Genomic DNA, 72,089 nt, shown 5'->3' on the forward strand with positions numbered 1-72,089 from the left:
TTTTATAACAGATTGAAGGACCTTGGGATACTCCAATGAGTCACATAAATTATTCTCCTGTGACAATCTTCATGACATAAAAAGACTGATATGCCTATTAATGTTATAGCCATGTGTCCCGGATTCAGCAAGTAAGCTTCATCTAATTACCTGTAGAGAATTAAATCGTACAGAGTAGAAAGTTAGAGCTATAAAGGGCCCTAAAGTTCAATTCATAAACCCTTTCTTTGGTTCTGCTCTACTGTTCCAAGCATATTGTGAATCCTAAGGGAATGTTAATGGACAACACTCAATTCTATACTGGATTCAACAAGTCAGTGATACTTTTCTGTTAATAAAATCTTCAAACAAGTATAAAAAACTACCAATTCACTAGTAGCTTTTGTCTCTCTGTAGAAATACATCTATAAAATATACAAGCTCAGTATTTTCTGTATCGCCTAGAAAAAAAAGTATTAATCTTGAGTGAGTGAGGGCTGATGGCACGGCCACATTAACTACTCCCGGGTATGAGTTATTATTCAAAACTGTTGATCAGGAAGTTAATCATGAAACAGAAACTACTGACAGGTCACAGGGAAAGGTATTCTGTCACTTGTATGCACATAAAATCACTATGTGGGTAAATTCTCTACCCTAAACACTAATGGTTTGATGTGGCAACTGCTGTAAAGAAATAGTTTCTTTACAAAAGCCTTTCAGGACATTCCTATCTTTCTATCTCCTGTCTTGCCCTTTCTCACCTCTCTAATCAGAACCCAGAAAATCCTAATCCTAAGGTATTTTGTTTTACTACCAACAGGATTCCTAGATAAGAAGTCATATCTTATGCTATAGCTGACATCAGAGTTAAGTGTGTGTGTGTGTATACATATGAATAGCCGTATACATATATATGTGTGTGTAATTGTAAACCTTCCAAAATATAATTGATTAAATGTCATTCTTGTAAGGAATTAAATCTTAATATATTCTGACATATAAGAACTATTAGAAGAGAAAAATTAATAAATTTTATTAAAAACTCTCTCCTTTTTAGCAAGTATGAAAGGCAAGAGTGTAAATCTATATGTGAAGTTAACTTCATGTGTCAACTTGACCGGACCATGAGGTGACCAGACGTTTGGTCAAACATTATTCTGGGTGTGTTTGTGAGGCTGTTTCTGGATGAGATTAACAACTGAATTGGTAGACTGAGTAAAGCAGACTGCTCTCCCTAATGGGGGTGGGCCCATCCAATTAGTTGAAGGTCTGAATAGACCCAAAAGACTGACCCTCACACAAGTAAGAGGGAATTCTTCCTGCCTGACTGCCTTCAAGCTTGGACATCAGATTTTTTCTGCCTTTGGACCTGAACTGAAACATTGGCTTTTCCTGCATCTCAGGTCTACAAATCTTGGGACGGGAACTACACTATTGGCTCTCCAGGGTCTTCAGCTTGCCATCTGCAGATCTTGGGACCTGTCAGCCTCCCTGACTGCATGAGCCAATTCCTCATAATAAATAAGTAAACAAACAAACAAACAAACATATCCTATTGGATCTATTTCTTTTGAGAACCCTGACTAATACACTATGTTAGGTAAAGAACTCATAGATAACAAGAGGTAATGAAGTAAATGATACAGCAATTATTTCATGTAACTGGAAATACAATTAATGAGCAAAATTTTGGAGTAGTGATCTTCTTAGCCAACAAAGAAATGTCACTTTACACTTATTAAGATAGTTAAAAAATTTGACATTTATACCCAAGCCTAGAAAGGTTTTGTTGAAACTGCTGAAACAATCCATTACTGGAAGTAATAATTTGTCATAACTCTTTATGACAGCAATGTAGAAAAATATATAAAAGCTGGAAAACTGCTCATATCCCTTGACTCCAGTCATGAAACATATAGGAACTCTTCTTAGAAAAATAATGCTAAAGAGGAAAAAAAAAGCTACCTGCATAAGGAAGATTGAAGTTTTATATATAACAGTGAAACAGTGAAAAACAGCCTAAGAAATAAATAATATAGAAATGGTTTAGGAACCTAGTCAAATGAATATTATGCATCCACTAAAATCATCATAATCATGTTAATTTAAAGAATATTCCTTATAATCAAGCTTTTCAGCAAAGAATTTTTGATACACACACAAATATACATACACTACTGTAAGAACAAAATGCGTTAAAAATATATATGAGTATCAGGTGAAGTAGAAATTAAGGTAGAAAAATTAAATCCTGGGCTACAGTTAGTACCCAACCTACCTACCCATTGTCCTATTTGATTTATTAGAAGTGGGCCACAGATTTGGCTCTGCAGTTCTGGCAGCTAATTTGAAAAAAAAAATCTAAATTGTCTAAAAAAGCCATAAGAACATACTAGCTATTAAATAGCTATTTTCACTATGAAATCTGAGAGGTATTTTTGCTATCGAATCTCTGCAAAGAAGACATTGTGTGAACTTAGTGAACAAGATCCTACATTTTAGTGGGAGGGGCCCCTCCCTCCCTTCCTCCATGTTCCATGGGAGAAAGGAATGTCCACTCCCCTCTCCAGGAGGGGAAGTAGGAGACCTACACTAGAAGCTTCTCTTTCACCCCCTCTCTACATAGGGAGGAATGATTCAGGTGACTGAGGAGTTTGAGAGAAAGAGTATGTATAGCTCAGCCCTTTCCTCATTTATAATTCTTGGAACCAACCTGTCTTCTGGGAGTCTGAATTCTCTGCAACTCCACGGCAAATTTTAGGGTGCAGCTCAGTCTCAGAGAGATGGGGGTAGATTGCTACTGTCTACCTTTGCCTGTGACTCAGCTAGTAAATCTCTCTCAATCATGGGTAAAGCCTCAGGGAGTCCATTTTGCCACAGAGACAGACTCTTCCTTCTTCCATTAGCCCTCTCAACAAGAAGCTGAAATGACTCTCTTGCAATTGGTCAGGTGTCGGATTTGAAGAAGAATGTTATTTGTTGGCCCCTAAAGTCCTAACACTTAACAACATCCTTGTTGTAGATACATTACTGAGACTTTCAGGGATATTTCTTATAATGTGCCCCAAAGAAGACATGATGCTGTGTGAGAAATAGTACAGAAACCAATGTGGCTAGAGAGTAATGACTGATGAGGAAAGTGACAACATGAGAAGAGGCAGAAAGGTAGGTTACGGACAGATCATAAGTACGATGTAAGGGCATGGGAAGACTTTTAAATAAGAGACTGAAATAATCAGATTTTTGTTTCGAAATGAGCTCTCTGGTGTCTGAGTGTAGCATGAATCAGAACTGATGACTTTAAGTCCCACAGACTAGGATTTAACAAGCAGCTATTGGGAGAGGATTCTGGGAAGCATTGATAGGGAAGGGGAGGGGGTGATGTGAGACAGAGAAAGAAAAGAAGCCAATAAAGGATACCCAGGGGGCAGGTTGCCCCTGTGGGAAACTGGGGATCAATCTTGATGGGGAACTCTGGAATCCTATAGAAGGTAACTCAAAGTTGTCCCTCTTGAGCTGTAAGGAAGCTGGAAAGTTACTACCAACTTCTGTCTCTTATTGGTTGAGGGCTATGCCTGGGGGTGTTAACACCCCAGCACTTCAGAGCATGCTTCTGCAGCCAGAGAACGTTCTCAAGGAAAGAGGGTCCCAGGTGCTTACAGGAGGAAGCTTTGGTGGAAGGGAAAGAGTGGGCAGAGAATTGGGAAAATGCTCTCCATTTGGGTCACATTTTTCATTGCTTATCAAAGTAGAACAGCTTGCCCCCCAGCCCCCTTCAGCTTCCACAATCCTCAGGAAAATCTTTTGTCAACATCTATTCTTACTTCTCTTTCCAGAAAAATCCCCTTTGTCAATTTCCTTTGGAAACTCTTCCCTCCCCTTTTAGCCCTTTTTGACTGATACAAATTAACTCACACCAGCTCCATCTAGGCTCCCTCACCAGTTCAACTGATAATACACAGATAAATATGTTTCCACCAGAGCAGAGGCTTAAATTATGAAACATTCTTACTGACATAATGCTTGAAGCCAAATGCATATTTATGTTAAAAACAAAATTATTGACCATTTATGAGTAATAAAATCATTCAAAAAGACAGTAATTAAAGTTTCCAATACATTACTGGATTATGATATTGTTCTTGTATACAGAAACAATGTAAAAAAGAATTTCTACTGTTTTTGAAAAAAGTTTGAAATTAACTTCTACTGTTTTTAATAAACAACTCACTTTCTCCCCATAACTGAAAAATGAGATATGTCCATAAGCAGAGTAAATTTTGCAAGACAGCTACTATCAGTGCATGTACCAGGACAAAACACTAATCAAGGAAATCTACAACACAGCCAAATATCCTGTTCTGTGTTTCAAAACTCTAAGGTTCTCTTCCTGGTTTGCAGAGGGTTACCTTCTTGCTGTGACCTCACGTGGCAGAAAGAGAGGGGCTGGGAGGGTAAGGAGAAGGAGAGGGAGAGGGAGAAGGAGAGAAAGATAGAGAGAGGAGAAAGCTAGCTCTCTAATGTCTCTTCTTATAAGGGCATGCATTAATCCTATTATGAGGGCCCCACCGTCATGACCTTAGGTAAACTTAATTATCTCCTCAAAGCCCTATATTCAATACCATCACATGAGGAGTTAGGGCTTCAACAAAGAATTCAGGGATTCAATCCATGGCAATGAATCTGAGGTAGCAACTGTAATCTGAGGTAAAATCCATCAAGAAGTTAAAGAATTTGGATAGAAAGACTTATGCAAGAAGTAAAAGACTTGTTTTCTAATCCCAGTCTTGAAAAATACCACTTCTCTGCTTGGAGCCTTAGTTCCCTCAAAGGCAAATCCTCAGCTGTCACACACTGATTAAATCTAGCTTTGGAATTAGCTGATACATTTTCATAGTCTATGATTTCTTCACTTTGACACCTATTTGGCATTCTGCTATGGAGTGAACTGCATGTAATCAGGCTGTGGGTGTGAACCTGTTCTAGATTTGGTATTAAGATTCCTTAGTGCAGTGGTTGGAGACAAGATGGCAGAGTAGAAGGACTTGGGTTCACCTCGTCTCATGAAAACACCAAAATCTGACAAGCAAAAGCTAAGAGAATTCAGCACCACCAAACCAGATTTACAACTAATGTTAAAGGAACTTTTCTAGCGGAAAAGAAAAGGCCACAACTAGAAACAAGAAAATTATGAATGGGAAAGCTCTCAGGTGAAGGCAAACATACAGAAAAGGCAGGAAATCATCCACACAAAAATATGATGTCAAAACCAGCAATCGTGAGAAGAGGAGAGTACAATAAAAAGGAACAAAGTATTGACTACACGAATGAATCTCAAAATAATTAATACTGTGTGAAAGAGTTCAGATTCTTTTTTAAAAAGAGGAAGTAAAAATGCAGGATACTGTTGTTCTTGTTTTTCAAAATTATAAATATATGAATTATGTTGCTAGATTATATTCACATGTCAAGACTTTCATGAACTATCATTATAAACCAAAGGTGATGTGCAAAGCAGGATACTGGAAATGCATTTGAAACTAAGAGACCAGCAACTTAAAACAATCTTGTATATATATAGACTGCTATATCAAAACCTCATGGTAACTGCAAACCAAAAATCTAAACTAGATGTACACACAAAAAAGAAAAAGGAATCCAAACACAACGCTAAAGTTAGTTGTCACATTACAAGAGAAGAGAAAAAAAGAGGAAGGGAAGAAAAAAGACCTATAAAAACAAATCCAAAACAGTTAACAAAATCACAATACCTTAAATTACCTTAAATTTAAATGGATTATGCTCCAACCAGAAGACACAGGCTGGCTGAGTGGATACAAAAATGAGACCCATATATGCGCTGTCTAAAAGGGACCCACTTCAGATCCAGGGACACATACAGACTGAAAGTGATGGAAAAAGATATTCCATGCAAATGGAAATCAAAAGAAAGCGGGAGTCACAATACTCCTATCAGACAAAATAGACTTTAAAATAAAGACTGTAAGGAACAAAAAAAGGACACTACATAATAAGCAATCAATCCAAGAAGAAGTAGTAACAACTGTACATATATATGCATCCAACATAGGAGCATCTCCATATACAAGGCAAATGCTAACAGACATAAAAGGAGAAGTTGACAGTAACACAATAATAGGGGGGGACTTTAACACCCCACTTACATCAACAGACAGATCACCCAGACAGAAAATCATAAGGAAACACGCCTTAAATGACACATTAGACCAGATGGTCTTAATTGATATTTATAGAGCATTCCATTCAAAAGGGGCAGAATATACATTCTTTTCAGGTGCACATGGAACATTCTCTAGGATAGATCACATGCTGGGCCACAAAGTGAGTGTCAGTAAATTTAAGAAAATTGAAATCATATCAAGATCTTTTCTGACTACAATGCTGTGAGATTAGAAATCAACTACAAGAAAAAAAACTGCAAAAAACACAAAAATGTGGAGGCTAAACAATATGCTAATAAACAACCAATGGATCGCTGAAGAAATCAAAGAGGAAATCAAAAAATACCTAGAGACAAATGAAAACACAATGATCCAAAACCTACGCGACACAGCAAAAGTAGTTCTAAGAGGGAAGTTTATAGCAATACAATCTTACTTTAGCAAACAAGAAAAATCTCAAACAACCTGACATTACATCTAAAGCAACTAGAGAAAGAAGAACAAACAAAACCCAAAGTTAACATAAGGAAAGAAAAAATAAAGGTCAGAGCAGAAGTAAATGAAATAGAAACAAAGAAAACAATAGAAAGACCAATGAAACTAAAAGCTGGTTCTTTGAAAGATAAACAAAATTGATAAACCCTTAGCCAGACTCATCAAGAAAAAAAGGAAGGAGGACCTTCAAGATGGCGGAGGAGTAAGACGTGCAGATCACCTTCCTCCCCCCAAATACATCAAGAATACATCTACACGTGGAACAACTCCTACAGAACACCTACTGAACACTGACAGAAGACCTCAGACTTCCCAAAAGGCAAGAAACTCCCCATGTACCTGGGTAGGGCAAAAGAAAAAAGGAAAAACAGAGACAAAAGAATAGGAACAGAACCTGCACCTCTGGGAGGGAGATGTAAAGGAGGAAAACTTTCCACACACTAGGAAGCCCCTTCACTGGTGGACACGGTGGTTGGTGGGGGGAAAGCTTTGGAGCCACGGAGGGAGCTCAGCAACAGGGGTGCAGAGGCAAAGCGGAGAGATTCCCACACAGAGGATTGGTGCCGACCAGCACTCACCAGCCTGAGAGGTTTGTCTGCTCACCCGCCGGGGTGGGCGGGGCTGGGAGCTGAGGCTCAGGCTTTGGAGGTCAGATCCCAGGGACAGGACTGGGGTTGGCGGCGTGAACACAGCCTGAAGGGGGCTAGTGCGCCACAGCTAGCCGGGAGGGAGTCTGGGAAAAAGTCTGGACCTGCCTAAGAGTCAAGAGAACACTGTTTTGGCGTGTGTGAGGAGAGGGGATTCCTTCCCCATCTGCCCACAGAAGGCAGAGCACCGCCTAAATGAGCTCCAGAGACGGACGTGAGCCATGGCTATAAGCTCAGAACCCAGAGACAGGCGTGAAACGCTAATGCTGCTGCTGCAGCCACCAAGAAATCTGTGTGCAAGCACAGGTCACTATCCATACCTCCCCTCACAGGAGCCTGTGCAGCCTGCCACAGCCAGGATCCCATGATCCAGGGACAACTTCCCCAGGAGAACACACGGCACGCATCAGGCTGTTGTAACATCATGCCGGCCTCTGCCGCCATAGGCTCACCCCACATTCCAATTACAACTATAACTACCATAACCCAACCTCCCCCCAGCATGAGTGAGCCAGAGCCCCCTAATCAACCGCTCCTTTAACCCCGTCCTGTCTGGGCAGGAACAGATGCCTAAGGGCAACCTACATGCAGAGGTGGGGCCAAAACCAAAGCTGAACCCCAGGAGCTGTGTAAACTAAGAGAAAGGGAAATTTCTCCGTGCAGCCTCAGGAGCAGTGGATTAAATCCCCACCATCAACTTGAGGTACCCTGCATCTGTGGAATACCTGAATAGACAACAAATCATTCCAAATTTGAGGTGATGGAATTCGGGAGCAACTGCAGACTTGGGTTTGCTGTATGCGACTGATTACTTTCTGATTTATATGTTGATCTTAATTTAGTTTTTAGCGCTTGATATCGTTGGTGGATTTGTTTATTGGTTTGGTTGCTCTCTCTCTTTTTTTTAATTGTTCTAATTTTTTATTTTAATAATATTTTTTAAATTTTTATTTTAATAACATTTTTATTTCATTCCATTTCTTTTATTTTTCTCCCTTTTCTTCTGAGCTGTGTGGCTGACAGGGTCTTGGTGCTCTGGCCAGGTGTCAGGCCTGAGCCTCAGAGGTGGGAGAGCCGAGTTCAGGACACTGGACCACCAGACACCTCCTGGCCCCATGTAACATCAGTCTGCAAGAGCTCTCCCAGACATCTCCATCTCAACACTAAGACCCAGCGCCACTCAACAACCAGCAAGCTTCAGTGCTGGTCACCACATGCGAAACAACTAGCAAGACAGGAACACAACCCCACCCCTTAGCAGAGAGGCTACCTAAAATCATAAAAAGTTCACAGACACCCCAAAACACACCACTTGACGTGGTCCTGCCCACCAGAAAGACAAAATCCAGCCTCATGCACCAGAACACAGGCATCAGTCCCCTGCACCAGGAAGCCTACACAATCCACTGAACCAACCTTACCCACATGGGGCAGACACCAAAAACAATGGGAACTACAAACCTGCAGCCTGCACAAAGGAGACCCCAAACATACTACGATAAGCAAAATGAGAAGACAGAGAAATAAGCAGCAGATGAAGAGGCAAGGTAAAATCCCACCAGACCAAACAAATGTAGAGGATATAGGCAGTCTACCTGAAAAAAAATTCGGAATAATGATAGTAAAGATGATCCAAAATCTTGGAAATAGAATGGAGAAAATACAAGAAACGTTTAACAAGGACCTAGAAGAACTAAAGAGCAAACAAACAATGATGAACAACACAATAGATGAAATTTAAAATTCTCTAGAAAGCATCAATAGCAGAATAACTGAGGCAGAAGAACGGATAAGTGATCTGCAAGATAAAACAGTGGAAATAACTACCGCAGAGCAGAATAAAGAAAAAAGAATAAAAAGACTTGAGGACAGTCTCAGAGACCAGTGGGACAACATTAAACACACCAACATTCGAATTATAGGGGCCCCAGAAGAAGAAGAGAAAAAGAAAGGGACTGAGAAGATATTTGAAGAGATAATAATTGAAAAATTCCCTAATATGGGAAAGGAAATAGTCAATCAACTCCAGGAAGTGCAGAGAGTCTCATATAGGATAAATCCAAGGAGCAACATGCCAAGACACATATTAATCAAACTATCAAAAATTAAATACAAAGAAAAAATATTAAAAGCAGCAAGGGAAAAGCAACAAACAAGGGGACCCCCTATAAGGTTAACAGCTGATCTTTCAGCAGACGCTCTGCAAGCCAGAAGGGACTGGCAGGACATATTTAAAGTGATGAAAGGGGAAAACCTACAACCAAGATGACTCTACCCAGCAAGGATCTCGTTCAGATATGATGGAGAAATTAAAACCTTTACAGACAAGCAAAAGCTAGGAGAATTCAGCATCACCAAACCAGCTTTACAACAAGTGCTAAAGGAACTTCACTAGGCAGGAAACACAAGAGAAGGAAAAGACCTATAATAACAAACCCAAAACAATTAAGAAAATGGTAATAGGAACATACATATCGATAATTACCTTAAATGTAAATGGATTAAATGCTCCAACCAAAACAGATAGACTGGTGGAATGGATACAAAAACAAGACCCATACATATGCTGTCTACAAGAGACCCACTTCAGACCTAGGGACACATACAGAATGATAGTGAGTGGATGGAAAAAGATATTCCAGGTAAATGGAAATCACAAGAAACCTGGAGTAGCAATTCTCATGTCAGACAAATAGACTTTAAAATAAAGATTATTACAAGAGACAAAGAAGGACACTACATAATGATCAAGGGATCAATCCAAGAAGAAGATATAACAGTTGTAAATATTTATGCACCCAACATAGGAGCACCTCAATACATAAGGCCAATGCTAACATCCATAAAGGGGAAATCGACAGTAACACAATCACAGTAGGGGACTTAAACACCCCACTTTCACCAATGGACAGATCATCCAAAATGAAAATAAATAAGGAAACACAAGCTTTAAATGACACATTAAACAAGATGGACTTAAGATATTTATAGGGCATTCCATCCTAAAGCAGCAGAATACACTTTGTTCTCAAGTGTTCGTGGAACATTTTCCAGGATACATCATATCTTGGGTCACAAATCAAGCCTTGGTAAATTGAAGAAAATTGAAATCATATCAAGTATCTTTTCTGACCACAACGCCATGAGACTAGATATTAATTACAGAAAAAAAAAACCTGTAAAAAATACAAACACATGGAGGCTAAACAATACACTACTAAATAATCAAGAGATCACTAAAGAAATCAAAGAGGAACTCAAAAAATACCTAGAACAAATGACAATGAAAACACGATGGCCCAAAACCTATGGGAAGCAGCAAAAGTGATTCTAAGAGGAAAGTTTATAGCAATACAATCCTACCTTAAGAAACAGGAAACATCTCGAATATACAACCTAACCTTATACCTAAAGCAATTAGAGAAAGAACAAAAAACCCCCAAAGTTAGCAGAAGGAAAGAAATCATAAAGATCAGATCAGAAATAAATGAAAAAGAAATGAAGGAAACAATAGCAAAGATCAATAAAACTAAAAGCTGGTTCTTTGATATGATAAGCAAAATTGATAAACCATTAGCCAGACTCATCAAAAAAAAAAAAAGGGAGAGGGCTCAAATCAATACAAATGTAAAAGTAACAACTGACACTGCAGAAATACAAAGGATCATGAGAGATTACTACAAGCAACTCTATGCCAATAAAATGGACAACCTGGAAGTAATGGACAAATTCTTAGAAAACCACAACCTTCTGAGACTGAACCAGGAAGAAATAGAAAATATGAACAGACCAATCACAAGCACTGAAATTGAAAGTGATTTAAAAAATCTTCCAACAAACAAAAGCCCAGGACCATATGGCCTCACAGGCAAATTCTATCAAACATTTAGAGAAGAGTTAACACCTATCCTTCTCAAACTATTCCAAAAAACTGAAGAGGAAGGAACACTCCCAAACTCACTCTCACCATCATACTGATACCAAAATCAGACAAAGATACCACAAAAAATAAAATTACAGTCCATTATCACTGATGAACATGGATGTAAATATCCTCAACAAAATACTAGCAAACCAAATCCAACATTACATTAAAAGGATCATACAAACCATGATCGAATAGGATTTATCCTAGGGATGCAAGGATTTTTCAATATCTGCAAATCAATCCGTGTGATATGCCATACTAACAAACTGCAGTATAACAACCATATAATCAACTCAATAGATGCAGAAAAAGCTTATGACAAAATTCAACATCCATTTATGATAAAAACTGCAGAAAGCTGGCATAGAAGGGACATACCTCAACATAACAAAGGCTATATATGACAAACCCACAACATCATCCTCAACAGTGAAAAACTGAAAGCATTTCCTCTAAGATCAGGAACAAGACAAGGATGTCCACTCTTGCCACTTTTATACAACATAGTTTTCGAGGTCCTAGCCATAGCAATAGCAGAGAAGAAAAAGAAATAAAAGGATTCCAAATAGGAAAAGAAGAAGTAAAACTGTCACTGTTTGCAGATGACATGATACTATACATTGAAAATCCTAAAGATGCTACCAGAAAACTAGTAGAGCTAATCAATGGACTCAGTAAAGTCACAGGATACAAAATTAATACACAGAAATCAGTTGCATTTCTATACACTAACAACAAAAGATCAGAAAGACAAATTAAGGAAACACTCCCATTTACCATCCCATCAAAAAGAATAAAATGCCTAGGAAATAAACCCTCCTAAGGAGGCCAAAGACCTGTACTCTGAAAACTGTAAGATGATGATGAAAGAAACTGGAGATGACACAAACAGATGGAAAGATATACCATGGTCTTGGATTAGAAGAATCAATATTTTCAAACTGACTATACTCTCCAAGGCAATCCACAGATTCAGTGCAATCCCTATCAAATTACCAACAGCACTTTTTTACAGATCTAGAACAAAAAAAATCTTAAAATCTGTATGGAAACACAAAAGACTCTGAATAGCGAGGGCAATCTTGAGAAAGAAAAACAGAGCTAGAGGAATCTGGCTCCCTGACTTTAGACTATATTATAAAGCTACAGTAATCAAGACAGTATGGTTCTGGCAAAAAGAAAGACTTACAGATCAATGGAACAGGATAGAAAGCCCAGGAATAAACCCATGCACCTATGGTCAACTACCTATGACAAAGGAGGCAAGAAAATACAATGGAGAAAAGACAGTCTCTTCAACAAGTGGTGCTGGCAAAACTGGACAGCTACATGTAAAAGAATGAAATTAGAACATTCCCTAACACCATACACAAAAATAAACTCAAAATGGATTATAGACCTAAATGTAAGACTTAGACACTGTAAAACCCTTACAGGAAAACCTAGGCAGAACACTCTTTGACATAAATCGCAGCAATATCTTTTTGGATCCACCTCCTTGACTAATGAAAATAGAAACATAAATAAACAAATGGGACCTAATGAAACTTAAAAGCTTTTGCACAGCAAAGGAAACCATAAACAAAATGAAAAGAAATCCACAGAATGGGAAAAAATATTTGCAAACAAAGCACCTGACAAGGGACTAATCTCCAAAATACAGAAACAGCTCACTCAGCTCAATATCAAAAAAACAAAAAAACCCAATCAAAGAATGGGAAGAAGATCTAAATAGACATTTCTCCAAAGAAGACATACAGATGGCGAAAAGGCACATGAAAAGTTGCTCAACAGCACTAATTATTAGAGAAATGCAAATCAAAACTACAATGAGGTATCACCTCACACCAGTCAGAACTACCATCAACAAAAAGTCTACAAATAATAAATGCTGGAGAGGGTGTGGAGAAAAAGGAACCCTCCTATGCTTTTGATGGGAATGTAAATTGGTACAGCCACTATGGAGAACAGTACGGAGGTTCCTTAACAAACTAAAAATAGAGTTACCGTATGATCCAGCAATCCCACTCCTGGGCATGTATCTGGAGAAAACCATAATTCAAAAAGATACATGCACCCCAATGTTCACCGCAGCACTATTTACAATAGCCAAGACATGGAAGCAACTTAAATGTCCATCAAGAGAGCAATGGATAAAGAAGATGTAGTACATATATACAATGGAATACTATACTACTTAGCCTAAATAAGAATGAAATAATGCCATTTGCAGCAACATGGATGGACCTAAAGATTATCATACTAAGTGAAGTAAATCAGACAAAGACAAATATCATATCATATCACTTATATGAGGAATCTAAAAAATGATACAAATGAACTTATTTACAAAACAGAAAGAGACTCAACAAACTTAGAAAACAAACTTATGGTCACCAAAACGGAAAGGTGTGGTGCAGGGATAAATTAGGAGGTTGGGATTAACATATACTCCCTACTATATATAAAATAGATAATCAAAAGGACCACTATATAGCACAGGGAACTCTACTCAACATTCTGTAGAAACCTTTATAGGAAAAGAATCTGAAAAAGAGTAATATATGTATATGTAAAACTGGATCACTTTGCTGTACACCTGCAACTAACACAACATTGTAAATCAACTGTGTTCCAATATAAAATAAGAATTTAAAAATAAATAGACAAGATGGAGATACTAATAAAAAAAGATTCCTCAGTGCAGCCACAGGTCATATGAATGTCAGATAACCAAGAACTTGGTCCTAGGATGATGTCACCATTCCACTAGCTCTGATGTGACATTCCTTGTAATTCCGGTTTTCTGAAGAACTTCTGTATCTTTTATTATAAAATCAACCAAAAACCACATATACATATAAAACCAGCAGTCCCACTCTTCTCTCCTCCTCATTGGCCACCACTTTTATGTCTCTTATCTAATTATTTTGGGATTTCTTTCCATGTTTTAAAATTTCATGCTTGTATTGCTACTTCCTGACTCAGTTTGAGGATTTACCACTTGATTTTCTATCAAGGAAGATTTTCTATCAACATCTTCCCACACCACAAGCAGACATCCTTCTCATTAACCACTCTTCTAATTGTCATACTGTAACTTTGGGTAGATCAACATGTTGTGTTTACACTGTTATGACTACTAACAGCTGAACTATATTATCAATTATAATGGCTTTCCTTTTTGTACCCAACTTTTCATTCCCCTGGAGATCTCTAAAATTTTTCTATCAGGGCCTGTTTACACATACTTTTCCCTCAGCTTGCAACACCTGCCTTTCTACTTCCCATTTTTTTCCACAAATATGTGTTATTATTTTCCTCCCTTTCAACACAAAAGGTTGCATATTGTTAAAATGTGGTAAATACTTAGTGTTAGAGTCTGTTTATCAGTGGATAAATATTCATCATACAACAGGTATTTATTGAGTGCCTACTCTGAGGTAGGGACTGTTTTATATTCTTGGGAAAAAGCTGTGAATAAAACGAAGTCCCTACCTTGCATTCTAGGGGAACTCAGATACTGTAAGCTTCCAAACCAACAATGACAGCTGCCTCTAAATGCAGCACTTCTTGTTGTATTTTTGCTTCCAAACAAGAACAAATTTAGTATCGCCTAATATGAAAATATACGCTTATCTGTATTAAGCTCATAAATATGTAGGTAAAAATGCTTATCCAACTGAGGTTTATCATCTCGTTTGAGCTTCCAAGTTTTGATTTAATGAGTCACATTCTTTAAGTCACTGAGCAGAACTAAAGGACCCTAAATTAGTGCAAATCTAACCCAAGCCAATTGCTTTACAGAGCAATTAGATATAGGAATAACCAGTTTCAACCTCAAATCCTCTCAGTGAAGTGACTCTCCTACAGAATCAAATGCATTGATTTTTAATTTATTGTTTAAAATAAAGACAAGGTGACACGTGGTTCCCCACATTTTATTTTTACCACGCATCATGTGCTACTTAAACTAACCCTTTTCCTATCCTGTGGCCATAGACTTTATTATTTTCTAGAAACATACTGAAAGTCTTACCTGCTTGTCCATCACCTTAATCTATGTCATTTGCTGTCATTTATCAAATTCTCTGCCTGCCTGTGGGTGACAAATAGCATAGCTGGCTAGTTCAGGAAGACCCAGATCACTGATTCAAGGCATGTGACAAACAAAATGACACTCATATTTTACGTCCACTTCCAGAAGAAAGCAGCTCCTCATAACCACTATTGATTCTTTTAACATATCAGTGCTGGTAAATACCTTTCTGACAGTATCCACCTAATGAAACTCTGGGAGAAATGACAAGCCTGCCATTAACCTTTCGAGCAACTGATAGTGGTAGAACCAAAATTTATCACTTATAAAAATTACTTGTCAATGCTTTATGGGTCATTTATCTAAGAGATAACTATTAATGAAGTAGGTTTGAACCTTGAAGAGTTAAGCCTTCTACAAGTAAGTTGTTAAAATAATTAAGTGAACAATCTCTAATTCTAGTACCAGAAAAGAGGCATAAATACATGCTATCAAAATTCAAAAGCTTTTCCTGGGTCCAAACTCAGGGACATATTGTGGACATAACTCCATAATAACAACAATAAAATTTTATCCTAAGTGTGCAAAGAGACTATCAGAAAAGTAATAAAACTTATTTATTTATATTTCAGTGAGGAACTTCTCACAAAACCTGATATTTATCAGATTCTTCACAAATAGTTTGAGAAGTTTACTTTGTTCCTTCTCTTGTTTTAGTAAAATAAAAAGTAGAGAACTTCATAAAATCTAGGTATCTCGAATTTTATGTTAATCACAACTTCCTAATAACTGAAACATAAGTAGCATGAAATTCACTGCAAGGTCTTGAATGCTCCTAAAGCATTTCATAAGTTTTAAAAATATGTTGAAAAATTACATTTATTTCATTACTTTGCAAGACCCTCCACTGGTGTCCCTAGGCCATCTGAGGTTTTAAAAGTTCCCCTGTTGGGCTTTCCTGGTGGTGCAGTGGTTGAGAGTCCACCTGCCGATGCAGGGGACGCGGGTTCGTGCCCTGGTCCGGGAAGATCCCACATGCCGTGGAGCGGCTGGGCCTGTGAGCCGTGGCCGCTGAGCCTGCGCGTCCGGAGCCTGTGCTCCGCAACGGGAGAGGCCACAACAGTGAGAGGCCCGCGTACCGCAAAAAAAAAAAAAAAAAAAAAAGCTCCCCTGTTAGTTCAATGTGTAGCCAGGGTTGAGGCCAGGGGCCCACGTTTCTCAACGTGTGCTCTGAAAACTACCTGCCTCAGAACCACCTGGGATTTTGTTAAAAATGCAGGTCAGAATCTTTAGTGTTGGGCCTTGAAATCTACGTATTTTTTTTTTTTTTTTTTTTGCCGTACGCGGGCCTCTCACTGTTGTGGCCTCTCCCGTTGCGGCTCAGCAGCCATGGCTCACGGGCCTAGCCGCTCCGCGGCATGTGCGATCTTCCCAGACCGGGGCACGAACCCGTGTCTCTTGCATCAGCGGGCAGACTCTCAACCACTGCGCCACCAGGGAAGCCCGAAATGTGTTTTTAAGAGGTCACCTCCATTACACTCAGGATCACTTCAAGGCTAAGTAGAAATATCGTAATGAATCCCGAGGTTTTTCTACAATGAGTTATCACCTCACACCAGTCAAAATGGTCATCATTAAAAAGTCTACAAATAATAAATGCTGGAGAGGGTGTGGAGAAAAAGGAACCCTCCTACACTGTTGGTGGGAATGTAAATTGGGGCAGCCACTATGGAGAACACTATGGAGGTTCCTTAACAAACTAATAATAGAATTACTGTTTGATCCAGCAATCCCACTCCTGGGCATATACCTGGAGAAAACTTTAATTTGAAAAGACACATGCACCCCAATGTTCATAGCAGTAGTATATCCAATAGCCAAGACATGGAAGCAACCTAAATGTCCATCAACAGAGGAATGGAAAAAGAGGATGTGGTACATATATACAGTGGCATATTACTTAGCCTAAACAAGAATGAAATAACGCCATTTGCAGCAATATGAATGGACCTAGAGATTATCATATTAAGTTAAGTAAGTCAGAGAAAGAAAATATTATATATCATTTATACGTTGAATCTAAAAAAATGATACAAATGAACTTATTTGCGAAACAGAAATAGACTCACAGACATAGAAAACAAACTTACAGTTACCAAAGGGGAAAGCAGGCGGGATAAATTAGGAGTTTGGGATTGACATATACACACTACTATATTTAAAGTAGATAACCAACAAGGACCTACTGTATAGCACAGGGAACTCTGCTCAATACTCTGTAATAACCTAAATGGGAAAATAATTTGAAAAAGAATAGATACATGTATATGTATAACTGAATTACTTTGCTATATACCTACAACGCAAACTAACTACCAAACTAACACAATATTGTTAATCACCTATGCTCCAATATAAAATAAAAAATTTTTAAATAAGTAAATAAAATTAACAACAAGGACCTACTGTATAGCACAGGGCACTATATTCAATATCATATAATAACCTATAATGAAAAAGTATCTGAAAAAGAATATATATTGTATATGCATATATTATATATATGTATAACTGAATCACTTTGCTATATACCTGAAACTAACACAACACTGTAAATCAACTACACTTCAATAAAAGAAAAAAAGAAATGTCATAATGAATCCTGATTTTTTTCCCCTTTCTTATTTTCAGAAGCCTCCTAAAGCACAAACAATAGTCCCAGCAGCTGCAGCTTTGCTTTGGTCCGTAGTGATAGGCTTGCTATCACGATTAGTCTCATTATTTATTTATTTATTTTTGACTTCCCTGCTAGCTCAGGTTTTTGAGATCCCAGACCAATTAATTTCTTAATTCATCAGAGGGAAGTGTCACTCCTGTCTTTTATTTTGGCATCAGCTTGGTAAGGAACCAAGAAAACTCTGAGGAAAAAAAAAAATTTGTTTTTAAGGTTTGCTGGAATTTAGCAAAATAGGCAGTCCAGGGACTACTAGTTCGGATGTAAATTGGTACAGTCTTTTTGGAATATGGCTCTTTCATCTTGGGAAACCAAAGAAGATCATGTTGGATTCCATGGCAGGGTCAGGGATGTTTCTGTGAGTCAGCCTTATTGACCCCAATACTACCCCCAACCATGCTGTAGATTTTGGGAGACTTTAATCTCCAGGTTTACTTCCACCCACATGCGCACATGCCTGAGCCAATATGAACCCCGAAAGACTAACCCTACAAGTGGGTTAGTCTTGCTACCTCCTATTGTATGATCCTGGCATGGGCCTGTGGGCACAGGCATGGGGTACGTGATTCCTTCTTTCTTTGCAGTGTCCTTAAATTACTTTGCACGTCCTACCACAGTTATGTGTATCTCTGCAAATTGATGTATTTAGCAATTCACTGACAGCTCTCCCTCACACAGATATATTTGTAAAGGGGGCAAACATTTTTTTCTTATTGAATATTTTATGCATATTTGAAACAAAGTAAAAAAGCATTTTATAAATTAATGATAATAGCTACTATCTATTAATAATAATAGCTATCTATATCTATGCTGTATATCAGGCATGATGTTGGGCATTTCAAGTATATTATCTCTAACATTCTCACAGAAACTGCAAATAGGTAATATTGTTCCCACCTTACAAGTAAGGAAACTGAGATTGATTAGTCCAATATCATACAAGTGATGAGTAGACTCTAAATTTTAATTCAGATGTAAACTCAATAGTTTAAAATACAACCCCCAATTATACTTTTGCTGTGTTTTAACTGAATATTGCTAAACAGTACCTGGAACACACAATAATTTTAAAGATTCACCTGGAGCCAGATGAACAGAACTTTGATTACTGCCAAGGTGAACGTGGGCAAATTTTTCAATTTCTATGAGTTTAAGTTTCTTTACCTACGAAATGGGATTATATGAGGATTAAATAAGGACATGGGTGCCAAAAGCCAATCCAACAATGGATCCTTATGACTATTTACCTTGTTCAATCATGCCCAGTCATAGTGCTTACCATGTCCATATTATTATTCCACAGCAAATTGGAGCTGAGAGTAAAACGCATAGCTTGTAGGCCAAAACTTTAGGTTAAATTGAGAATAAAAGTTTGGATTTCTATCCATTCTGAGGAAAAAAGTAATTATAATCTCACACCAAAAGCCCAGTACAAAACCAGTCTTATAAAAAAGGCAGGGCTCCCTTACTGTCATATTTCACTGAAAAATAGCTAATTAACCACAGATTGCCAAATAAAGAGAGATGAGCTCTTTCCCTCCAGTTCTTCCAGAAAAATCCCATTATCACTTTGCCAAAACACTGTGACATTTTCTCAAGGCTGGGAAATGCAAATAGATGAAAATAATACTGGCCTGAAGTGAACAAATAGACACATAGAGAATTTCTCACTCAAAATTTTTGTCACATATTTTGTTGTTTAGTCAACTGTCCCATTCTCAGAATCTACAGGTGTGTTTGGAGGGCAATTCAAAGAAATGTTAAGAACTAAATGAAAGGAGAAGGACGCTCATGCAAAAGTGCATTGTTTTAGTAAGTTATGAATAAAGCAAGCGACCATAGTTTCATATAGTATTTATACAACACCAAGAAAATTAATGAGAGGATTCCCTAACCTTTAGGAATTTTAGAATTAATGACTTAAGTCTTGGCTTCTTTCCACGGAAGTCATGGCAGAAGTCACAGTGAGCCTCAGGCTCTTGTCACAAATATAGCAATTACTCTTTACGACTTCACTAGAGATTCTTTTCTGTTTGAACACTCTCCTCAAACAAAATATTATAATATTAATTCACATCCATAAAAATGACAAATTCTATGGTTCCCTATCAGGCAGTTTTAGGCTCCACTTTAAAACAGGTTTATAGGGAAACCCTCAGTATTCATTAGGGAAGAATCATTACAAAGAGTTTGTGTGGACAGTAGTTAAGCAAAGGACTGGAGAGCCAGGATGCCTGGGCTTACTGTGTGATTTTGGGGAGGAGACTTAGTCTCTTTGTGCCTCTGTTTTGTCACCTGTAAAATGGGAGTAATAAGAAGGACCTACTTCATAAGTTGTGATAAGGATGTAAAACATTGAGAGCACTACCAGGTACATAGCTGGGAGTATTAAAACCAACTTATTTTTAGTATAAGCAATTTGTCAGAGTCACCACCTAGCCATTTGACCCTTGAGCAAGTCACTTTTCTGAGTCTGATTTTCTTAATCTTAAAATAGGGAATATATATAGTACCTAGCTGCAGAGTGAGGGCTAAATATTGTCTTTGAAACATGGCTCTGTGAAGCAAATATAGTTGTTCACTGCATTGTAACCTATTATGGATTTTATCTATATCTTTTATATCTTTTTTTACTTTCTATCTTATCATATAATTGCGTGTGTGTGTGTGTGTGTGTGTTCTCTCTCTATATATACATATTTTAGATTATTAATTCCCTGAGAAATGGAAGCAATATATGTTTATATTCCATATCACATAGGTCAGTATCTTAAATGTGGTGGGCACTCAAAAATTATCAACTGAGAAAAAATTAATATTAGTTTAATTTTACTACTTTAGGATACACTAAATTCTGTGTGAGTCTCCTTGGCTTTACATTATGAATTATACAACACTCCCCAAGAACCTGGGAAATTAATATAGTAATATTTTCTATATCATATAGATAGAGGAAGTAGAGTAGAAGTTTGCAAGAATACTGAAAATTTATATTTTCCCTTTGATGATTTGCCATTATTTTTTTCTCTTATAAGCTCACAACCCACTAGAACCCAGATCCATTATTTCCATACTTCAAATGTAACTAATCCATATTAATTTTAGAAATTTCCTCAGGTAACTGAAACTGGTAACATGAACGAGTAAGCCATGTTCTTACACCTCCAATCAGCTTTCAAAGTGCTGTTTAATCCCACGGTTGTGCTCTGTTCTGTCCTCACCTTGGTACACCTGTGCCTGCTTCTATCCATGGAGCTGTCTTGGCCCAGACACAACTTCTAAATTCACAAAATCACAGGTCCTCAAGTATTCACTAATACTATCTTTTAGCAGCATATTAATTTCCTACTGCTGCTGTAACATGTGACTACAAACTCAGTGGCTGAAAACAGCACAAATTTCTTCTCTTACAGTTCTGTCGGTGAGAAGTCTGACAGAGGTCTCACTGGGCTAAAACAAGGTATTGGCAGGGCTGCATTCCTCCTGGAGGCCCTGGGGGAGACTCCATTTCCTTGCCCTTTTTAACTTTTAGACGCCACTCACATTCCATGGCTGGTGGCCTTCCTCCTCTGTCCTCAAAGCCAAGAGTTGAGTTCTTCTCCCATCACATAACTCTAACTTTTCTTCTGCCTCCCTTTCCTACATTTAAGGACCCTTGTGATTACACTGGGCCCACCCAGATAATCCAGAATAATTTCTCTATTTTAAGGTTAGCTAATTAGCAATCTTCCATTTTTGAGCTTAATTCCCCTTTGCCATGTGAGGTGACATGTTCACAGGTTCCAGGAGTTAAGACATGGCCATCTTTAGGAGCTTATTATTCTGCTGACCACAAGTTCTTTAAAATATGTTAAACATTAGCACGATGGAAAACCGACATTTTAAAATTGGAGTTCTTTAAGTAATTTGGGGGAATCAGACTTCTATAAGGGACAGATAGTCCACTGTTGGAAGTGCGCTCATACAGCAACGCCAAGAGGTTCTTTCATCTTAGAAGTCTGGTTTCCACACTGACCGACACAGCATCATCTGTTGTTTTGCAGCCTGCGATGTAGGGTACCCACCTTGATTCCGGCACGGACAAATAAGTGACAGAACAGAAAGCTCTCCTAGCAAACACACTGTTTCTAAAAGTCCACAGACTGAGGGTTTTGATGCATGATTCAGCCTCTTCCAGCTTAGTCTGTTTCCCACTGTGTGCTTGGCAACATGCTGGACTCAATGGAAAGACATCATTCACATTGGATGGTTTCCACTGTCAAGTTGACTGCAAAGGGAAATGTACGGCAAACAGAGAACACCTCAAGTTCAGCTACAGATGTCAGAGTGCTCGTGGCACAAATAAGCTACAATCTGAATGCAGAGATTTGCTTCAGGTGGAAGCCAGCTCTTTAGACTTCCAATGTCCACCTTTAGTACAGCTTGTCATTGGTAGCATGGCCTTGGAATTAGACAGCCAGGTGCAAAGCCTAGCTCTTTCCCTTAGGAGGTTGGTCATCATGGGCATTTTACGTTTCAGGTCTCAGTTTCTGCATCCATAAAATTAATCATTGTTACCACATTGGATGATTATGAGGAAAAGTGAGGTAATGTGTTAATATTTTAGTACAGTGCTTGTGGCACGCCATAACCCCTTGGTGGACGGCGCTCCTTTTACTTTTTCTCTTTTTAATCTGTTAGACGTCACTGCTTTAAATTCCAGCTAAAATATTAGGGAGAATATGAAAGGCTATATCTTTTACCCACGGGAACAAGCTACTGAATTTCTACTCTACTGATATACTATTTGTTAAAATATTTCACTCTATAACACTGTAATTGAACAAAATGTTAAATCATTAAAAATGAACATTTTAGTTGAAATGGCTTTCTAGCAACATGAGATGAAATTTCTCATTAAATTCCATTATTTGTGAATGTAGATTATTCCTGCCTTGTTTCCTTACCTCTATGCTTTTTGGTCTCTCACATCTAAATTTCAAGTTGCTGTGTTTCTAATATCAGCCTCTTGTTTGTCCCTATGCATCGTTTGTACTCAGAATCACCCAAGTTCAGTATTATCCTGCTCTTTATATGATGATGGTCATGCTAAAGAGGGAAGAAGTAGCTAGAAGAGTTATTTGATAGAGGAATATATGGAGTGTGAATGAAATCTATTTTTCAGGAAGAGACAGATCTTCAGGCTGGGCTTGGTCTCAATTACCCTTCCAGTCAAAAAGACTGGCTGAGCATAAGCTAAATGAAAGGCACCTGGTCGTGAACATGATCTAGAATAAGAGAGCTTCAAGGCCATAGAAACCAAAAGTTGGTCCCTAGTAGTAAGCAACCAGCAGTGGGCACTTCGCAGGGCTTTCCTAGCAATAGAGTTGAGAAATATCACCTGTAAAGTGATCTGGAACCAGGTGCAATTTTAGACGTTGAGACTAAGGGAGTGAATGTAATAGCCCCAGGTTGCTTGGAAGTGTGAGCCAAAGGGAAGCCGAGGAGCAGAACCTGAACACAGAAAGAAGAAAAATCTGTTCTGTCCAGAGCAGGCCAAATCACTTAGATAGTGAGCTAGTGAGGAGGAATTAGAAATTCATTTCAAAGTGCAGCTTACAATATTTATAATTTCTTTATATAAAACCATGCTGAAGTTATGTTTAAATATCATGTATATGGCTTTCAATGTATAGTCATTACATTAAGAACTAGTAGTAGTTATCCATTTCAGTGGATTCCTTTTGTGGTCTTCAGGAAACCATCAGTTAAAGACTCTTGGGAATTCCCTGGCGGTCCAGTGGTTAGGACACCGTGCTTCCACTGCAGGGGGCATGGGTTAGATCCCTGGTCAGGGAATTAAGATCCTGCAAGCCAGGCAGTGTGGCCAAAAATTAAAAAAAAAAAAAAATTTAAGAAGACTCTTTTTAGGTATTCCTCCAGACAGCTACACATAGTAGTTTAAATCTCACACTAAGTTTATCCAAATACCATCTTCCACAGGGCTAAGTGGGCTTGCTCTACCTGCTTGTTTTTTCTTTTTTTTTTAACTACCTTATTTCTTCCTTTGCCTTTTCCTGCCTCTTCTTTCTCAGTTGTATACTTGGCAATATCTTAGCGCTCATGACCGTATCTGTTTTACATGTCCAGGGAAGGCTAATAGAAAGTTAGGAAATATAATGAATGGGTTCCCTACAGTCTTAGCTGGCAGACTTCTTCACTGGTTGAGTGCTGATGGGTCCCTTGAATGTCTTTTATCTGAGCCCAGGTAATGAGAATAGGTATATCTCTCCTTGGAAATTAATGCTGTTTTTGTCCTCTATCTCCAAAGATACGACTGCAGTTTGAGTGTGATGTAGCTCTCTTACTGCTTCCCCAACTCACTGCCCCCTGCTAGAATATAAATCCCTCTCGAGGAGCGATCTTTCTCTGTTTCATTCACTGATGCATCCCAACTGTCTAGAACAGTGCTGGGCACGTGGTAGGCACATGGATATTTACTGAATGAGCTGCTCTTAGGGAACAAGAAGCCTAGCAAGGGTTAACCTTATGTAGGGGGAGGGGTGTTGGGAGTAAGGCGGGCCAGCAGGCTGTACTATTTGTTCCCGAGAGAGCAAACACTAAGAAAGGTTTTGTGCTTTGGGTGCCCTCTCCAAATATCTCATGGTCTTGCTTTCATACTGTTTTCTTCTAAGATCTTTTTATCACAATCCTAACAACTACTGTATTAACATAGTATCTTAAACATTCTTCCGTAAGTACCACTTTTGAAAACATGTTTGGCTGAGGAGATCGCTCTCCCTGCTAACTACCCTCACATCAGCTATACCTCTGTGTGGAACTATTTCAGGGAGGAGACTGCCACTGTGACTTTGCCAAAGGGCAAGTTATTAAAGGAATTATTAAAACAGAGTGTATAAAAATAGCATTAAATATTTATTTGTAAATTGTTGAACATATTCATAAAAATTGTCCACCGAATCTCCAATGCTTATGCTAAATATTGATACCCCTGTGCCTGTAATCACCAGTAAAAATTATAGCTTCAATCTTCAATGTTTTCCTTCTTCCTCTTTTTTTTTTTTTGCGGCACGCGGGCCTCTCACTGTTGTGGCCTCTCCCGTGGCGGAGCACAGGCTCCGGACGCGCAGGCTCAGCAGCCATGGCTCACGGGCCCAGCCGCTCCGCGGCATGTGGGATCTTCCCGGACCGGGGCACGAACCCGCGTCCCCCACATCGGCAGGCAGACCCTCAACCACTGCGCCACCAGAGAATCCCCCTTCTTCCTCTTTTATTTCTTCTTGCTGTCTGTTTCTTCCTCTCCCGCTCTTCTGTAAATACTCACAAGGAACATACAATAGCCACAGTATGGGTAGGTGCTGGCCTGCAGAGTAGAGTAAGGGGATTCCTATTAAGAGGTCCTCGTGGTCCTAATGGAGGTAACAGATGTTGTGGTCAACATGATCCTGTGTGGTAAGTTCTACAAGGAGGTAGGTTTGTAGGAGATGCTGTCTGAGCACAGAGGAGAGTAACTAACTTAGCCTATAGGTTTAGGGAAGCTTCCCAAAGGAGAAATCTTGAAAGAAGAGTAAGACTTCTGCAGAAAGTCAAGGAAGATAAGAGATTTCACACAGAAAGAATATGTCCCTGACCCTGCTGGTTGCCCCTTCAAGTACATTTCCTCTTCAATTATTCCTTGCCATCTAAATCCTCACTTTGTTTTTCTGGATGTCTCATGAATCACTTAAGGCCTCCGTGCTCCCCAGCCTCAGGGATTAAATCTTGGTTGGTCTGACTCAATAGGAGCAATTCTATTACCCTTTCCATGGTTGGTTTAGAAAAGATTACTTCATTCCATCCTGGCCCATGAGACGGCTTTGAGAGAAAATTTGCTGTGGGGATTCTAGGACATCCTGTGTGAGGATACAATGGTCTCTTCTGGTTTTTATATGCTATGTCAGAATATGAAGTTTGAAACTAATACAGACACTTGTCACCACAGGAGACAAATCTGAAGAAAAAGAACCGTGTCTCTAAGTATGGCACTGGGCCATAGAACAACAATCCTGGAACCACTAACTGGGACTGACTCTGATTTCTTGTTGTGTCTGATAATAAATCACTTATTTTGTAAGTTATTTTGAGTTAACTGATAAATAATAACAAAACAAAGTCTTAGGGGCATAAATTATCATAGTTCCACAATCCGCATACTTACTGTGAAGGGCCTGGCTAGTGTTCCCTATTGTATTGAACTGAGTAGTTAAGGGTGAATAAGCAACAATTTTCCCAAGGCTGAGGATGAAAGACCAGAGCCAACTCTCACAAGCATGAGATGCCAATAAATAAAGACCTGAAGAAACTAGCTTGATTTTGTGGGAAAATGCAAGATGCCTTAGTCAAAATATGAATGCCAAAGATAAATTCTGCTAATCTCTGCAAGGATATAGAAAGTGAGTCTGGCAGCAAACGATAGGTTGGTCTCTCTGATATTGGTTCCTTTAAGCTGTCAGGCTCACCAAGTAGACTCATTCATATAAAAGCCTGTCCCCAAACCTTCAAAGCTTTAATCATGAACCACTTGTACTGATCTTGTTTCACCACGTTTACCATTTTCAGTTTACGGTTTCACCATGATCTTTGGTCTAGCATGCTCAGGGCTTCCTCACTGTTTTTCCCCTCCACTTGTCCCCTACACACAATTTGATAACTCCCTCTGTCAATACCTGAGCCTTCCTAAAAAAAAATCCTACCAATTTTGGTCAGCTAGGACCATCTCCTCTGGCACAGACTACTCTGAACAATAGATCTGCTCCAGCTTTATGGAGATCCTGGACAAGATCCACCAAAACCCCCTCTTATAGAGACAGAAAATTGACAAAGTTATTGAAAAAAGCCCATTCTTTTCATTTACCGATATTCAACGTGTACCTGGTTTTCGAACATATAATTGCAAAGTGTAATTATCAACCTTATTTTTGCAGAGAACACTCAGTTATCTAAACGTCTATGTTGCAAAATTATAAAAGAATTACTGAACCCGCATTAATTCATACTGATGTAAGTTTAGAGTATGTACATGTACCAAATAATTAAAAAATAGATATAATAAATTAAAAGTAAATAATAATGGTGTTTATTTTCCTAAGATAGGTACATTGGGGCAGCTTCCTTAGACATGTGCTTAGACAGTAACAGGACAAAACACTGTTTCATAAATATTTTCATAAAGAAGTACTGGCTTTTCAGGGTAACCTTTATAGTTCTTCTTTAAGCACAAGAGAACATTCCTATAAAATGGACAAAAACCTATTTTCTTGGTTCTCATTGTTTCCCAAAACTATGTGCTAGACTGAAAAGCCACAAGAGCAGAAACCTCATCACTCTTGTCACTTCTAGAATTCTAGTGCTTAACAAAATGCCTGACACATAATGGGTGTGCTGCTCTTTAAATATATTTTTTTGGAATCAGAAGTCTGAGTATTGCTTCAGATCTGTATCTGATGGTCTGAAAGCACTGAAACACACTGTGGAGGTGCTGTTATCTAGTGAGTGTCACTGTGCTTCCGGAAGACTATGTCCTGTTTCTGATTTCAACCATGGACTCTTAGAGTTGAAGGGGAGTGAAGGGGTCTTTTCCATAGACCTCTCACCCACGTCAGCAAAAATGCTATTCGATTTCTGCTCTTTTTGGTCTTAGGGTGCTTGTTACATTCAATCATTTGTCTGAGGCATTCTTTCAGAAGAAAGACAGAAGAAATTTACTCCATCTTCTATATGACTGTATTTTAACATCCAGAGGAGTAGTTGTCTCTTCTGCATGTGAACAATCCCCAATTTTTTATTTGACATTGTTTCTTGATCCTCATCAGCTTGATATTTAATCCTTTCACCTTTCTCTGGGACGTGGAAATCTCCTTTAAAATGTGGTATCAAGAATTGAACTCAGGGCTTCCCTGGTGGCCCAGTGGTTGAGAGTCCGCCTGCTGATGCAGGGGACGCGGGTTCGTGCCCCGGTCTGGGAGGATCCCCGCATGCCGCGGAGCGGCTGGGCCTGTTGAGCCGTGGATGCTGGGCCTGCGCATCCGGAGCCTGTGCTCCGCAGCGGGAGGGGCCACAGCAGTGAGAGGCCCGCATACCGCCCCCCCAAAAAAAAAAAAAAAAAAAGAATTGAACTCAGTATTCCTGATGTACTCTTTTTATCCCAATTAAAAATATAATAATCCTAGAGAAAAGTTGAAGGAATGCTATATTGAACACCTGCATATTCTTCACCTGTATTCACAAATTTTAATATTTTATCTTATTTACTTTTTTCTGTCTGTATATAAATATATGAATTTTTACCTGAAGCTTTGATATTAAGTTGCTGACATTATAACACATTGCCCCTAAATATATTAGCACATATTCTGTAAGAACAAAAACATTCTCCCACATAACCACTATACCATCAACACATCCAATGTAACTTTGCTATGACAATATACAGTCAACATTCAAATACCCCCAACTGTCCAATTGTTATGTATAGGTGTTTCTTTTTTTCCCTGCCCCAGGATCCAACAAAGGACCATGGTTTACATTTGGTGGTTATGTCTCTTTAACCTTTTTCAAGTTCTCTCACTTTTCTTTTTCTTTGATCATTTTTTCTTTTTTAAAGACTCTGGGATAGGTGTCTTATAGAATGTTCCACAATTTGAACTGATGTGATTGCTTTTTCATTATTAAATTCAGGTTAAACATTTTCACAAGAATATTACATAGGTAAAGTTGTGTCCTACCATTCTATCACATTAAGAGGAGCATGGTATCAGTTGGTCTCATTACTGATGGCAAACATTTTGGTCATTTGATCACCATTATTTAACATGGTGTTCCCAGACCCTCCTTTATAAAGGTCAGTATTCTCCTTTGTAATTAATCCACAATATGTGAGGTAATAATTTAAGACTATATGATTATCTTGTTCTCCAAGATTTATACCTATAGTTTTAGCATCTATTGATGACCCTTGCCTTCATCAGTTATTACATTGGCAGGTGCACATTTCTAATTTTATCCTTTTAATCTTTACTAGCTGGCATTCTAATACAAAGAGCTCTGCCTTTCCTGATGTGCTTTGAGTACTTTTGATCTCCTTTGTTCTGAATATTATACTCTTCGCAATGCAGCCTTAGATTGCAGTAAATTATTTTTCACAATCAGGTCACACAGTTCACGCATTCAAAGAACAAACTGTAGTTCCATTTGAACATGTAGAATTTTAAATCATTCATCGTATATTAGAGCATTAGAGTGTAAGAATTAATTAGATATGTTCATATAATTCATAGGAGATATCTATTTCTTAACATCCTGACTTAATTAGTTTTTATGTTTTCAAAGCTCTCTATTGACTTAATGTATTTTTCTGGCCTCTTACTTCCTACTGGAGGTTTATCTACCTTCTGTCATTGTACTGCAGATACGTGGCTAGCAATAAAAATGATCACATAATATTTATGAAAATGATTGTAATTCTACCCATAGATACAAAGTCATCTGCCAATGATTTTCTCCACATCAGTACTATATGTTAACATGTTAGGACATAAATGTTTTTATTACATGCTAAAATTATATGAGAATTATAAAGGAATCATAGGACATAGGAATGGACATAGGACATAGGACATAGGACATAGGAATCATAGGAATCATAGGACACAATATTGCAACTTAATACTTCTCTGCAGAAAACCCTTGAGATAGAGATACTGTTAATATTTAAGCATATTAATTACTCAGAAAATGGTCTAAACTGTTTGAAATTAGGATCATCTGGTCCACCTTTTTTTTTCTTTTTTTCAGAGAATATGACACAGACTAGAGAAAGTAAAAATCATTTCTTTTCAAGGACATTGGTATTTTTTTGCTTTGGCTTGGTTCATAAAATCACAGGAATTCCTGAATTGGTGTTTCTCTCATGAGTGCCATTTACAGAGGAAACAGATGGGACTTTTCTTCCCATAAAGACTGTATGTGGCTGCAGGAGTTAAACATATTTCTCAACTGCAATCTGGCACTGCTTTTTAATTTCTCAAATTGAAAAAAACATAAGGCAAAAATTATGAGCCATTTCTCTTGTTATTATACTGATTACATAGATTCATCGTGAACAAGACAGATGCTAATTTGTGCATAAAGCATATTCCTTTTGACAGGAAAATATACATAAGTTGTGGTTGAAAAAAGACAAGGATAGTGTTAAAACCATTTTTCGATTTATGTGGAAAGTTTCCAGTGAAAGACATGATCTCCTGCTTTATCACATCAACAATAATTCCTAGATACAGAATGTCAGTAAAGACACCCAAACAAATCTCTTTCTATGGAGTCCGGTGTCTTGGCAATTGGGAATTTTTGAATCAGTGGTGAACCCAAGCAAATCAAGGAAGGTGAGTGGGATGGAGAGAAAACAATGAGGTCACCTGTGCCCCAATTTCTTGCACCATTTCTTCTACAGAAATTCCAATGTGACCTTCAGCAAGTCCCTTAACATATTTTGGTTTCTGCTTTCCTATTTCTAAATTCAAGATATTTGGGTCACATGCTGGCTGTGTACCTTTTAGCTATAAAATGTGATATATGGATTCTATTTTTCAAGCTATGTAGAATGAGTTTGTGGTATAAAGTTGAACTGATATAAATTTAGAGTCAAATAACCCCCACGACAGGTGGATTTTCCCCAAATCCCATTATGACCTAGAAAATTTGGTATTAAAAGCAACTTCCCTCCTGATAATCTTATAAGTACTTAAGGGTCAGAAATTCAAGACCTAGTCAGTGGAACAAGAATGATGTCTGCCAAGAATGATGGCAAAGCAGAGTTTTAGAAGAGTGGAAGAGTAAAGCTTAAAGCTGGGACAATGTCTGTGGTGGTGGATGAACTTCTATTTAACCTGTAATAAAAATCATACTTTTCTTTCAATGCCTAGTCAAAAAGCTACTTACCCCATAACACCTTCCCAATTGCCCCTCCCCCACCCTGTTTTCCATTCCGTTTTCCTACCACTTTGTTCTTTGTCCCTTTGATGTGGTCTTCTATTAAAATTATCTACATATTAATTCCTCCCACAGTTTTGTAAATTTCTTGAGCCTTCAGACACTTCTCTTCCATTTTTGTGTTCATTCTTCCATTCTCTTCTCTCACTATTCTCCCACCCCTACTCCCAGACCACATCGTCTAAATATCGAGTAGTACCTACTCAGTATTTCTCTCTCAAATTTAACATTATTTCAATTGACTGATGTGAATATATATGTCAGAGCATCAAAATCATTGAATTTGAATGGTTTCTTGATTCATTATGATTGTAGACAGTTAAGTACCCATCAATCTCTGGCAGACAAATGTTAAGATTTACCTGACTGAGCTTGTTGAAGTCAGGGACGATGTCTTGTCCAGATTTGCGCTGTCGGCACTGGTCACGGCATCGGGCACTAAGCATGTGCTCTCTTAAGGCTTACTGAATGGAACAATCCTGACCTATGAGCTAGGTTAGGATTAGATGGGGAGCTGTGTAGAGAAAACAAAAGATTAGTTTTTTCTTGGATGAATTCGAAAGGGACGTCCAAGAAAATAAATAAGGGATTGCAGCTCTCTATGAACCATATTATCTGCCATATTTTCAGAGTAACTAGTCTTTAACTAACTACAGTTGACCCCAGAGCAACTCGGGGTGGGGAGGTGGTTAGGGGCGCTGACCCCTGCACAGTCCAAAATCCACATGTAAGTTCACTGTCTGCCCTCCCTATCTGGGGGTCCAGATCCGTGGACTCAACCAATCAGGGTCATGTAGTACTGTAGCATGTATTTACTGAACAAAACCTGTGTATAAGTAGACCCTCACAGTTCAAACCTGTATTGTTTAAGAGTCAACTGTAGTCTCATTTCAACAATAAATAACTTTTTAATAAACTGTGTGAGACACTGCGATACAAAGGGAATCTTATTAACATTCTAGACTGAATCATCTAAGGTTTTTAATCTCATTTTCTTCTTCTTCTTAAATACCCCCAAAGCAGCACTTACTTACCCAACGAATTCCAAAACATTTAATTTAGAAGTCTGGCATTTCATAATCACCGATTTTGATTGACATGGGTTGACACATAGGACGATAGCCAAAGAGTTAGAAAACATAAATCCATGATTCTTAAACAATAGTAACCAAAAAAAAAAAGTTACAGATATCAAAACTTTAGCTGCATCGCACTGAAAAGAAGGCTTGTGCACCTCATAATTTAAAGAGGCAAAACAAGGCGCTACTGTAAACCTCACGTTAAACAGCTTATTATTAAGCTGATGGAAAGGAGCAAGTGGTCTCTCCATCTCAGCTTCCCTTAACAGTTTTCCATCAGCTAAAGAAAGAGGCGGGAGGGGTGAATTCATTTATGCATGCACAGATTTACTGCTTTAATAAAACACTATCAGCTTGTTTTAAATGAACTGTTTAAACACCGACTGCAGCCTGTGTCGGCTAATCCTCCGTTCTAACCTCCCCATTGCTTTCACCTGCATTTCACTTAGCTTGGCAGGCAGAGTAAAATGCCTCCTTCAGAACGCACCTGTCTGCACAATCGGAAAAGAAAGCTCCCGTGGGCTCACAGCAAACCGTCAGTCCCGCAATGCCCATGAATCTGTCCGGAACTGCTGCCCGGGGGAGCGCAGAGCATATCTGAGTAGATCCGAGTAGCTGTCCTGCCATACAGATAGGTTCAGCACTAGCTACGGAGTGACTGGAGCGAGGAAGGGGCGGTGGTGCTGGGGTGAGGGTAGGCGTCGGGCCGAGGCGCCCGCGTGGCCCTTCTCCGGCTTCCTCGTCCTGCTGGTCGCTCCTCCGGAGGGTGAGGTTGTCTCACAGCAGATGCATGATGAGCGTGGAGTCCTTATAGGAATCCCCGTTTAATGTGTCCAGCTCGCCTGCGGCATCTTCGGAGGCTTGTTTGGCTAGAGGCAGGGCTCCTCCGGCGCTTTCTGGGTCTCATAGTAGAACACGGAGAAGTTGAGCGCCAGGCCCAGCTGGACGAGGTGCGTGGGCTGCATGTGCTCTTTGCTGATTTCGAAGGCTTCCTCGTGGTGGCCTCCGGAGCTTCGACCACACTGTTTTTCTCCTCGCCGGAAGCTGCCTCTGCCCGGTAGCGGAAGTAGTCGCCTTTCATCTTCAAGTAGAGGACATTTCCTCTCACACTGGAAATCAGTGCAGTTTTTTTTTTTTTTTTTTGCGGTACGCGGGCCTCTCACTGTTGTGGCCTCTCCCGTTGCGGAGCACAGGCTCCAGACGCGCAAGCTCAGCGGCCATGGCTCACGGGCCCAGCCACTCCGCGGCATGTGGGATTCTCCCGGACCGGGGCACGAACCCGCGTCCCCTGCATTGGCAGGCGGACTCTCAACCACTGCGCCACCAGGGAAGCCCTCAGTGCAGTTCTTGATGAGGAAATTGTCCAGCAGAGCCGGCACGACGCTGCACACCGTTTCCATCTCCTTCTCAATCTACGCCTGGTAAGCCTTAACCTTCCCCTGTTTCTTCTCATTCCCGTCGGCCATGGTTTTCTGCTCGATGCTGCTGCTAACCCTCCAGGAAGACCGCTGGGCACCGACCACGTTCTTGTAGGCCTGGGAGAGGGGGTTTCGGTCTTCACTGGGGAGAGGTTCGTTGAGCTCGGTCACCGCCTTCATGGCGGAGGCCTTGTCGTCGCAGCGCTCCACATGCGCGGCCAGCCGCGCCCGCTGCAGCAGTCGCTCGTAGTCCCCGTTACCGCTAAGGTCCGGCTTCACTTAGCGCCCAGCTCTGCTCCGCTCGCTCGCTCGCGTGTGCGTTCCGGGTCTCCGCGGAGGCTGCCGCCGCGCACGCGCACGCGCACTGGCTCAGCGGCGGCCCAGGCAGCAGGCGGCAGGCACCGCCGCTCGCCCTCTCGCTGGCTTGGACCGCGCGCTGTATTACCTCATTTTCAGATGTGTCTGGAGTGTTGAAAAAAGTTTATAGTTCCTTTTTCCTCCTTTCTAACATATGATTGAGATTTTTTATCCACTTCATGATCTGATGAAAGTGCTTTAGAGGTTTCTTTCAGTAAATATTTTCCAGTTTATAGCATTCATTCTTAAATTCCCTCTAGATACCAACAAAGCAAGTAAAGAAGTAGACTTGCTTCCCTTCTCACTGCAGGAAGGAAGTTAGATAACCGATAACCCCAAATTGCCTCAATAAAGTTTGAACAAACCTCTGTCTCTGGTGTTAAGACTTAAGAGTAAGGTCCGTGGTAATAAATGTTAATTATTGTGTTTTCCTGCCAGTCCTCCTGTTCGAAGGCCATGTGCACGTGGGATGTTTTATCTGCTCAGCAGAGTTTTCACCAGGCTCCTCCTTTTCCATAAAATGGATAGTATCTGTACTATTCACTTAAATAATGACTAAAACGTGTCTAGATTGCACAGCCCTGATGGTTTGCTCTCATGGAGTTTCTTTTTGGGTCTATGTTCTCATAAAAGTATTATCAAACCTACCTCTATATTTGCTATAGGAATCTTGTTTGAGGATATTGTCCATCCCAGTGTTCATTCCCTTCCCTATGAAGTTCCACATGAAAATGTTTTTTTAGAAAATGTTCTGCTAATTGCTAGTGACATTTTGCTTCTCCCAAACAACAGGTATTTTCCCTCATAAACAATGAGGGTTATCTGCAACACTAGCTCCAATTATTAAAGCATCAGTAAATGTATAACCTCAGTTAACAAGATGTCAGGAGACAGTTTGGTTTAAGAGTGATTATTCAGCAACTCAGTGATATTCACAGCAATCACAAATTCCTGTTTTTTCCAGCTATGCACCTTCAGTGTCAAGCTTGTCAGGCTAGCCAATGTCATGGTTGTTAGATGGTTGCAGTAGCGCTAGGAGTGAAATCCTCAAACAGTAACATCCAGAAGAGTACCATATGATAAACTTTCTCAGCGTATTCTAGCTAACTTCAAAGAAACATCTCCAGAGGACCCCCAGTTATCTCCTACCATTGCATTGGCCAGAACCACGTTAGGTGCCCAACTAGAACAAATCCTAGCAGCACAACTGTTGCAGAGGAGATGAGATGACCATGGCTGGCTTACATTAATCAGAATTTACCCCCAATCTACGAAGCTACCTTAATAAAAGAGTTTTTGTTTTTTTTTTTTAAATAAGGAAGAGAGAGGAAGAGATCTTGAGTAGGAATCAACAGTGTCTATTAGAAACACTTAGAGGGGGTCATTTTCCTTTGACAATAGAAAACTTAGAATTAACTTTGTAAGCCCTGCATGTATCATCATGGCCCTTCTACTTTATGGCTCTTTGTTCTGCTTTTATCTCTTAGTCTTGCTTTCAATTAAAATTTATTTTCTACTGCTCATGATTTTTGTATACTTTTTTTTGACATATATATCTGATGTTCTAGACTTCACATGTTTTTCAAAATGATGTATAATATATGAAAACTAGAGCTAATGTTTCAGATACAAACTAGGGAATAGAAGGTGATTAGGTAACTGTTCTGGATTTGAATATACAGGATTCATTGACATTCCAGCAGAATCGTTAGAAAGTGATTTTGGGCTAAGCCTTTAAAAACATGGCTGTAGTAATCGACTTCCCAAGCATGGTAACACTGAATATTCTCATATAATTAACATCTCTAATTTACAGACAAGCAGTGGTGGCATTTTGTTACAGGTAGAATTTAATTAGCCAAGACAAATAAATTAGGTTTCACACTTCTATCAGGATAGTGGAATTGCAGAGGCTGGTCTGGGAATTTCAGGCCATTGAAGATGCCATTTGACCTCTCAAGGAAATTAACTTTTCCAGCTGCCATTCTGAAAAGTTCTAATTAAGCCATATGGGTATTATTGACTTACTACAATGGATGTCATGTAGGCAACTTTCTTGGAATTCTGGAAAATCCTCCAAATGACTTTTTCTTAATGTATAGGTGAGATGGAAGGCATCTTAGGATGGTACATGTCAATGGGACCATAGAGAGAGAAGATTCATAGAAGATTTATAGATTTAATCATATAAACCTCCAAAGATTCACTTTATTCTTTCCATATGGGGACCCAATTTGTATTACATTTCCTTTTGTACAAGAGTCTTATATAATAAAGAATGCATGAAGCATTTGAAAAAAATTAGCCTCTGTGGTAATGGGAAATATTGCAGAGAAGAGACAGATGTTGGAAAGGCAAATGTGGACTCATTTTATGGGGAAATAAATAAATAATGGGAAGACTTATGTAAGAGTGATGGTTAGCAGTAATCTTCAGGGAAGTGGTTCAATTAAATAATATAGGACAAAAAGTATTGGAAGAGGATTTGTAGGTAGAGATATAATTAATTATAGGGTTATGCAAACTTGGGAACACTTTGTGTGATTGGTTGCTTAAACTAAAACATATTGCACTAGTACAATTACTTAAACAGAAAGTAGGAAGTATGTGTTGGAATCAGCAAGAACCCTGGAGGCACAAATGTAATAAAGAGGAAGAGAAAGTTTGATATTCTTGCAGCCAGAAAAGAGAGAAAGGAAACAAAGGGCTGGTGTCTTTAGGGAGAACAGTTAAATGTATGTGATTATAATGTGTGATAGTTAATAAGTTATTCCTATGTGATAGGTAATGTATGTCTTCTCAATCTCCCCATGAAATAATTGATAAAAAGCTGACATTTCTCACTAATGCTTTGTGAGATGGCTTGTATTTCAGGAATGTAACAAAGGCTGAGTTCTGTTCTCAGGTTAGTTCAATTGAATCTTGGAGGGACAGCCACTTATGTTCCATCAGTTGGATTTTGTTCTGTAAGTGGATTTATTTCATGTTTATTTGTTTCAATTTTGGAAGGAGAAACTCCTTTTTATCTTTCTCCATTGCAGAGATCTAGAATTATCTTGGGCTCTGCTGTGTTCCCCCATCTCACCACAGAGCCAACACTTTTTCAGAAAGGGCCTTCTGTTTTTGGCCTGGGAGTAAATTACTCGGGTATGTGACATGATGGGGAATGATGTGAGGTAGCAGGGCACAACTGGTTCAGTATTTCTGTAGTCTTTGAATTAATTACTTTAATTATTTGCCTTTGGACAGCTCCTGCTCTTGGATGACTTCCTATGGAATACTGGGGAACTTCTCTTGAGTTTTGCTCAAGATTGTTGGAATGCATGGCTTTTACCTTTGTAGCAGTCCTCTCTGCCTGTTTTGGGTTGTGTGTATGTGTGTGTGTGTATGTATGTGTTTTAAACACGCACTCTCTCTCTTATTGCATTCCAATTTCCAGAAATCTCACAAAAATTTTGCCCATCAAGGTAATCTCTCCTTTTTTTTTCTAGCTAATGTCTATTTTTATTTCAGTTAGATTTTGGAAGGAAAGAGAACCATGTGGGATTAATCAAGTCAGCCATCTTTAACAAAAGTCACAGGTGTATATTCTTGACACTTTAAAATGTTTTTTTGTTTGGTGTGTACATTGGGCCTATCCAGTGAACTGGTATCCATTTTCTTAATTGGTTAACAATATTAAAATTGATTCAGTTGTTCATACATCATGCTTTCCTGCTCAGGGGAAAACATCTTTTTGGTCCAGGAAAGCTCTTCCTGGAATTGACCTGAAGTATACCAATTTTTATATAACCCAACTCATGTAATTCCTGCTTTGGCTTTAGACTTTAGCTTAAAGGGGGCTTTGATTTAGTAAACAGCAGTTGATCAACTCTTGTGGTTATTGACCTAGGGCATTGCATCTGAATGTGCAAACCATCATAAGTAAAAGGAAGATTGATGGAATATGAGCTGGTGCTGTACTTCCTGCTGCTGCTACTATTTTATTCTTCTTTTAGAGCTAAAATATTAAAGTTTGACTTACAGATGAGTATTGCTAAATGCATATTCAAGCTAATAAAGAATTATCAAACACACAGTGAGAAATCAATTTTCAAAGTGGTAGAGTCAAAGCAGGCCAAGTATCATGAAAAAGTCTTGAGCATGAATGAAAAGACCTGTGTATAAATCTCGACACTGTCACTTTTCATATTTTTTTTTTTAACAAGAGAGTTACCTGTGTTCCCGCCTTCCTCCCAGTTTCCTCCTCTGTAGACTAGGAATAATATCATCTTCTCATTGTTTTTGAGAGAAATTAAAGCATCCCTAGTGTTTAATAAATGCTCAATAAATGTAACTTAAATCTGTTATTACTATTTTTGCATTCCATCCTCCTTTGCTTTCTTTTCTCCTGTTTCTCTCCTCTCCTCTGGCCCTAGTTATCACCTATGTATTGGGATTCCTACAGTCTTACACACTTCTTCTGTTGCTCTTGTTTTTACATTCAGCCCTATTCATCTTTTTCTTGATTTATTGATAATCAATCTTAAAGTGAACATTTTATTCCTTTGTGCTTTTTACCCTTTTCTGCCTAAAACCCCCAAACTGTATTTTTGGTTCTCTAACATCTCCTCCAACATCTGCTACAAGGCTGGGCTGGAAATGCTGGCTAACAGAGCATGCTGGATGGCAGGGTTTTTGCATTTATTTCTGTCTTTCAGGCAGGTCATCAAATAACGAGTCAACCAGTCGATTAGTAAAATAAAATAATTATGAAACATAGGAAATGTAGAAGTGTTATAAATTCTACTAAAAAAGATAATCATAAAATCATATTATTTAAAAAGAAATATATTGTTAGTGTTTTCACTTTTTATATTTATCATATGAAATTTTAAAATAATTTATAGATGAAAGCCAGCATTTCTTTAAATGTTTACTCCAAGATTCTGTTTTGGCATTAATAATGTCAAAATGGGATTAATGATAACAAATGAGAGTAATAATAAAGTAACAGATTTGAAGTTCAAATTTTATACATTGCACTCCCCCTGGCAAGGTGCACACACTCCTTGAAGCTCAGCCTAAGCAAACTCTACTTCCTTCCCACTTACCTCTCCCTTTTGTTCACACACATGTGTGTGCGCATGCACACACACACACACACACACACACACACACATACACATTCGGGTGCAAAAATTTGAAATTTTTATGTAATACCTATGTTATGCACACAAAAGTTTAATCAGAAAGTAATAGCTGAGACAAAATCGAGTTATAACACTCACATTGTCACCCAATAGGATCAAGAAAAATTCACCTAAGACATTCTACACAAGTATTTTTGATTGTCTCTCTTCCTGTCTTCCCTCAGTGTTTCAGGGGAATGGACAACAAATATTAAATTATTGCCCTCCTTAAACATAGTCATCATTGTCAGCTATGCAAGAAGATTCATCAACAAGAAGTAAAGGTATTACATTTCACTATAGAAGAGATAATAGATGTTCAAGATTCCCATTCTGTTTTTCACCTGTCTACTGTGGGTAGAGAAACACAGAATTTAAAGAAGGTTTACAAAGAGAACAAACTTATGTATACCAACAGGGAACAGGGGCGTGGGATGAATTGGGAGATGAGGATTAACATATATACACTACTATGTATAAAATAAATAACGGATGAGAACCTACTGTATAGCAGAGGGAACTCTCCTCAGTGCTCTGTGGTGACCTAAATGGGAAGGAAATCTAAAAAAGAGGGGATATATGAATATGTATAGCTAATTCACTTTGCTGTACAGCAGAAACTAACACAACATTGTAAAGCAACTATAATAAAAATTAAAAAATAAAATAAATTTTTAAAAATTAAGAAAAAAATAAAGAAGGTTTACAAGAACACGGTTTGGAAAAAAAAAGGAATAATTTCTACTTGTCATAGACCTATAAGTCAAATATTGTTCAAACTCCAAAACATCTCTGCAGGATTCACATATAATGATTTTCTGGTAGACTCCTGGAAAAAACCTCTGACATTTGGTCTGTAAGATGAGTCTCTATCTTGGATATAGTTGAGTGAGTAACTGCTACCAATTGGTTGGCAGCTGAGTTTGAGTTTCCGAAAAACACTTAAGTTGACTGACATATTTATAAACTCGAGATTTTCGTTTGAGCAAAAATGGTTTTAAAAAACACAATAAAGCAAAATTTTGGCTTCAAAGTTAGTCTAATCATTGTCAATGATTTAAAACAAGAGGGAGAAAGCAAAATGTAAGAAGACTTACAGCTGAAGTATGTATGTGTTCTGCTATGACTATAGTTCTGTAGGTTGCATTTGCACATTGATATTAAATGTTTTAAGACTTAAAACAATGCTATGCATACAGTAGATATTTATGTGCCTTTGGAATGTACTGAGCCCCTTTCCTATATTTGGTGAATTTCTTACATTATGAATCCCACTTCCTAAGATAAAGGCCATAAACTTGCTTTTCCAGGCTCCCTTGAGGCTGAGGTACAGGTATGTGACCTTGATTCTGCCAGTCACCCATTAACATATGAGGTCTCTGATTGGTAGAGTGTGGTGTGAAGAAGGCAGTGCAAGGGGGATTCAATTCTGACGGTGAGTTTGGTGGCAAGGAGACACTCAGTTTCAGAAATAGCAACAGCACATGGCCTAGCTTCCAGCACCTGATGTTGGAAAGACAAGGTACAGAGCCTGTGCCCAGAATGCAGGCCTGGTGTCTTCTGGTGCCAATCCATCCTGCTTCTAGTTATGTAGCCTTTAAGACTGATTCTTCAGAAGTCTGTGAACTGTCTGATCCCCTCTATCAAATTTCTTTTCTACTTAAATGGTCCAGAACGGTTTCTGTTGTTTACACATCACACCTTCAATTAGTACAGTACATAAAACAATGGTACAACTATTTCTACTACTAATACTTTATATTTGTATAGAACTTTAGTAATTTTAAAATAACATCTTTTGAGCCTTGTCTTTCAAATGATCTCTTTCAATTCTCATATCAGCTTTAAAACTTGGGGTGTGGCAGTATCTGTAGTTTCATTTGACATGTAAGGAAACTGTGAAACAGCAAGGCTAAATAACTTGTCTTGTCACAGAGCTACTTGGTGGGGATAGGAGTAGAAACTAACATTATTTTTGCTTTGATTCTTTTGGCTTCATCATTATTTAATTCCACAAAGAAATGAGATTTTCCCCTAACCCTTGCTTAAGCTTCTTGACTTCTTATATGCTTAATAAAAAAGATTACACCAGAGGGACATTATGAAAGTAGAATTATTGGATATGTAAACATATCCAAGTGACTTGCATCCAGCATCTACTCATCTTTCTCCAAGGTGAATGTCCTCTGGGGGAGTTACTTTTCCCCTGCACCATTCCTGATCTGCCTCTCCTCCTGGCTCTAAGGATGAGGGTAAGATTTATACCTGCATAGAGTGATTGGCTGAGGAAGGAACAGGCACATGATCCAATGAGATGCCATCTGGATAATTCTGCTTCCTCTTGGAGAGGCATGTTATCTTCTGCTGGTTTTAAACATGGAAGGATGCAGGCCCAACCTTCATAATGTATGGGTAAAGCCAACCCAGAAAAAAGAACTGAGAGATGGGTCCTGATACCATTGTATGAGTCTTTGAATCCAGTGGTGCCTGGAAGTTTCAGTTACATGAGCCCCTAAATTACCTTTCATGCTTAGACCAGTTGGATTGGATTTTTTGTCCCTTGTAACCTAAAGAGTTTTATTTTATTTTATTTATTTTTATTTTTTATTTTTTTGTGGTACGCGGGCCTCTCACTGTTGTGGCCTCTCCCGTCGCGGAGCACAGGTTCCGGACGCGCAGGCTCAGCAGCCATGGCTCACGGGCCCAGCCGCTCCGCGGCACATGGGATCTTCCTGGACCGGGGCACGAACCCGTGTCCCCTGCATCGGCAGGCGGACTCTCAACCACTGCGCCACCAGGGAAGCCCCCCAAAAGAGTTTTAACTGATACTCTGTGCCCTTCTAAGTTTCTTGGGCTTCACCAGTTACGCATAATCCAACAGAGCAGTACTACTGAATCTCATGCCAAGAGATAAGTCAACCAACTAAAAATCTAATTTGCTTTCACAACTTAATAACTTTTTTTACATGGAAGGACTCCAAATACTGTTTTCCCAAATCTAAGTAAAGGTTTAAGAGGAAAGCAATAGATCAGACATTAGGAATGTATAACTTTCTGAATATTTCCTGTATTAATCCTGTCCCTACTTTATTAGTATTCAGTAATCACTTAGCCCCTTCCTAGTTCACTTTCCCTAAATTTAGAAATTGCATTATAATATCCACTAGTAGACTTAAAAGGACAGAAAATACTCTTAATGTTTTTTAAATTACTAATCAATTTATTAAATTTGCAAATTCAAAAACCTAGATCCCCCTTGAGATTTTAAGTTCAGTTCAAAACTTTATTTCACTTATATTTCTACAAAATTTTTGCAATCAATTTTAAGGTGTATTTAAATAAATTTTGGTGCCATTTACAAACTGTACACCCTTATCTTGAAACAATATAAACTGCATTCATAAACTTAATCATTTTCTGTCATTTTAAAGTACTTTAATATCTGACTTAAAACCTCCTTAGTATTTAAATAATGCTTATATAACTAATAAAGTTAAAAATAAGGCAGATTTAATGTTCTAAGGGTTACCCAGAGTTAACCAAACTGTACAGTTAGAGGAAACAAGAGCGCTCGCTTCAGATTCCAGCTGCAAACTCAGGGTCTCCATTTCCACCCTCACTTCAGACCAGCTGGCTGTAAATTTGAGGATTCCCAGGACTACCCTCAGATTTGAAAATTTGCTACAAGGAGTCACAGAAATTATTGAACGCTATTGTACTCACAAAGAGTATACAGGGACAGGATAAAGGTTAAAATAAGCCAAAGGAAGCACACATAAAGCAGAGTCTGGGGGGCATCTGCACACAGAGCTTCTGGTCATCCTCTCCCTGTGGAGTTACGTACGGTGCCACCTCCTCCGGGCCGTGATGTATGACAATGTGCAGAGAGTATTGCCCACCAGGGAAGCTCACTTGAGCCGTTGATGTCCAGAGCTTTTACTGGGGCTCAATCACATGCTACCTACTTTTGGTTGATCTTTTGTTTCCAGACCTTCCCGGATGTCAGGCTAATGCCTTTACTTTCTAGTTAGTCTGGAGGTCAAAATTGATATAGCATGGCTCAGAGCCCCCATGATAAATCACAGTGTTAGACGACTCTCTGGTGGTCAAAGGCCCCAACAGAGTCCTACCAGGCAGGACATGCCAGGGGCCTAGAGCTTACCTTCTAGATAAAGGACAGACTCTTTGGGTAGGGTTAATTCTTCATTATACAATACTGAAGTATTATTTCTCTATCTTTGATTATCCTAAATGTTTCTAAGCTGATTGTAAATCCTGTGGGTTTGGAAGATACTTTCTGTGGAAGGTAATTACTATCCCAGCAAACTGAGATGATGTTTCCCTTTAGCTTTTCACCTGGCATGAGTTCTGGAGTTGTAGCCATCCTAGGCACTCCTCAGTGTTCACTAAGACAGCTATGATTGTTGGCTTTGTCTTCTTAGAACATTCTAGACTTGGGCCAAGTTTAGAGGTGGCTGGATTAGTTTTTAGATGAGTACCTTGAGATCCACAGGTAAAAGATTTTCTATGAGTAAACAAACGTTTCTGGACTCTTCAAGGTGGCATATAATGTTGATCTTACATTGGCAAGCTCCTTAAGAGAGAAACAGTACATGTTCATCTTGCTGCAGTAACTGTGAGCAAACTGTGAGTGTTCTTTCTAAAGCTTACTTAGCAGCCACAGTTTGGACATAAAGAGTATTAATAATGCTTTGAGGCAATTTTGCAACATAATAGGAAATCATCATTTTGGGATGCTCTGATTTTTGAAAAAGCTTAGAGATTTGTTTCTAAAGTGCGTGGTGACAACACGCAGCTGTCATTATGTACTCAAAACAAAGGGAAATCACTCTATTTGTGTGGACTTGGGAAGCAGCACCTAAGCACACGGCATGGCAAGTCCTGCCCAGAAGACTGCCTGACAAAACTCATGGTGTTTCTTGTCAATAGTACAGCAGGATGCCTCCAAGAGTGGGAAGTTCAGTTAGCAAACTCCATGAGTTGTCTTTGTGTTCAGGCCATAGATTATGTACTCAGCCTCTTAGACTCCAGAAACTAATTGTAGCATAGCTCATTATTTCGCAGATTGACATATACCTCTCTTTTTCCTTAGAAAAATAGTTTCCAAAGATTAAATGTTGAGGTTTTAAAGCAGTTATCTTTTTATTATTTGTTTTTTAAATTCCTGGCTTCAAACCTCATTGTTAAAGAGGAGTTCGTACCATTTTGACATGTAGAAGGCATTGCCACCATCATATCATAGCTAACATATAAGGACATCATATCTGAACTGAAGCAAACAAAATGGTGCAGCCAGGTACACACAATAATGTGGGATTTAAATGAAATAATAACTAAATATATACTTTTTATATGCATAAAGCAAATCCATAGAATTACAAAAGAAGCCAATTATATGGTAATATAAAAAGCCCAGGTTTGAAATATACATATAGTTTCTATTAAAACATCAAATAATAAGATCTACAGTGGGTCTAGTAGCTGCCTTAATTTCTAAGTAGCAATGAGCATTAAATGATATTTGCAACAATTATATAGTGATAAAGGCTCAAGTAATGCTATTAGTACTATAGTAATAAATAAAGATGTTAAATTTCACTTAAAGTTTTGTGAAAATAAAGCTGTAGTGTGTGTGTGTGTGTGTGTGTGTGTGTGTGTGTGTGTGTGTGTGTGTGTCTAGGAGGTGGATAATGTTGGCCAAAGACTGAATTCTAGGTAAATTGGTTTCAGAAATGGAAACTACCCTCTTTTAACAGGTGGCTGTATAAATGGATTTTGAGAGATGTGTTAAACTTTGCAATTTCTCCCACTTTATCTCCCTTTGTTATTCTCAGTCTGTTTCCTCCAAACTGTTAAACGGTAAAGAAAAGGGAAAAAACCCAAGAGCCCTTGGGGGAACTGAGGGAGATTATTTTTGCATTTTACTCACAGCCTTGGCAGGTGGAGAGTCAAAGGAATGAACTGGGTGGTGGCAGCTTCAAATCAGAAAAGCTTTGAGAAAAGGATAGGAAAACAAACTCAATGCCTGGAATCTGCATCAGACAAGGAAGGAAAATTTGGGAAATTGGTCCAGGAGGGTGAACAGAGAGAAGGCCTAAGGAAATTCCCTGACAACTTAGAATTCAGTGATTTCTTGAGTTAAACACATGAATTTTATCCATTATAAAAACGCAGTATATATTTGTCAATGTGTATTTTGTCTATTTGTCTGTCTGTGTGTCAGCAGTTGTTTGATCTTCTCAAAAAAATACTGTTTGTATTGTTACTCCCCTTTAGAGACAGGAAACTTGAGACACAAAGATGTTAAATGCTTGCCTAAGGTCACACATTTTGTAAGCAGCAGAGCCGGGGCTTAGCATCTAAAGCTTATTTCCTAATGCTTTCCCACATGGATAGTTGAAGGGATTGGACTGACCAAGTCTTATTTTGGTGCACAAAGTATTTACATGGAGCTTCCAAAATGTCCTGAAATGCATTTTTCAGTATGCTAATTTCTCACTGGCATACAAGTATCTTATGCTATAATGCCCTTAAAATCAGACACTTAATATATGAACTTTTCCTGAAGTTATCAGGTGTGTAGATTTCTCCCATAGCTAATATTTCACCTGCTTCTTAACTCCAAATCTTTCCATCACAAAGTGAGAAGACTCCTCTAACTATCCTTGGGCTTCTCCAAATTACCTGTTCAGCCTCACTTAGAGCTGGATGTGTGAGCTAGCAGTGCATGAAGAAGTTCATTAGAGAAGGGAATTGGATTTGATTAATTTTTTCTTAACACTGATTGACCATGACAGTCCATTTTGCTAACATTTATATTGCAGTAAAGTTTAATTATGGATTATTTCACCATAAGGCAAAATAGAGTGACATAAAGCAGAGAGTGAACATTTACAGTGTTGTATAAATATCTATTTCTAATTTTCTGCCAATTACTTTCCTATTTTATTTACAACTTTAAGCACACACTTTTATAAGTACATACAATTGTGTTCCTAAAGTAAAAAATTCAGAAAAATTGTTAAAGACAAAGAAATAGATCATAAGAAATACAGGATTGGTATCCAACATGACACCGAGATGACACCTTCCATATGTACACATTAAAATTAATGGTCAAGTCAGTTAAAAAATAGATAAACCAATGTGCATCTGATGTGGCTGTTTCAGAATAATGATTATGCTCTTGCATATCATTGCGGTGTGAGGATGGTAGAAAGCTTTTGTAACTCTAGGACACTAGCTTTATATATTCTGTCGCCAGACCTGTTTTCTTTTTTCTTTTTCTTCCCAAATGCCTCTCTATTCATTTACCTCTTAAAGTGATTAAAGGATTATAGTTACTGCTTTGGAATTAGTCAGGCTCATCCAAGATATTTCCTATTAGTCAGAGAGAGAAAAAAAATTATTTTGAAAAGAAGCTCAGAATAAAAAAGTGATTGGGTGGGGAAGGCAGATGGTGAGAGGGGTATTCAGGGGCAAAAATCCAAATTTTAATTGTGTGTCCAAGCTCATATTTGGTAATTGCTGTTCATATTGGCTTCTGACACATAAAAATTTGGATAGATGTGCCAATCAGACAAGCACCAAATGGGAAGCGTGTGCACGTTAATCTCAGATCCCCAAACAATTCTGTTTTACTGACCTACCTTGGATACTGGATAATACAGGGTATAAAATAATGAGGAAGAATATTAACTGAAGTTCTCAAGTTTAAATCAAATCTTGTCCTTATTTGATTACCAAGACCCTCAGTAAAAATGATTTCCTGGTTTGTATCAGTAGAATAGGCATTTGAGGAGAGTCAGCAGGTTCAGTTCATCATTATAGTTAGCATCTGGGTTGATAGCTTCAGCAATAAAAATTCTCGTGTAATAGACAGAACAAGGAACTAACTTGTTCTGAACAGTAAATGCATGTCTTTCACTTTATTCTTTTGAGGATGAATTTTTGTGCCAGCTTCTTGCTAACACTTCATGTGAAAACTTGGACAATGCACACTGAAATTTTAGAATTTTATTCAGCTTTGTTTTATTGTCCAACAAATACCAGTTTGCTGTAGAATAAATTAAATTAATAATTAAGATCAAAGTGAAGAAAAAAATTGCCTGTAATCCTTTCTCATGCTGTCATTACACCTAAGCTAACCACTGTAAATATTTGGGTCCGTATCCTCCCAGACTTATACATAGGTGTATAGTGTTTCCAAATATATACATATATTTCTGATGCAAAATATTTAATATCTGCATTCAAGAAACAGATAAGTTGCATCTTTTAGATCTTTACTTGAATAAAATTTCTGATTTCCTTCTCATTCTTTCCTAATCACTCAAAATTTAAGCTTGCATCAAACAAGTGTACAATTAAGCTAATGATTATTAGCTAACTAATTGCTCGTTAAACATTCTTTTTTGGAGAGTCAGACATGTTTCAATTTCCTCTTAACTTTCCTGAGTTTAAATTAGTACATTTAAATATATTTCTTGAAGGTTTGTGACACGTCCAGGAATAATTTAGGCGCTGGGAGCAATAACAAAGTGTAAGAACTTGTGTGTCTCTTTAAAATGATTCCAGTGTGCTCAGGGATACAAAACAAACATTGGGAGTAGATTGGAGAGCAGTTGATGCAGTAGGGAAGAGAGAAGGAATAAACACCGGGAATTAAAGACGCTTCTGAGAAGGCTTCAGGGGCTGGAAGGAGGCTGCTGGCTGTGAGAAGTTTAAACCTTAGGGTGGAAGGGAAAACTATTCCAGGCAGAGGAAGCAGCACGAGACAAATCATGGAACTGATAATGATCTCGGCACGACAGGGCTTTATACAGTGGGAAAATGCGGTAATGAAATTTGATGTGGGAGGTAACAAAACAATCATTATTAGTGTACAATATTTTGACCTGAACCCATCTGAATGATATGATTTGGATTTACTGGAAACCTTATCAAATAGCACCTTTATCATCTCTTTAGCGCTCTTTGCAAATATTCAAGTGCCTGTTCATGTCCCACAGATCTTTCAAATCAAATATGTCCCACACTGCACTCGTCATGTTCCCTCTAGTGAATGCCCCAAATTATCGCCACAGAGTCTGTTAATAAAGCAAAACTTACCTCCTACTTGTTGCAGCAAGAAAAAACATGAACCTGACAAGGTCTTAGCCGTGTTTTAGAAGGGGAATATTTACAGAATTTTGGCTTCTAGGCTTACATGGTGTAAGGTGGTTCCACCCCCGCCCCGAGACAAAACTAATCTGAGCGGCACAAAATCTCCTGAAGAAAGTCTTGATAAGCAAACTTTTGTTTGGTAAGTGGGCTGTTTGCTCAGGTGAACAGCCTCTTATCTTTAATGAATTTATCTGTAGGAATTTCCTAAAACAATTGGTGGAGTTATTTTTTTGCTTTACAGCCTTATCTTTCTCTGGAAAAGTTTTCCTGGAACAAAGAACTATATCATGTTGACATAGGTGGTCTGCAGACTTGTGTAAGTCATGCGGGCACAGATGGTCTCAGTTCTCACCTCCCTAAACCAGGCCCTTCTAAGATGTTTCCTGCCTGAGTCACTGGTAACACCCACCACCCTCCTGGTCTCCTGGGGAAAGAGCTTGACTTTGTTTTCACATCCCCATCCTCCAATGCAGGCTGTCGCTCTCAGCTCCCATACTTCCCAAATGTTCCCCCAATGCTCTTCCAGCATCTCTCCTGTTTCCCCTCTTTGTTTCACATAAAGGTGAAAATTTCATTTCTGAAATAAATAACTGAATATGTAATTTCTCTCCTAAATGATTTACAATAGTTTCACATTGCATATATATATGAAACCATCATGCATCGTGTGTATAGGCTAAATATATACAATTTTTCTTAGTCAATTATGCCTCAATAAAACTGGACAAAAAGTTTCCCAACACTAAGTAATAAAACCTGAACTTAATAGCACTGACTTCAAGACCCTCCGTGAGCTGGTCTCAACCTCTTAATTCACTTCATACTATATTTTTTGTGTGTGGATAGTTTCCTTAACACAGCATAGAATTTTCAGGCTTTTGTTCTACCTGATACACTCTTCTCCCCTTTCTCCACTCAAAGGCCCTTTATTCAGTGTTATTTGTCTCTGTTTACTTCCTATTTCTCTCTGCCTTCCTACTGGTCTCCTCAATTACCAATTGATTTGATTAGTGTCCTGGGGTTATGTCCTTGCCTCACCACAATTTGTACTTTGTCTTCTTTTCAAATGCTCTTAGCTATTTTAATGCATTTGCTTCCTCATATTTGATGGCTGTCCAATCCACATCAATTTTCCTTAACTCTCCTCTCAGTTCCAGATGCAAATTCACCTGTGCTACACGTAGCCCCTTGGGATTCCTGCAGGTATCTCAGATTCAACATGCTCAAAACCAAAAGCATTCCTCCTCCTGTAATCCCTATCATGGTATCATCACCCAGAGAGCAAACCCAGGTGCTGTCTCCCTCACCCCTCATATCCCATCACTCACCTTGCCTTGCCAATTTTACTTCCTTTGAATTTCTCAGATCTTTCCCATCATCTCCATCCCTCTACAGTTGCTCCAGTTCATGCATCACCAACCCTTGCCTGAGATTTGGTGACCACCTCCTCACTGCTTTTGTGACACCTTGCCATTTTCAAATAAACCTTCCATTGAGCCACCTGTGTTTCTAAAATGCAAAGTTGCTGTCCTTTAAAATCTTTCAGTGGCTTCTAAGAGCCTACAGAGTACAGCTCAGCCCCCTTAACATGCCATATAAAACCTTCTATAAAAGCTGGTCCCTCTGAATCTATCCTACATCACGTGCCTTGTGTTTTGCATTTCAGCAATTATGATTTTTTATTTTTTTGCCTTTGAGGTTGTGTTTATGATGTTTCCTTTGCCCTGTGTTTATATATTCCCAAGTCTCCTGAATAACTCTGTTATTCTTTAAGATTCCATTAAGCATCGTTCTAAGGGAGACTTCTCTTGGGATAAGATAACTTCCTCTTTGTATTCTCATAGCAGTGACACTCTACTGAACACATTGTAATGACATTATTTGCTATAGGCTGCCCCTGGTGGGTCCTTCAGGACTCGGACAATGTCTTGCTTTTGTCTATTTCAGTTAATCTTCACAAACATACAACAAAATAGTATGGTATTTTAATTATTATCAACACCTGACCTGTGAGAATTTGAAGTTCATGGAAGTTTAGTGACTTTCCTAAGCTAGCAAGTGACAAAGCCTGAACTTGAGCCCAGATATGCTTGACTTTTAACTATTAAGCTATAGTGAGATGATGTTATAATGAGATCAGTGTCTGCACATGGCATATACTCAATACATTTGTTTATTATTAACAAAATACATATTATTTATTTGTATTTCTAGTATATAACTTACTATAGGTGTTCAAAAAATGTTTGTTTCCTTGAAATAAAAGATGATTCTTATCTTATCCTCTGAGTTGAAAGAAAAATTTCTTACACTGTGCTCCAAAAGCACTCTGTCTTTAATCTGAACAGTATTAATATGAGTTTCATGACTCAAATTGAATTGTTTAAATGTTTGTTCCTCATATGACCATAAGCTTAGGGTCACAGTGTGTATGTATTTTAGGTTATTTGTCCACATACCTTCCAAGTGCTCTATGCACATGGAGGTATTTAAAAAATCTTAGTAGAATTAGAGTGTCAAAGTATAATTTATATATAGAGAGATGTACAGATCTTAAGTGTACAATGAATGATGACAAATGCAGACACCTATCGCATCAAGATATAGAACATTTTCATCAACCCAAAGAGTTTTTAAAATTTCCTTTCAAATCAATTAATGGCCCATCCAACATGGAACAGTCTTTTTTCCCCCTTGGTTGCTTTAAGGATTTTCTCTTTCTTTATTTCTCTTTATTTATTCATTGTCAGCGATTTGATTATGATGGGTTTTGGTGTGATTTTCGTTATGTTTAATCTGCTTTTGGTTAGTGAGTTTCTTGGGTCTGTGTTTATATCTCAAATCAAATTTTGAAAATTCTTGGCCATTGTCCCTTCACGTATATTTGTGCTCCATCCTGTCTCTTGACTTTTTCTGAGACTCCAATTACATATTTGTTAGACTGTTTGATAATGTCTCAGAGATCACTGAGGCTTTGTTCATTTTGTGTGTTTTTTGTGTTGTTTCTATCGCCTGATCTTGAAATTCAGTATTATTTTTCTTGTGTTGACTCTAATCTTCTGTTAAGCCCATGCAGTGAAATTTTCATTTCATTGTATTTTAGCTGTAGAATTTTATTTGGCTCTTTTGTATGGTTTCCATTTATTTATTGACAGTCTCTATCTTTTTCCTCCATATACTCATGTTTTATTTTCAACCTTTGAACATGAACATAGTTATAACACTGTTTTCCAGGGTCCTTGTCTGTTAACACCTTTGAATCACCTTTGTACTTTCTGGTTTTATTTTTATTTACTGATTTTTCTCCTGATTATGGGTCATGTTGTTCTGCTTCTTTGCATGTCTACAAAGTTTTTACTGGATCCTAGATATTGTGAATGCTGTGTTTGTGAAGGTCTAGATGTTCTTTCTTTCCTTGAAGTGTGTTGAGTTTTATGTCATACTTAACGTCTTTGAAGATCAGCTTGATCCTACTGAGGCTTTTTCAAGCTCTGCTATAACAAGTTTAAAGGAAGTTTTGCTGAACTAACCCTACTCTTCAGCAGTTGTCTTTCTGGAGTCTCTTCTGAATACCCTGGGTGTTTAAAAAAGATTCTTCATTCTGGTTGGCCCGAACTCAAGTGTCTCTCAGCCCTATGCCAGTTCTGGTGGTTATTCTGGTTAGAGCTCCAGGTAGTTGTTCATTCCCTAGTAGCACTTTTTTGCCTAGTTTCATGTAATCTCACCCTAGAGCTGTGCAACTTAGTATTCAGCTGAAAATCTAAGGGGGATAAGATTGATTTCTGGAGCTCTTTCTCTGTATGGCTCTCACTTTGCCCCTCACTTCCAGGTGTCTCCACCTCTCTCACCTCTGATCTCTGTCTACTAATCTCAGTGGGACCACTCTGCTCCATTTCTGCTTTGTCCTCTTCTGTTCTAAAAGTGCCTGCGTGAAGCAATCTGGGTCGATTGTGGGGTTCCTCTTGTTTCCTTTTTCTCATGGATCAAAATCCTGTAATGTCTGTTGGTCAGCATATGAAAAAAATGTATATATTTTAACCAGTTCTCTAATTATTACAGCAGGAGGTATAATCCAGGATCACTTAACTCCAGCATGGCTGAAATTGGGAGTCTTGTTAAAATTAGATCAAGTTATAAAAAGTAGCTGCTAATGTTACAAATTTATGGGCTAAATAGATATTTGTGGCAGGTTAGGGAATCAAAGTATTACATATTAAAGCATGTTTTAAGGATTTATTGATCACTTCTTCATTCTTATTAAAGGGGCTTTTACAGTAGTTATTTTTTCTATATTTTCACTAAATAAACACTGCAACTTCTATAATGTCTTTTTTTGCTCATGTAAGTGAGTTACTATTTAACAACAAAGCTGCTGAAGAATATTGCTCATTGGTGAGTGGGTGGCTTCTGCAGGTTCTACTTGTGGTAAAGCTATTCCTCATTAATCATGAAAAAAATAGCTTGTGAGTGAAAAGCTACCAAAGAGAGTAGATTTGGGGGATATTGATGGACAGGATGCATCTTGCTAAACTCATCCAGCCCACTGAGCTGTGATGAGCATCTCCCTTTATCTGGATGAGTGAGCACACGGTGTGTCTCATTTAAAAAACAAAAGAGTTCTCAGAAATTCATAGTAGCATGAAGCCATAGTTTAATAATGTCTTTTTGACAATAAGCATGTCTGTAAGGAAGGGCTTGAGTTGACTAAGGAAGGACCTTTGGGTTCGATTTCAAAACGTGGGTGCTGCAATAACATTGGCCCCACTCAGCAGGTTCTTTTCAACTTTTCTGCCTCTCATGAAGAACTGTGCAGAAGGCAGCCATGAGACCCAGAGAAAATGAATGACCTGAAATACCTACTCTAGACTCTGACCCTGACCAAGTGTATTTTATGATTGAGGTAAAAAAAACTTTTTTGAGTCTGGGGAAAAATAGAGTAGTAAAAGTTTTGGAAATATAATGTAGAGAGTAGGTTTTATGGCCTGAAGTTACTTGGATATTAGAAGGCTTCAAGGGATAAAGTGTTGGTCGTACTCAATGGACTTTGGAGGGTGAATGGTAGACATCATGAAAAGGCAGACATGTGCTTTCAAAGCCCTCTGCATAGCAGAGCACTGAGGTGGGGTATTGGAATTCATATCATGGGTAAACATTCTTTACTTTCAAATGTGCCTATGACCCCTTTCAAATCCCCATTTTAACAGACTTTTGAGGAGACAGATTATTCTGAACCATGTGAACCAAAGTGAAAGTGGAAGAATAGGTGAAATCTTTTGCTGTAGCCAGTGGGGTGCTAGTAAACCAGCTCTCTGGGCTGGGGGAGGGAAGCCCTTATTTGTGGTGCTTGTTGATTTCTGGGGTGCAAATATTACCACCACAACCAAGTTCAAATTCCCAGATTTTAACAGTTGGCATAGGCCCAGGGGCAGCTCCAGCACACCAGTGGGTATGTGATATGCTACAGTGCAGGAGAGGGGTTGTAATGATCTTAGTTTAGAATTCTGGGCCTGTTTTTTGTGAAGTGTGACTTTGGGAGAATAACCTTTCTGTCTGTATCCAATAATCTGTGATTTATTAATACTACAAAGGGTTGCTGTGAAAATTGAATGAGGTAATGATTGAGTACTTACCACAATTCCTGAAACACAATAAGCATTCAATAATTTGTAGCTGTTATTGACTATATGTAGTTTTGAGATATTCCAATGCAGTTACAGGAGAGTAACTGCTTTTTTAATCTGAGGATTGAGAAAATAAAAGACTACTATGAATTCTGTAATTTTTTTGAAAAGTATTTTAATTTTAATTATAGCAGGCTTCTCTACATTTGAAACATTATTTCTATGATCACTTATTTATTGTTACTATAGAAAATGCTTGGATGCATATGTGTTTTTAGATATGTTATAATAAATTAATGGCCTCCCCAGGGTCAAAGATTTGAAGTTTGGAACCACTATACTGATAATTTTGCAGTGGAAGGTTGAATGAGAGAGACCAGTTGTCACCTACAGAGGTGAGTAAACAAATGAATTGATGCAGGTCTCTGGAGTCACTCCTGCTTTCACAAATGCAGCTTTCCAATCCAAACAACTAAAAGCTTTTGTGGACTTGATAATGGAATTTCAAGACCCAATTTTATGTAAATTGGGTGGAACTGAATTTATTTTTCTAGGGTTGTATTATGTTTTCATGAGGAATAGTGCTTTTATTTCTGTTTTTCAGAACCCTATTCTTTTGAGGAGAATATCAATATATTTTCCTATAAAGAAAACTCTGATGAAAGTGGCTCATGTAGTAATTTTCTTAGGGTAGAAATGTCTTTTTGTCAGAACCCTTCTAGAGCTTTTGAGTTTTGAGGTTCACTCAATTATTATCATTGGATATCTTGTTCATATAAGATTCAATCCAAAGAATTCTCTGAATTTTTAACTTAGTTAATGTTTTGTTCCTTTAATAATGAAAATTTTATAGAAATATTTCAAAAGGTAGCATGAGAATATTTCTAATGCTCTTTTTTTGGGTCAGAATAACAAGATCCCCTTTTTATTTTAATGCTATTGTGCCAAGGCTATCAAAATACGTATACTACAGTGTTATTCACATTTAACAAATGGCTCTGATTATATTTGAATTCAGGCCTATCAGTGGTAATAAGACTGCAGCTACAATAATTCAGAATAATATAGACAGCATCCACAGACTTCTCTAGCCTTCTACTTTTGTGTAATCGTAAAGCCTCCCAATTACACTGTTGGAAAATCACTGAAAAATGCAAATGGGTAAGCGGTTGTCAAGCAGTCATGTGAACTGGCAAGAATAATAATGTTGGCAGTTCTGTAATCACGAAGCATACAAAAGCTGACAGGACAAGTACTTTCTTTCCACCAGTTGACTAAATGTATATTATTGCTGCATGCTTTAAAAAACACAGGTGAAAACACACCATTCTCTGAGCTGGACTTCTAAGCATTTTCAGACTCATCATGGCCTGCTGACTTGCAGAAAGAAAGAATGCTGCTTAATATTGAATTAGTTATTCTATAATCAGCTGTATTGAATGCATTATAAAGAGACATTTCTTTTTCAGCTAGGGAGCAAACAATAGCCAAAATATCCTACTGAAAATGGGCTTTAGGGCTTCCCTGGTGGCGCAGTGGTTGAGAGTCCGCCTGCCGATGCAGGGGACGCGGGTTCGTGCCCCGGTCCGGGAAGATCCCACATGCCGCGGAGCGGCTGGGCCCGTGAGCCATGGCCGCTGAGGCTGCGCGTCCGGAGCCTGTGCTCCGCAACTGGGGAGGCTACAACAGTGAGAGGCCCGTGTACAGCCAAAAAAAAAAAAGATCTTTTTAGAGTCAGTCTAACCTTCTCCATGGATTGAACATTATCCAAGGAGCCACCAGGGCTGTTGCCCTGTATGGAAAGCTCTGATTGCTTGGTGAGCCAGGTGCAGGACCTGGAAGGCTCCATAGCTGGCTCATTTACCAGTGAGTCTCATGTATAATGGGGCAAAAAGTCAAGAAAGATCACTGAGGGGTAGAGAGGATTCTGCTGTCTGTCCAGTTGCCCAAAATCTCAGTTTATCTGCCTCTAAATTACTTTTTTTTTTTTTTGAAAAGACCTGCATTAGTTTCCTAGGGCTGCAATAAGAAAATACTACAAACTGGGTGGCTTATAACAACATAAGTTTATTTTTTCACAGTTCCAAGAGGCCAGAAGTCAAAGTATTGGCAAGGCTACGCTCCCTCTGAAGTCTCTAGGGGAGGATGCTTCCTTGCCTCTTCCAACTTTGGGTAGCCCCAGGAGACTTCGGCCTATAGCAACATAACTCTAATTTCTGCCTCTGTCTTCTCATGGTCATTTTCCCTATATGTTTCTGTCTTCACATAGTGTTCTGCTGTTGTGTGTGTGTGTGTGTGTGTGTGTGTGTCCAATTTTCCCTTTTCTAAGGACACCAGTCGTATTGGATTAGGGACCACTCTAATGATCTCATCTTAAATTTGATTATATCTGCAAAGATCATACTTTCAAATAAATTCACATTCACAGGTACCAGGCATGCACACACACATTTTAAACAGGGAATTCTAGTTTAGGTCAAACATAAATACTCATAGTAAGGATTCAGTGAAGAGAGAGAGAGTTATTTAGACTTTAACGTTTCTTTTTTAGGGGGCAATTCAATTCACAGGACCCAAGGAGACAGATTACTTCTTCTGGTGCTACCCAAGAGGGTTAAGACAATTAGAGTAATAGGCTGTGTGTGCTCTAAGATGTTTGAGACAAAAAATAAATTAATGGAGTGTGAGTCATTCATTCATTTAGCATTATAGCATATTATGAATGTACTCTGTGCCAGACATGCACTGGACTTGCCTATATACAGTGATCAACAAAACAATGTGGTACTTGCCCTCATGGAGCTTGGAGTTTTGTAGGGGATTATACAAATATTCAATTAATCATACGTGAGTTAAATCTAATGAAGGAAAAGTTTGGGGTGCTAGCAGAGCATATACTGAGAGGAATTGATGTAGTATGGGGAATCAGAGAAGGTCTTTGAAAAGCAAGATAATTATGGCAATGGTAATAACAATAATAAAAATAATGCTGCTAACATCATTTAAGAATTTAGTGTATTCCAGGCACTATTGTAACTGTTTTACTTGTATTAAATCTCCTTATTTATATATATTTTTTGTGGTACGCGGGCCTCTCACTGTTGTGGCCTCTCCTGTTGTGGAGCACAGGCTCTGGACGCGCAGGCTCAGCGGCCATGGCTCGCGGGCCCAGTCGTTCCACGGCATGTGGGATCTTCCCGGACCGGGGCACGAACCCGCGTCCCCTGCATCGGCAGGCGGACTCTCAACCACTGCGCCACCAGGGAAGCCCACTCTCCTTATCTTTATAGCTACCTCACTTTACAGATAATAAAAATGAAGAAAAGAGGTTAGGTCAATTGCTGAAGGTTGTACAAGAAGTAAGATTTCTGCTGAAATCTAATTAAGAGAGGTAAGGAGGTGTGGACAGAGAGCTACACATGGAAGCAGCAGCATGTGCAAAGGCTCCAAGGGCAGATGGTCTTCTCTCTGGCCAGAGTGAGGTCAGCAAGGGAGAAGGCAGTGCAAGAAGGGAGAGGAAGGCAGTCAAGGGTCAGATCCTGATGGGTCTTACAGGCCAGATTAAGACATCTGTCTTTATCCTAAAAGTAATGCGAAGCTATTGATGGGTTTATGTAGGACAATGTCTTAAAGAAATTTGTATTTTCAAAGAAAAGCAATTAGTTGCAATATGAAGAAAGGATTGGAGGGAGACAAGTTCTCCAGAAAGGTTAATAAGAAGCTTCAGGAGGAAGATAATGGTGACTTGGACTAAACTTGCGACAAGGAAGATGGACAGATATGAACACATTTGCAATCATTAAGAGGTAGGATTAAAAGGACAGGGCTAGGGCTTCCCTGGTGGTGCAGTGGTTGAGAGTCCGCCTGCCGATGCAGGGGACACGGGTTCGTGCCCCGGTCCGGGAAGATCCCACATGCCGCAGAGCGGCTGGGCCCGTGAGCCATGGCCGCTGAGCCTGCGCGTCTGGAGCCTGTGCTCCACAACGGGAGAGGCCACTACAGTGAGAGGCCCGCGTACCGCAAAAAAAAAAAAAAAGAGGACAGGGCTAATAACGTAGTATACTGTCATGATCAACTGGGTGGTTGGCGGTGCCATTTACTGCCATAAAGGAGTACTGAGTGAAGAGCAGGCTGTGAAGGGAAAGCTTGGCTTTGGTTTGAACACATTACACTTGAGCACCTCTGTGGCACCCAAAAGGCTATACCAAGTTGGCGATGGGAAATACAGTTCTGCAAGTTCGTAGAGCCGTCAGGGTAGAACTATACTTTCTTCATTATAGTGATAGCATTTGAAACTGTGGCAGTGAGTGAGTTTGACTGGGTGGAGAGAAAAGTGTATGAGGAGAATAAGGGCTTCAGACTGGGTTCCAAGGATCTCCAGTATTAAAAGAGCAAGCAAGAAAGGAAAGCAAAATTGGAAGAGTGGCTGAGAGGTAGGAGGAGGTGAATTAGAAGATGTGACATCATGTGACAGACGCCAAGGGAAGAGAGGATTTCAAGGCAGTAAACATGTCTAATACTGCTGAGTAAGATGACATTGAAAACTGTTAATTAGCCTTAGTGGCATAAAAGTCATTGAAGATCTTATCAAAAATAATCTTAGTGATGTGGAGAGGGCAGTGCGTGTATTGGAATGAGCGGACTGGTGAAATAAGGAAGCTGAAAAGTAAGAATTTTGTACCTTCTTACAGAAGTTTGGCTTTGGGAGAAGATAGGGCAGTGGCTGAAGGTAGGTTGGGATCTTGGTGTGTATGCATGTGTGTATCTGTGTGTGTGCAGGCACACACACATTTTAAACAGGGAATTCTAGTTTAGATCAAACATAAATACTCATAGTAAGGATTCAGTGAAGAGAGAGAGAGTTATTTAGGACACAGGATAAAGAGGGAAATCAGTAGCCCAAGATTCTAGGAAGTTTGAAAGTGGTGGGTTTCGTAACAGGCAGGTGCAGGAGCAGATTTGGTACCAGGAAGTTGAGGGAGTTTATATGGCATGGCTTCCGATTGTTTTGAGGGTTAAGAGGTGAGGTAACCTGCTCCAAGTGAGAGGAAGAGGGGTGTGGCAGTTTGAGGAGACTGAAATAGTCATTGCTGAGAGTCGGAAGGCTGTTGCAGAAATCCAAGTGATAAAGCTTGTTGGTTCAGAGATCTTTGTCATTCTGTTTTCCAGATGTGTTTCAAATATCTGGGATGGGGCTTGTGCATAGTCAACACTTAGCACATTTGCTGAAAGACAATTTTATGAATTTGAGGTTGCAAGGTGACTGTTGCCTAAAGGCCAAAGCACAGGAGCAGAGTTCCCTCTTTGTTTGTTTATATTTGACCTTGAGTCCCTTTACACAAGTTGAAGACAGTTCTTAGCAGACTTAAAAGGGACTTTTGGCTTTAGGAATTTGAAATGATGTGAAGAAATGTAGCTTCTCCAGTATTACAATTTATATCCGTAAGAAAAGCTTACACACATTTTCAGCCTAGTTTGGTTCATTTTATCTAAGTACCTGCTCTCTTTCAGACAATTTCTTCTTTCCTTTAAGGCATCTTTGCCAAGGACACATCCACACTTAGGAAGCTTTTGTCAAAGGATTACCACTTCTTTTTAAGAAATGTGTCCACATTAGAAAGAGATTTGTCATAAAGTGGGTGGCAATTATTCCATGTTTATAATTACTTTTGCCTTTGGAAGAGGTAATGGCATGTTATTCCATGCTTTCCCTATGTCAGTTCAGTCATTACTATGTACCAAATGGCTTGAGTCAGTTTTCACAGCTTTTGCCACTTCCGATGGAAACTTGATAAACAATTTGACAATATCAATTTTTATCAGTGCTAAGTTAAGCAACTCAACTTTCAATTCTGAAGTAAATATTCTTGTATCACCACACATTCTGGTGGTATTATTTAGGCTTCTCTTTCAATGCTTATATTTTATTTGGGAATTGAGATTAGCATAATCTTTTAGTAATTTTCATTCTTGATAATGATTTAATACCTTTGGATTCACAGAGAGAAAACTTCCTTAAATTATCCCAGGAGCATATATAGGAATACATCTGATATCTTGATTAATTCCTGCATTCTTCCTATTCCTTTGTCCAGCTTGATTTTGTCCCTTCTTTCTAATAGTAAATGAGAACCATTCTTTGACAATATGTTTATAAATGATAGCACTTTATTTTCCAGATTGCAGTATTAGAAAATAATTTTTAAAGTATTTCATATTTTAAAAGATGATGTTAGTTCATTCCACAGAACTAGGAAATTCTCAAAAAGATGTAACATACCATCAGTGATAAAATACTCTGAGTATGACTGTCAAATCTATTTAATTATGAGAATCAGGTTAGTAGCCTCATAATAGCTTTTATTTGGTAGTTTAGAAAAATGCTATTCATCATCTGGAATCATCAGCTTTTAGAAATTTTTTTCAATGCAGTTTGTTTTCTGCAAGGAATAACTTGTACATGAAATGCATTCTAGAATAGAGCTTAATTCCCCCTTGAATGGCTTGGTTATGAGTGACTCATTATGGGCTAAGTGACAATTAATTCATTTTCATCATTCATCTATTCATTTCAACTTTGGTTAGGCAAATTAACCACCCGAGGTACACCTGTTTGAATGCATGTCTTAGGTCTGCATATAAAGTAACTATAGGGAAAAAAAACACCAAAAATCCTGTTTCTACATCCTCAGGGACAAGCACAGTGCACTGCAAGTGTTAAATGCTTGATAAACAGTTACTGAAAAAATTAAGATTTGCTCAAATTCTCACTATTACTCATTTTAGGTGAAGTGCATATCTCTACTGTATAGATTTTAAATTTACTTTTATGCTATCAAAAGGTCCACTGTCATCACAACAACTATTGCTGAGATATTCTTCCATTAAGTGTCTATTGTGTATTTAGAGTAGGCATAATATTCAAGTATGTCACCTAACTGCAAGAAATGTGGAACCTATAGCTACAGAGAAAACAGTTTTAAAATTCCAGTGACGTTAGAGCCTAAGACCTTCTTTGATCTGTCCTCAAATTGCTGTGTCTCCCAATGGGAAGAACAGAGCAGAGGCCTTGAGTTACCTTTATAAAAGATCATCAAAATAGTTATTGTAGATACTCCATAGATACAGGATGGGCCCCATCCGAAATTTGGCTTGATGTCAAGACTGATGATGCCACACACACACACATGCAAAGTATATGAAAAATATATTAACTAAGCTCCCAGGCAGGTCTGAAATGACTCAGAGAGCAGGGAAAAGAGTCCTGGAGTCTTTATGGCAGTTAGGAGGTGGGGTCAGGATGAGGGTTCCTGCATGGTTTGAATCGTCCCACTGGTGCCAAAGGAATGAATATGTGGGCTTTCTTAGCTTGCCCAGATTGGGGGCAGAAGGGATGAGGGATGGAGTGAAACTTAAAAGATGTCTGTAATCAAGCATCAAAAATGGAGTCAGGTTCTTTAATACAAAAGCCTTCATGGGAAAAATCAGAATTTTGAGGGGAAAAGTGTAAATTTTCATCTTTGTATTGTTGTTTATTTATTTATTTATTTATTTATGGCTGTGTTGGGTTGCTGCACGCAGGCTTTCTCAAGTTGCAGCGAGCAGGGGCTACTCTTCGTTGCAGTGCTTGGGCGTCTCATTGCGGTGGCTTTTCTTGTGGGGGAGCACAGTCTCTAGGCGCACGGGCTTCAGTAGTTGTGGTTCGTAGGCTCTAGAGCGCAGGCTCAGTAGTTGTGGCTCATGGGCTTAGTTGCTTAGTGGGATCTTCCCAGACCAGGGCTCGAACCTGTGTCCCCCTGCATTGGCAGGTGGATTCTTAACCACTGCACCACCAGGGAAGTCCCTTTGTATTGTTTTAAATGATCTGTTTTATGGAGGGTGGAGAATCATTTCCTTTTGAGTCTTTAAGGCCTCAAAAGTTGTGTTTGGCCCTGGACCACCACTGACCTTTCTTTTTTTCTACTATTTTCTTTCTTGGAACCAGCTGCTGGCCACATGGAATCATGGGTCAGCTCTCTAACCCTGCATCTTTGCTCATGCTCTTCTCTTCTCCTGGAAGCCTTTCCCACCTCATTTGAAGGTGTGAGTCTTATCCATTCTTCAAGCCCAGCTTAAAGGCTTGAACCTTTTTCTGGTTCTGCCTCTTGGAAGAAATCAATGCTTCTTCTGCAGTCTCAAAGCATATTTTGTTTGCTCTGATAGCACTTGCCGTTTTCTAGCTGGTCTCTGAAAGTGCCTGACAACCGGAATCTAAGAGACTGATTGATTTTTGTATCTTCCACACTGTCTTTCTCAGAGGATGTCAGTTCTAAGAGGGCAGGAATTTTGTTTTGCTCACTGTTTTTCGTTTAACACTTGGAACAGTGCCTGGCACAGAGTAGATGCTCACTCTATACTATTTTATAAATAAATAATAGGCAAATATTTATCAAATAAATAAAAACTAAATTCATAAAGGCTCTCTGACTAAAACTTCTATTAGATTCTTAAATTGCTTCTTTATGCATTGCTTAAATAAAAGGAAAATGCATATTTTATTGAGCGTTTAGCATTTCAACTGGTTGAGTTGGCAGTTGAACTAATTTAAAGGGAAAAATCAACATTGAGCCAGACATCCACAACTGGGCATCTCTGATATGATTCTGTGACAGAGAATCTAGCATTTTCAGAAATTGAGACAGACTTTGATTGAAACAGATTGTTAAATAACCTGTGATCACTGTGAAGGTACTCGGCAAGCATAGACATTTTGCTTTTGCCCTGTTCTCAGAGATTTATGCTAAATCTGTTCTTTTTGTCACAGCTGTAGGCAAAATTAGCATATGCTGGCTTCATCAGGCTGTGCAGAAACTTTCCTTGCCTATATTAGGTATAGCTTTTATTGGAGGCCAACCTAAGACAGGTTAAAAGACAAGAAGTGAGCTCAATTACTGATCTTGTGGACATTTAACAGTATCAGGTGGGTCATTCTGAGTGAGGGAGGTCTAATGAGGAAGGAGAAATCAGGAGTGAATACTTCCATCTATGTTATTTTTTTAGATTCCACATATATGCGTTAATATGCGTAAACATGATATTTGTTTTTCTCTTTCTGGCTTACTTCACTCTATAAGACAGTCTCTATGTCCATCCACATCTCTACAAATGACCCAATTTTGTTCCTTTTTATGGCTGAATAATATTCCATTGTATATATGTACCACATCTTCTTCATCTCTTCCTCTGTTGATGGACATTTAGGTTGCTTCCAAGTCCTGGCTATTATAAATAGTGCTGCAATGAACATTGGGGTGCATGTGTCTTTTTGAATTATGGTTTTCTCTGGGTATATGCCCAGTAGTGGGATTGCGGGGTCATATGGTAGTTCTATTTTTAGTTTTATAAGGAACCTCCATCCTGTTCTCCACAGTGGTTGTATCAATTTACATTCCCACCAACACTGCAAGAGGGTTCCCTTTTCTCCACACCCTCTACAGCATTTATGATCTTATTTGCAAAGCAGAAATAGAGACACAGACATAGAGAACAAATGTATGGATACCAAGGGAGAAGGGGGGGTGGGATGAATTGGGAGATGAGGATTGACATATATATATATATATATATATATATATATATATATATATACACACACTCTTGATATTACGTATAAAATAGATAACTAATGAGAACCTACTGTATAGCACAGGGAACTCTACTCAATGCTCTGAGGTGACCTAAATGGGAAAGAAATCTAAAAAAGAGGGGATATATGTATACGTATACATATATACGAATGTATATATGCTAATTCACTTTGCTGTACAGTAGAAACTAACACAACATTGTAAAGCAACTATACTCCAATAAAAATTTTTTTAAAAATAAATAAATAAAATGTAATACACACACAAAAATAAATAAATAAAATTTTAAAAGGAGTGAACACTTCCAAAGAAGTTTGGCCTAAGTGCTCAAGGCCTAACTCTTCTCCAGGTGAATATAAACCAAACACAGTTTGCAGAAGGTTACAGTATCTGAAGTCAGATATGTATTTCCCCAATTAAGGGTGTCAAATTTCCAACATCAAAACTTCCTTGCTAAACTGAATTTCAACTGATGGTTGTTTTTGTTTTAAAGAAGTTTCCTTGCCTTTCTACTTCTCTGTATCTGTTCATGTTCAAGAACTTCATATTCAAGAACATACTCAATGCTCTTCACTCTTAGATTATAGATGCCACAGTGGAAAGGACAAAAGGAAAAAGAGAAAGATACCTGATTACAAAAGGGGATGAGCAATAGGGCTAGGAGGACTGCTAAGTTAATTACTAAGGAGCCTGGGGTACATTGTATTTTCTACTCCTTGAATCTGTGCTTGTGATTTACTTTGAGGAAAGTGACATTGTATGTAATTCAGAGTCCAGGCTTCAAGAGGTCTTGCAACTTCTGCCTTTGCCCTCCTAGATGCTACCCTGAAATTTCCATGTAAGAAGCCAGTCTAGCTTACTGGAAGGTGAGAGGCCACATGGAGAAGAATTGAGGCACCACAACCAAGAGTCAACCAATCACTAGATATTTAGGGAAGTCATCTTAGACCTTTTATTTCAACTGAATCCCCAGCTGAATGCAGCTGTGTGAGTGAGTCCAGGTGAAGCCAGCAGAAGAACCACCCGGCCAACTCACAGATTAGTGAGAAATAATAATTCATGTTGTTTTGAGCCACTAAACTTTGCAATGATTTTGTTACATGACTAAAGATAACATGCACAGCCTGACTGTGAATTTTACATTTATTTAGTCTACATGGCAAGTCTTAATTATTTATTTCCACTTTCCAACTTCTTAGGTTTTTCAGCACCTTTAAAATGTAGTATATCTCTGAAGGGTCATTCATTCGTTCATTCATTCATTCATTCACTCAGCTTGGTGTTGCTCAAGTATCATATATGTGTTAGGAAGTAGCAAAATGAGACTTTAGAGGTAGGCTGACACTAGAGCTGTGCTTTTCAATTCAATATGGGCTGATAATTAAAAATGAAATAGAACAGATAACATTGCACACAGTAAAGGCAAGTATGGTTTCAGTTATGAAGACATATGTGGATACTGAGTCATAGTATAAATGTTTCTCTGACCTTACTAAAAGAAAAGTTTGAGGGGCTTCCCTGGTGGCGCAGTGGTTAAGAACCCACCTGCCAATGCAGGGGAAACGGGGAGCAATGAAGCCTGTGCGCCACAACTACTGAGCCCACGCGCCACAACTACTGAAGCCCGCATGCCTAGAGCCCGTGCCCCACAACAAGAGAAGCCACTGCAATGACGAGACTGCGCACTACAAGGAAGAGTAGCCCCTCCTTGCCGCAACTAGAGAAAGCCCGTGTGCGGCAATGAAGACCCAATGTGCCAAAAATAAATAAATAAAATTTATAAAACATTTGAAAGCCACTGGACAAGATCATGGAAAGCATCATACAGTATCCTAAAAAACTTGGATTTTTTCCCCCATAGTTTGAAGTGTCACAGAAGAGTTTTAGGCGGGGTTATATATATGTTTTAGACTGTGCTGGAGGCTGTGTGATAGATCTATTTGAAGGAGGAATGACAGAAGCAGAGAGAGGAGTTAGAAGTCTAGGCTGAAACAGAGATAAGCAGAGAGGCTTTCTTTTAACAAGGGTTTGCTAGGTTTAGAGAGAGAGGAATAGACTTGAGAAGTGTTTAGGAATTTAGATCAGAAACACTCTGAGGTCGATTGGATATGGGGGTGTAGGGAAGGAAGGAATCAAGGAAATGATTGATATTAGCAGGTTCTTTCTTTTAAAATTTATTTATTTATTTGTGTCTTTTTTTTTTTTTTTTGACTGTGTTGGGTCGTCGTCGTTGCCGCGCGCGGGCTTTCTCTAGTTGCGGCGAGGGGGGGCTACTCTTCGTTGCAGCACACGGGCTTCTTCTTGTTGTGACTTCTCTTGTTGCGGATCATGGGCTCTAGGCACGCAGGATTCAGTAGTTGCGGCATATGGGCTCAGTAGTTGTGGCTTGTGGGCTCTTGAGCGCAGGCTCAGTAGTTGTGGTGCATGGGCTTTGTTGCTCCGTGGCATACGGGATCTTCCCGGGCCAGGGCTCGAACCCATGTCCCCTGCATTGGCAGGTGGATTCTTAACCACTGCACTACCAGGGAAGCCCTGCAGGTTCTGACAGATATGTGGGAAATAATGTTAAGGAAGGCATCAAGGATGACACGAAGCTCTATTTAATATGAACGGCAGGGCCATGAACAGGGATAAATAATGTAGGGATAAGAGCAGCATTTGTATTGGGGGCTTTACTGATTAACTTAGTTTGGGGCATGGCAAGACTGTGCTGTTTGCAGGACATTCAAATAGCAGGAAGCTAGATGTATGAGTTTGAAGCTGGAGAAACAGATGTGAGCATCATTCAATGGTGATTGAAATCAAGATGGTAGATATGTAAAGAGGCTATAAAGGGAGAAAAATGGACCCAAGAAAAGAACTTTTAAATACTGGGGAAACCCTTAAGTGGTCAAAGTAAAAGGAGGCCAGAATGATGGCAGAGGAGGAAAGCCAGAATCCGCAGTGTACCAGAAATCAAGGGAAAGGACATTGTCAAGGAAGCTGGGTTTAATAGTGTCAAATGAAGTAGAGAGATCTAGGAGGGTAAAAACTAAAAAGGCAAGTAGGAGGTCATTTATAAGCATATCAGTGGAGGGGTGGGGGAAGTAGCCAGGTGACAGTTAAATTAGTAGAAAGAGAAAGGATGTTTGGATGAGATTAAAAGGTGAGCGTCTTCCCCAACCTCCCTTGCATGAGTTCCTTGTATTTGTTGCTTCTTCATTAGCGTAATTCAGGCCTCCATTGCATCTTGCCTGGACTACTAGCTCCACACTGTTTACTGTACAGACCCTGAGATTTAAAGAATTGTGACAAGTAGAAAAAACCCAATATATGAGTTGCCCTTACAGCCCTGGGTGACAAGAGCTCCGCCCACTGTAATACAGAACCGATGGTAGCATGGTAGCAGGAGCATTTAACCTTTCCTGGGAGGTTTAGAAAACTTCCCAGAGAATGTGGCATTTGAACTGAATCTTGAAGAATGAGCGGGTTTTTCCCAGAGGATCAGGACATTTGAAGTAGAGGGATGGCGTGTACAAGAGGAACAACAAAGCACATGGCCAGAAGGTGGGTGGGTGTCTTCGTCTACTTGGGCTGCCACAACAAACACTACAGACCGGGTGGCTCAAACAGGAAAAATCTATCGTTCACAGCTCTGGATGATGGAAGTCTCAGGTCAGGGTGCCGGCACAGTCAGACTCTGGTGAGTTCTCTTTTCCTGCCTTACAGGTGGCTACCCTCTTGCTGTGTCCTCACCTGGTGGAGAGAAAAACCCTCTCTTCTCATGAGAGCATGAATCCCATCATGAGGGCACCACCCGCATGACATCCTCCAAACCCAGTTATCACCCAAAGGCCCTGTCTCCAAATATCATCACATTCGGGCTTCAATACATGACTCCTGGAGGAACGTAATTTAGTCTACAACACCCCGCTTCTAGTCCCCTAAAATTCATATCCTTGAATGCAAAGTACATCCATTCCATCCCAACAGCCCCCAAGGTCCTAGCTCATTCCAGCATCAACTCTAAAGTCTAAGGTCTAAAGTCTTCTTTAAACATCGTCTAAAGCAGGCATGAGTGAGACTCAAGGCATGGTTCAGCCTGAGGCAAAATTTCTCTCCAGCTGTGAACCTGGGTAAACAGGTGTTCTGAGATCCAATTTCCAACGTGTGTGTGTGTGTGTGTGTGTGTGTGTGTGTGTGTGTGTGTGTGTGTGTGTGTGTGTGTGTGTGTGTGTGTGTGTGTGTGTGTGTGTGTAGAGGGATAGTTTAAGGGTTCAACCCTATACGACTTCAATTCCCCACCCCGCTTCAGACGCCAGTCACAAGCCCAGGTTGTTACCTGTGATTTTGACTGACTGGCTACAGGTTGGAGGTTCCCATGACCCCCTCCTGTGACTTCAGATACAATTGGAAAGTTCAGGTTGTTACCTGTATTTATGACTGACTGGCTATGAATCAGAGGTTCCCACAATTCCCTCTTCTTTGGTTTAATTAATTTGTTACGGGGGCTCACAGTACTCAGAAAAATCATTGTACTTACTAGATTACTAGTTTATTATAAGAGGATATAATTTAGGAATAGCCAGATGGGAGCTGTGTAGGGCAAGGTATGTGAGAAAGGGCATCAAAGCTCCAGATGTGTCACTTTCCCCAAATCTCCACGTGTTCACCAATCCAGGAGCTCTCTGAACTCTGTCCTTTTGGGTTTTTATGGCTTCACTGCGTAGGCATGCTTGATTAAATCATTGGCCATTCACAATGGATTTAACTTGTAGCCCCTCTTTCCTCCCTGAAAATCAGGGGACTGGGACTGAAAGTTCTAACCCTCTACCCCAGGTTGGTTCCCCTGGCAACCCGCCTCAATTCTTAGGTGTGGTCCGAAAGTCACCTCATTAATGTAGCAAGAGACATCTGTCACTCTCATCACAGACAGTTCCAAGGATTTTAGTGGCTCTGTGCCAGAGACAGGGATGAAGACCGCATATATATTTCTTAGTATGAATCACAGTATCACACTGTGGAGCCAGACAGGCTTTGTGTTTCCAAAGCATGGTGGTGGGACAGGCATAGGGTAAACATTTCCAGTCCAAAAGGGAGAAATCAGAAGGAAGAAAGGAGGATGGGTCCCAAGCGAGTTGAGTACCCAGGAAGCCAATCTCCATCAGATCCCAAGACTAAAGATTTAAGCCCCTTTGGTTCAATTAGCAAGTCCACTGGGGCAGCAGTCCCACTCCCGTGGCTCTGCTGGCCAAGGCTTGTGCCCCTAAAGGCTCTGCTGGGCAGGGATATTATCCCTAAAGCTATCCAGGTAGCTCAGCTCTTGGCTCTGGATGACCCCACCCGCACAGTATTGATTAGAAGTCCCTGTCTCGATCCCCTTCAGTCCAGTCTGGCAATGTCCCTCCTCATATAATCCCTTAATCTCTTGATTGCATGATAATCCAGCCCCTGGGGTTCTTGTCTGAACATGCTTTCTCATGTTTTTGTAATCTGGGCAGGATGAAAACTATCTAAATCTTAAAGTTTTGGTTCCTTTTTGCTGAACAGCTCCTTCTTTATTTCGTCTCTCTCTTCCTGCACTTTACAACAGTCAGGAGGAAGCAATGTTAATACTTTGCTTAGAAATCTCCTCAGCTAAATATCCAATTTCAATCATTTGCAAGTTCTGCCTTCCACACACCATTGTAACATGAACACAATTCAGCCAAGTTCTTTGCCATTTTATAACAAGAATTGTTCTCCCTCCAATTTCCAATAACATGTTTCCATCTGAGACCTTGTTACCAAGTCCAAGCTCGCACTGCTCACTGCACCACAGGACAGTAAATCTAGAGACGAGTTGCTGGGGCAAGGGCTAGCGACTTTATTCAGAAAGTCAGCAGACCAAGAAGATGGTAGACTGGTGTCCCAAAGAACCATCTTCCCCAAGTTAGATTTCAGACTTCTTTTGTACTAAAAGGGGAAGGAGTAAAGCCCTGGTTCTGGCCAGACTCTGGAGGGGATGTGCTAATTTCTTCCTTCCTGCACCCATTCACAGGTGGGTCTGGTTGGGATGTTTCCTGTGTGCTAAACAAAGGTATGTTAGCTTAAGGCTCATCACCTGGGAGGCAGGGTTCCCAGAGATGGGCCATTATGTATAATTTAAGCTTATAGGCAACATCCCTTTAGTGATTAACTTGTAATAGAGCACAGTTTCTTTCCTATAACAACCTCACCAGAAATGGCCCCTAATGTCCATATTTCTATACCATTCTGTTAATAATTATTTATATATTCTCTAAGAAGATGGAAACTTCCCTCCACATCTCTTCTCTTCTTATGAGCCCTCAAAAAATTACCTTTAAAAGTCCCTTTGAGGCAATGTTGGCTTTTTCTGGCATGCACCTCAAAGCTCTTCCAGACTGTACTCATTACCCAGTTCCAAAGCCACTACCACATTTGTAGGCATTTCTTATAGCAGCACCCTGCTTCTCAGCACCAAAATCTGTCTGAGTCTGGGAACCAATAACACATGAAGAGATTTACTATAAGGAATGGACTCACAGTTATCTAGGCTGCGGAGTCCCAGGATCTTCAGTCAGCAAGCTGAAGACCAAGGAGAGCCAATGGCATGGTTCTAGTCCGACTCCAAAGCCTGAGAACAAGGAGAGTCAATGATTTAATTCCAGTCGGAGTCCAAATCCAAAGGCAGGAGAAGACCGATGTCCCAGCTCAAGGATATTCAAGAAGAGAGAGCACATTCTCTTTTCGTTCTATGCAAGCCTTCAGTGGATTGGCTGCAGCCCACCAAGAAGAGCAATCTGCTATCTACTGATAGAGCAATCTCAGTCTACTGATTCACATGTTAATCTCATCCAGAATTACCCACACAAACACACCCAGAATAATGTTTAACCAAATATCTGGGCATCCCATGACCCAGTCAAGCTGACATGAAATTAATCATCACAGTGTGTATGGAGGGGCTTGTGTGGATGGAGGTTGGATGGGCAGGGCTGGAGCCATTTAAGAGCACACATGGTAAGCCTTCTGAAGCTTTTTGTTCCCTCTTAGCTAATAAAGAAGCATTTAAAAGTCTTTTCGCAGCAAGGACACAGGATCAGAATTGTGTTTTCATTTCTCCTTCACATTAATGGTGGTGATTGAAATTTCTTCAGAAATTCACCCCAAAGACCCAGAAGTCTGGTTAAGACACAACAATATTTAGAGGCACTCCAATCTAGATTCACATCCCGACTTCAGCACATACTATTTATGTGAATTGGTCAAGTTACTTAACCTTTTTCTAGGTCTCAGTTCTTCCGTTTGCAATAGAGAAATTGCAGAGAGTCATGTGGTCCAAATGCTATCATCCCTAAAGTAACTGGAAAAAAGTACCTTCCCCCAAATGTTAGCTCTCTTACCCTCTCTGTGGACACAGCCTAGATATGCTGCCTACATCAGCATATTTTCACCAGTATAGGGACCACAGTGTTAAGAAATCATATTTCTGTATTTGGAATTTCATTTTATTATTTATAAAAAAGGGAGTTGATTGATAGAAGCAAGTGGATTATTTTATGTTTTATTATAAAAAATTCAAACATGCACGAGAGTATAATTAATGAACTTTCATATACACATCACCCATCATCACCCATTTTGCACACGTGCTTAATTGATGGCTTTCTGTGAAGTATTTTAAAGCACCCAGATATCTCACACACCCTAGTATACCCTAAAAATATGGGTATATTGCTACATAACTAAAATGCATTATCACACTTAACAACACTAAGTAAATATTCATGTGTTCTCAACAATAATGATAGTTCTGTGTGCTTTTAGAACTATTCATATTATAGGGGCTTTGTTAATAAATGCATAGAAATTGATGGATAAAAACATAATTTATCATTTCTAAATATATGCATACTCTTAACAGTCCCCCAAAAGTGTTGTTCAGTTAGGTTGGCTTATGATTTGAAATGTAGAGTTTAGTGTGAGTTAATAATATTCCCACAAAGACGTGTGCCATTGATGATGACGACAGTTTAAACTTGGCAGATCAATACTAATGCAAAAATAGAAGCCACAAGGGAAGGCTTCAGAACATTACCAACAGGCTAGCTTTCCTTGTATTCTCTGTAAAAACTTGTGTTTTATCTGAATTAAAGAGCCATTGACATTCAATTCAGGGATGTGTGCGACAGAAAAAAGAGAGAATATATATATGTACGTTCTCTGTTTTTAAGTGAAGTTATTGGAAAGCATGACTTTCTTCATAAAGTAGACACAATAACAAAGCCTTATTGTGGAAATTGTTTTTACGCAACTACTCAAGTCAAAAATGTCTTCATCCTTGAAACTGACCTTATCCTAGTCATGGATTGTTGGTGTTTAGTATTCAAGCTTCCTAATTCTTTTTTGAAAGGCTGTCGCAGGAGAACTGCATGTAGAATATATAATGATTTATTTAGTCTCACAGTCCCTTATATGTGGGAACCAAAGAAAAGAAAAAGAAGGCAAGCTGATTCTCTCATATTAGTAGAAACAATTGTCTGTGAATTAATTTAAGCAACAGATAATACAAAACTAAAAATAGTAACATAA

At 39.0% G+C, this 72,089-nt stretch overlaps 1 pseudogene; it reads right to left on the reverse strand.

Annotated features, from left to right (window-relative positions):
• Positions 1 to 32,178: 32,178 nt before the first annotated feature.
• Positions 32,179 to 33,872, reverse strand: LOC101317343 (14-3-3 protein eta-like; annotated as a pseudogene).
• Positions 33,873 to 72,089: the final 38,217 nt, after the last annotated feature.

This window comes from Tursiops truncatus, chromosome 4, assembly GCF_011762595.2.
Source record: "Tursiops truncatus isolate mTurTru1 chromosome 4, mTurTru1.mat.Y, whole genome shotgun sequence".
Taxonomy (NCBI): Eukaryota; Metazoa; Chordata; class Mammalia; order Artiodactyla; family Delphinidae; genus Tursiops; species Tursiops truncatus.